A 70937-nucleotide genomic window follows, 5' to 3' on the forward strand; every position below is an offset into this window, starting at 1 on the left:
TCTAAGGAACTTGGGAGGATTAAAGAACCTCAATGAAAAAATGCCTGAAAATCTTGCAAAAATATTTCTTTCTGAACGTGCCCATCAGGTTGCCTCCTCCATGAGGCTCAATGCCCAGGAGTTGGGAGCCCCATGGACCAGAGGGTCCCTGCCCCTTGGGTGCTTACAGAGACTGGTGGCAATGGGGGCCTGCCTCAGAGTGGGACCCCAGGAGAGGAAAACATCCTCATTCCAAAGCTTCTGCTATTGCCTTTGTTGGTAGAGCCCAGAGCAGATGGCCTGGGGGCTTCGATGGGCCCACCTGGAGTATAGACTGGGGGCGGGAATGAGGTCAGGGCTGAAGGCCCAGAGATAGACATCCCATTGGTGGGTTGGTAGAGAGGGAGAGGCAAGAGGGTCACATTAAGGGTGGGAGTGAGAATACTGGGACAGATAAGGGAGGAGGAGAACAGAAGCGCCCTCAGAGTCCCCGAGGGAAAGGTGGGGAGAGCTGATTGCCCCCGGGCAGGGATAGCCTCTACCAATAAGGCTGGAGAGAGAGGCCAGGCCCCCAGGGCATCCCAGAGCCATCATGAGGGTCATCTAAGGGCCTGGAGGGCCAGCAGGTGTAGCCACGCACCTGCCCCCTGCCCCATCTCTCACCCCCCGCCAAAAGAACCGGCCGCGAGGGGGATGGTATCCAGAGCAGCCTGGGAGATTGCTCCGGGCCAGGCCTCATCTGCCTTCTTCAAGGGTGGTCTACACTGGGAGTGTAGCAGCTCAGGGACCAGGGCACAGGCCCAGTGAACAGACGGAAGTGGTGGGACCCGGCAGATGTGTCTCTGAGAGTGTGGGGGCCCCGGGGAGGCGCCGCTCGGGTCCCCGTGGTCTGGCTGGCTCCGAACACGTGTTCTCTCTCGTCTGCCTGTGTGTCACGCGTTCCCGCTGTCTGTGTCTCTCCCAGATCCGGACGAAGGACAAGGTCTTTGACAGCATCAGCCACCTCATCAACCACCACCTGGAGAACAGCCTGCCCATCGTCTCGGCCGGAAGCGAGCTTTGCCTCCAGCAGCCGGTGGAGAAGACCCTGTGACCCGCCAGCCACCCTGTCCTGAGCCCACGCCAGTGCTCAGGAGCCCTGGGTCTTCCCGGGAGACGGCCATGGGGACTCCGGAAGCTCGGGCCACTGCCCGCAGGCTCAGAGCCTCGTCCAAATCCCCAGGAGGAAGGTGTCCGTCAAGTGCAAGTTTCATAAACTTGTTCTGATTTTCTCATGTGCATATTAAAGGTGTACATACCTATACATCCTGTACAAATTATCCCTCTATATTTATATTTTTTAAGACTAAGAAAGATGTAAGACTAACGTTCTGTGCTGTATGTTTTTAATGGAAAAAAAAAAGCTTGACTGTAGTTGTCCGGGCAAAAATTTCATTCAGCTGACCCATTCTACTGAGAAATTCCACTAGGAAGGTGTTACCTGCGGGTTTTACCTGGTAAGCCCCACTCGGGGAAGAGAAGCAAGCAGGAGGGCTGGAAATCACCGTGGAGCTGTAGCAGAAGAAGGCAGGATGCTCCCCAGAGCGGTTTAGCTCTGCACGTATCGCTCCATGAACGGTTGGTCGCCGGCGCCCCTTCTGCGGTGATGCCGCCTCCCCCGCTGTCGGCCTCGCACCTGTGTGCTCAAGGTGCCCGACAGCGGGTGCGGCCGCGCTAGGGAGCAGGCGGTGCCCCAGCTGCTTCGGGTGGCGCCGAGCACAGGAATGCTGTCCGCCTGGGCCGCTGTTGTCCAGGGGTCTGTTTGACGGCCAGATGTGGCACAAAGTGAGCCTCAGGGACCAAGAGCATGCTTCCCTCGCTCTCATCTGTGTAACGACAAACCGGTACGTGCGGACGGCTGGTGGGGGCAAAGCCTTGGTTTCTGTGTCCTGCTAGCCAGTAGGCTGACCGCAGGCTGCTGGGGTAGCTGCCAGGAAATTGCCCCCCCGTTACGTCCAGCAGAGAAAAATGCACGTGTGCGCGCTCGAGACATTCGCACGCCGGCCGCTGTTCCTGCTCCACGTTTGCCTCAGGCAGGGGACTCGGGCGTCTGGGGGATCGGTTTGAGGTTTTGCTTCTCGAGTGGTTGGTGGGTAAAGTGGCTGTCTCTGCAACAGATTTCCCAGTTGCTCCCTGGAAAGGGCCCAGGATTTCTCACCGGGTCATTTGGTGTCAGGAGGTCGACAGTGTTTCCCAACTTTTAAAAAACACCTGGGTTGAGGTTACCTCGTGATTTAACAGATGCCGCCTTTTAAAAGCGAGAAGGACTCACCTGTTGGTTGGCATCCTGTCAGCAGGGCCACAGCCCAGGCTCCCGTCCCGTGCCGTCCCACAGCCCGCGGCGGCCCTGGATCAGGGCAGCGGGACTTTCTGCACGCTGGCATGGGGCAGGAGTAAATTCGATGCTTCAGGAATGAGGAGTTAAGGGTGGATTTTGAAAACTCTGATGAGTAATGATTCTGCAAAGTTCTAATGTTAAATGAGCCCCATTTCTGTTTTCAGGGGTGGGTGTGTGTCCAGGACGGTAGATGGGGTGGAGCTCGTGGGTGAGGATGGGTTGGGCAGGTCCGAAGATCTGTGTGGGGACTTCTTAGGAGTTTTCATCCTTTGAGGATCCCGTGAGTCCAAGAAGACAGTGGCATTCAATCAGAATGTTCTGCCATGGATTGGAACTAATGTAGGACCACCGTCTCTTCCTGGTGCGGTTCTGGTTTCAGTCACAGTATGGATACCCCACTCCATGTTACCCAGAAGCAGTGAGAGCTGAACGGGGCTGGGGCAGCAGCTGGTTCAGTGGGGGGCCGGCTGTGGGAACCCCCCTGCGCCCCATCCTCTGAAGGCCTGCATCCCTGCAGACATACATAGAGGTCCCACCCCTGTGTGCCAGTGTCCACACATATAAAAAAATAGGTAAAATTACTTTTCTCTGGACCGCCTGCAGGGCCCAGCTGGGTAATCTTAAGGGCACGCCCCAAATGCTAATGTTTAAAGGCAAGTAGGCTGGTTAGGGACCCTGAGCCCCTGGACAGCTCACCTGCTTTCTTTGCCCTCCTGGGGATATGAGAAACAGTCATCTGCAGGGTTTAGAGCTCTCTGCTGTGAAGTCAGTGATTATCTCAGTGGTGATAAGCAATATATATCCTGTTTTTTTGCATGAGAATCAATTTAGAAAATTAGAAATATTGAGGGGAGATCACATTTGTTTCAATATTAATTCAAAATATGTATTTTTAAGTTCAGATTCCAGGATTGCTTACAACACAACAGGGCCAGTGGGAACCCCTGCAGCCGCTGGAGCACCCAACAGACCCAGCAGATGGCTGCCATTCTCTCATCTTCCTCCCTCCGCTGTGTGAAGCGTGTTGGGCCTCCACAGGTCACTGCAGCTCCCCTTCAAGGCCGTGGGATGGGCATCATGGGGAGCCCCACTCACAGGGGGAGAAACTGAGGCACGGTGCCCCCCCCTCCGTTCTAAGCCACGCAGTAGGTAGGCTCTGCTGCACCTGGAGCTCAGGATTCCCAGGCAAAGACTGGCTACTCCCTGCCCAGCCTGGGTCCCCCCTTTGCCTGGACCTGGACTGCACCTCTGCCAGGCAGGGCTGTGTTCCCAGACCCCCGAATCCCCGGGTACATTCGCTGCTCACTGTGCCCGGCCCCCCGGAGCCCTCGGTGCACGAGGCCTGCTGCCTCTCCTGCCCAGGCCTCTGGGCGTGCTGGGCATGCGTGGCAGGTCCCACAGGCCCACGATGGCCCCGCTGTGGTGTGGCCCCAGAGACCCCCACCCACTGCCCCTCCCACCCACACCACGGCGTGTGAATGAGCGGGACTTCCAAATGACCTTCTCGTCCCACTGGAGCCTGCGGGTCCCTGCGGGGCTGCCCACCCGTGGTTTCAGCGAGCGCTGATGCTCGAGGCCCTGAACTGCCCTGTCCCTCTCTGGTAACACATTCAACCATCTCCCGCCCCAACTCTGCGCGGACGCGGCCTCTCCCAGGCTTTTATACCCGAGAGGCCACGGGGCCCAGCGGCCGCGTGGCTGTGACCCGTGTTCACATCTCGGGTGTTGGGGTGGGTGGGTGGACCACGGCCCAGGTGCAAGGATGGAGCGCTGCTTTCAGGCTTGCCAGATGCCGCGTGGCTTCTTCTCTTAAGTGACACATTGAGACGAATGTCCTGGTCCTTCTTTCCCTGAATCAGTCCCCAGGTGAAGGCGATTCCCACGAGATCACAGGCTGCCCCTGGCAGCGCCGGCGTCCTCCCCCAGAGCCGCGTGGCCTCACGCTTGTTGCTGGGTGTCTCTGAGCGGTGGCCCACCCCCTGCACCCCGCCCCCCTGCCACGAGATGGAGCGGAGGTGCTGGTGAATATACGGAAACAGGAAGGACAGTTGCTTTCTGGGACACTTCATGAGCACGTGTGATGGGCTCCCTCTCCGTGTTCACACACCTGCGGTCCATCTGCACCTTTCTGCAGGTGGTGACAGCCCGATAGCAAAGGGGACGGGGATTGTGGAAATACTGCACTTAGGTCACTGTGCGTCGCAGACAAATCTCGGTCCTGAGTTTTAGAATAATATCTGGGTCTGTAGTGAAAGTTTAAAAATTGGTCCTGAGAGAGATGAATTGGGAAAACCACTTTACAGGAAGGTGTTGCAAGCCTGGGCGTGCCAGGGCCCCCCAGAGGATAACAAGCAAGGAAGCATTCTAGGATCGTGCTGCTGCAGAACCCCCTTTTTAGTGCGGGAGCTGGGGCCAGGTGACTTGCTAGAGCGTGGTGACAGTGGCTGAATCTCGGACAGAGCGCAGGACTCATTAGGGTCCTTTACAGTTTGGGTATAAAGCTCAGCCCCTGATGGAAAATGGCACATAGCTCTTCCCTCCTCCTTGGGTTTGCATTTATGCTCATTCTTTTTGCAAAAGGCATAAAGACGGGAGTCTTACACCGACAAGGAAGTGTTTCTGTTTGAGGCCCTTCAGAAGCAGACCTCAAGAGGGTCTGACTGTATGTCGATTCTGTGGGTGATACCCCAGGGGTGGGGAAGGAAAGGAAGCTGAGGAGGAGGGCATGATCGGGCAGGTCACCGTGATGTGGGAGACTAATGGCGCCGAGGGACAGCAGGAAACGGGGCCAGACACACATCAGTGCTTACCCAGCGGCATTTAGCCACCGGCCCATCCCAGGTAGAAAACAGGCCCTGTGCACACCTGTGCACACTCCCGGGGCGGGGGATCCGGCAGGGCGACAGGCCTCCGGGCTACGCAGATCCAGAGTAGATGGGCAGCGAGGTGCCCCCGGGGCCCCACCCCTGGAGGTCTGCACAGGAACCAAGAATTTGCATTTCTAATAAATTGAGCGATGCTGGTGGGGAGCGTGGACTTGGAGAACCACCATCAGGTGTGAGCTGCCGGCCTTTAACCCTCCCTTACTGAGGGCTTTCCCCGTCCAATTTATGACTCTGTTTTCCCACCATCTCATGTCACAGATCCCAGAGCCCATGCTCGGAGTTTTAAAAGTGGAGGATTAATAAGCATTTAGAACTCCATGCAATCACTGCTGGAGGATAAAATGCCATCTGCCAGCCACAATTTATTTATAATGGGGTTTATACATATTTATAAGTTTGCAAGCAACAAATGCACAGTTTTAAAACTGGCACACTTTATAGCAGCCAGAAAAACTGCAATTTTATACCAGGACTTTGAATGTCAACCCACACTGATTAGGATGGATGCACACCTGTGTGTGTGTATGGGCAGGCTGGCCGTGCACCTCGAGACTCCTCCCTGCGTCTTGGTGTTTTAACCAACAAAGACAAGCAGAAAGTTAAGCAAATGTGAAGAGTTTGGCATCTGCAGACACATGGGGGGAGGGTCCTGGATGCTGCAGGACGTGGGACCCGTGTGCAAAGGGAGCAGGGCCCCGGGGTGGGGGGGGGCACTGTGGAAGTGACAGGCCAGGAGGGAGACAGTGGAGGAGGATGGAGGTAAGAAGGGTTTCCTTCGTCAGCGTGCGGCGTCTGTCAGAGGCCAGGGCGGAAGGACAAGAAGGGTTAGGTGTGGCAAGGCTGCCCCCCCAGGTGTGCTGGGGGTGAGCTGGCTGCCCAGCGCAGCTGTATGCGCTGCCCGGCTTGTAGGATTCCCAGCCAGACTTCTCTTGGCCTCATCTGTGCGTTGGTTCCTATTAGCAGGCACAGTGCTGGCTCCTCGTGGGAAACAAGCACGCATGGGGCATGAGAGTGTGACAAGCCTGATGGCTGACATGGTCACGTTCCACAGGACAGTGGAGGCGGGGGCTCCCGGGTGGATGTGGAGAGTGTGAAGGCTTTACGAGCTCGAAGACAGGTGGGAGGCAGGTGGGGCGGGCATGCCAGAGCAGGCGGACAGGCTGGGGGCCCCGGGGGGGCAGGACACCCTCACATGCAGTGGCTGGTGTCAGCAGGGACACTGGGGGCTGGCGGTGCCCCCTCAGGCCTCCTCCTGCCTCCCCCATGCCCTGAATGAAGGAGACCCTTGAGCTCCTCCTGGAGGGCTGGGAGGACCATTCTCATGGACCAAAGTGCCAGATTACGTTGCAGCTCACCTTGCAATGCTGTAGGTAGAGATCAGTGTGTAAGGGGAGCACGTGTGGTCCTGCGTGTCACAGCCAAGGAGCTCACACTCACCTGGGATCTTTCTCCCACCACCAAATTTTCTGTCCAACCGAATCAAGCAGCAATCAACACAGCGGAAATAAATGGGCATATCCATCTTTGAACACTGAATTACCTTTTTCTGTAATGACTGTCGGTGGCAAGTGGAATGTTCTCTATTCATTTGCCTTTTGAATAAAATTTGTTCCAGAATAAATATTGTAAAAAATTAAGTATGTGAATGTTTCTTTGCATTCAGAATTAAACAAGAATTAAACATCTGAGGTGAAAATCCAAGGATTCGGAGAGAACGCCATGTAAATTTCATGTGTAATAATGAGATATTTATTACTTTTTAAAAAGCATTTGGATAGCAAATTATATATATTGATAAATATTATCCGAGAGCTCTGTGTTTTGTTTTCCACTAAGTTTTGTGGAACGAACGAGGGTTGCCGTGAGGGTCTCTGTCTGGGTGTGTCGCCAGTTCGCCATTCTCTGCTTTGATGCCTCAACGGCGTTTGGATTCTGGGCAGTGGAGTTACCAAACCAATCTGGAGCTTTCTGAGCTCTGTTCCGGGAAAGCTGGGAGCGCCTGAGCGGCGTGGGGGACACGGGAGGCCCCAGCACGGCAGGGAGGGGAGCGGCCCCCGTGCCTCCCTTGCCCTCAGTGCACCCCCTCCCTCCTAGGAAGTGACGTGGCTTCGGGTCCGAGCCCTGCGCGCCGGCAGCCGCAGAGCACAGACCCCTGCGCGGCGTCCCCCGGGGTCACCCCGTTGGGGCCATGCCACACGTCTCCTTCTCACTGGTTATCAGAAAACGTGCCTTCATTTTCGGGATAGTGGTGTGTGCATTTCTGACTATGTAGCAAACCCTTTGATATTTTGACTTAGACACTAACAACATTCGGGTGTTGAGGTTTTGTCCTCGTGGATACAATTTCAAAGCATGGACTTGGTAATTCAATTAGACGTTTTCTATAAAATGCACCGAGTTACATGTGTGCGAAAGGCTCTTCACCAGCGCGGAATAACCTCCGGTCAGCCGTTCAGACGACTGTCAGTGTAACTCTGGGAGCAATAAAGGATTGTGTGAAAAGCCTCTCACTTGGGTGCTGGATCTTGTGTTGCCTCACGAGGGAGGGGGGCGTTTGGACCCTTCCCATGGAGAGCAGGTACTCTGATACCCCCAGACCTGTTGCACCGCCGTCGCCTGCCGAGCCTCGCCCTTCTGCCGAGGGTGGGGGGTCAGAGTGACGGCCTGGCCGCAGCCTTCCTGGCGGGCTTCGCGGTCGCGTCTGCCTGGTCGCGTCGGGCAGAGTGCGGGGCGGTGGCTGCAGGCTGCGGTCCTCGGCTGTGCCGCGAGATCTCTCCGTGAGCATCAGCCCTGGGCTAGTTATGCCCAATGCAGGCCTCATGCAGCGCGGACACGCACACGCACACACGTGCACACACACATGGACACACCTGCACACACACACAGACTAGAAGTTGCCCTCTGTCGACGAGGATGCTGGGCAGCAGGCCGGTTCTGACCTCTTCCCTCCTGTTGCAAATGGAGCAGAACCAAACGGCCCGTCTCTTTCAGCCAGGACGCATCATTTTCTCCCTGTTGAAGGGTTCAACCGCCTCAAAATGGCCCGGCCTACCGAAACCTGGCCACCGAAGCTTCCCTGGACACCAGCTATGCCTGGGGGACGTGCAGCGGGGACGGTCGTGGGCTTCCGAGAGTGGCTTCCGTCCTGGGCCGCCACCCTGCACACCACCAGGGGCTCTGGTGCAAACAATCCCCCACACCGACCCCCAGCGACAGGTTTATAAGCAGGCTTTTGGTTTTATTTTGTTAACAAACACACACGGGGCAGGGAAAGGTTACTGACCGAGTGGTATCTAATGCACGAGTCCTCTGTGGCCTGGAAACTCCTACACGCCCCCAACCACCTGCTGAGGATACCGCACACAGCGGAATTAGGGCTGATCATCTTCTGCATCTCTCAAACGAACACAATTACTCTTTTGGCATATTTCTCACTCAGACTGCTTGAAAGTTCTGCGTTCTTGCAACGGGAAGCTGGGTTATGGGGCAAGTGTCACTAACACTAACACCAGAGACCCAGGGCCCCCGGCGCCCCTCAGGGCCAGTGCGGAGGGATCCTGCGGCCACTTTGCTCACTACGTGAGCACGCGCTGCCCAAGGTCGTGGCTCCGAAACACTGCCTCCCTTTCTCCAGGCTTTACTCTCCAGACACGCTACTGGAGTAGAAAATAAGCTCTTTTCAGTGATGGGAGGAAGCCGACGCCAAGCGTCTGCTGACAAACAGGACTTCTCTCACCAATAACAAAAGTGAGGGAAGTCTTTGGTGGGTATGTGGAGACCCCCCAGGACCCACAGGAATGTTCCTCCGTCAGGGGGACGTGCATGCAGGAGCCAACTTCTCGAGAGAGAGCTAACATATCGAGCCGTCTCTTGAGTCTTGACTCAGCTGAAACATCCAGCAAATCAGAAAACCTCAGGGGCTCTGATGTGGGCTTGCCCAAGTAGGAGTCCTTCTGAAGGTTGCTCTGTTTTGCTTCTACCAAGTACCGAGCACGTCAACTCTGTGGTTATGAGATCTCTACAGACGTGTGCACGTTCTCCTCGTCGGTCTGTCCTGCAGGTGGAATCCTTGGGGAAGGCGTGCACCGAAACGCCTTCTAAGTAACTCCCTACCAACGGGGACGCATGGCCAACCTATACTGAAAAGGGGGGTTACGGCATCATTATATTTCCTTGAAGAATGCGCAAACCGCCGGATCCCAGACGCGCTCCTGACACAGCACGGTCAGGGTCAGCTTTGCGGGGGCGGGGGCTGCCGACCGCCCCAGCTTCTCCACGGGGACAGCATGGGGTCACTGACTCGGTGCTTCTCTGATCAAAGTGAATCAGACTCCACACAGGATCAAGTAAACCTCTCCTAATTCAGGACAAACTTTCCATCACGTTAAAGAGACTGCAGCCTCCAGCTTCCGGCTAGGGTGTCTGTCCTCTGCTCATATGGGTTATTTTCCTGGTTGGCCTAGGGACAGCCTCCTGAAGGACCCTGGCTGGCTTTTCTGGGATCTGTAGGAACGGGGCTTTGGATGTGTGTAAGACTCCACAGGGACACAGGACAGAGGAGAAGCAGGGACGCCGCTCCCAAAGCTCTCCGGTTCTCCGCCCTCTCTGGGTCAGCCCCACACACCTGAGCCCCACCTGGGAGCAGCGCTTTCTGGGAATTCAGGCAAAGCCTGCTGAACACGAGACTTCATGTCAGTTGAGGAGACTGGGACTGGAGTGTGTACCTGGTTTCTAGCCACGTCCTTACACCTGGTGGTTCAAGCAGGACACTGCACCACGTACCCCCACTGGAGCCATGTATGGATGGCAGACATTGGAAACCAAGTGCTCCGTAGCCCAGACGTGACGAATACACCAGCATCCACGCTGTGCACAATGTAGTGTGAAGTTCCCAAACATCACTGTGGCGTCTGGGGAAGCACGCCGTACGTTGCGTGGCCCACCACCACCTCCCCTCTGCAGGCACCACGGAGAGTGGCCGCTGGGACTTGGGGGAAGGCAGATCACGTCAGCAGCCGGGGACGTTCGGAAGACTCAGGAGCCGAAGCGGACAAGGCACGCTGTCTACCGCGGAATAAGCTGGCGAGTCCTCGGGTCCCCCCCTTAGTGACCGTCCATGCTACGCAGGCTATTGGCAAATAGGTTTCCCGAGCCCCAGCTCTGGAACTCCCGGGTTGAGGCATGCAATAAATAAGACCGTGGCTGTGAGCAGAGCACCCCTTGTCCCGCGGATGTGTAAGGATCCCCGTTCCTGGAGGCCGCTGCTCTCACTTACGGAGGGTCCCATTCTGCACCGTTTTGTTCCAGTCGGTCACGCAGGATGAGGCGGCTCTCTGCAGAGAGTCCTCCTTGCTCTTTGGCGAGGGGCTACTGTTGTTGCTACCGCTGGACTTGCTTCTGCTGGGATCGAGAGCAGGCTGGGCAGGCGAGGAGCGGGCGCCCCAGCCCCGGACCAGGCAGGTGCAGACCAGCCGGAAGAAGGCCCGCCGCATCTCCTTGCTGGCCAGCGTGTAGATGACGGGGTTCATGGCCGAGTTCAGCACGGCCAGCACGATGAACCACTGGGCCTTGAACAGGATGGCACACTGCTTCACCCTGCAGGCCACGTCGACGAGGAAGAGAATGAAGAGCGGGGACCAGCAGGCGATGAACACGCTCACCACGATGACCACGGTCCGCAGCAGGGCCATGGAGCGCTCCGAGTTGTGCGGGCTGGCCACCCTGCGGCTGCTGGACTTCACCAGGAAGTAGATGCGTGCGTACAAGACCACGATGGTGGCCAGGATGGCCGTGAAGATGCTGATGCAGAAGGCGATGTACTTCTTGGAGTAGAGGGGCAGGATGGTGGAGCAGTCGGGGAGGTCGTGCAGGCAGTTCCAGCCCAGGATGGGCAAGGCGCCCAGCGAGAAGGCGATGAGCCAGCACATCCCGATCAGAAGGAAGACACGGTGCTTCTTGTTGGCGTCGTACGGCCTCATTTTGATCATAGTCAAGTGCCGCTCGATCGCGATGGCCAGCAAGCTGCAGGTGGACGCCCCGAGGGCCACGAACATGCTGCCTTCCCGCAGGAACCAGACCGTTGGAGACAGGCTCAGCGTCCTCTTGCCTGACATCAGAATGTTGACCTTGTAGGCGATGCCGGCCAGCAGGTCACAGAGAGCCAGGTTGCCGATGAAGAAGTACATGCGATTGTGGAATTTATTGTTCTTCCAGATGGCGATGAGAACCATGAGGTTCTCCAGCACGATGAGGCTGCAGATGATCAGGAACAGCACGGTGGTGAGCATGCTGCCCTCGGGGGCCTCCTTCAGCCTGCCCTCCAGCTTGCCCACATAGCTGTAGTGCTCGTACAGGGTCTGGTTCCCGGGCTTGGGGCGCGGCATCAGGACCGTGGCCATGGCTCAGGCGCACAGAGGCTCAGCTCCGGATCCCACCAGAGGGCGCCCTGGGCATGTCCATCTCGGGAGAACAGGCTCCGGCTCAGGCTTCAGGGGTGGCCCGGGCCGGATCCCAGCCAGGGCGTGCACAGCAGGAGCCTGCAAAGAGAAAAGAGGGGTGCCCAGCGATGAAGGTGATCAGGGACCACCCAGGGGCAGCGGCCACAGCAGAGTTGGAGGAAGGCACCCGAACTCCGCAAGTGTGCAAACGGCTGGTCACGCAGGGGCCCAGAGCTCCCCGGGGGCTGAGGCGGCCACGGGAAGCCACTTGGTGTCTGCAGCCCCCGGGAGGGAGATCAGTGCGTGAGTGCCACGGTCGTTCACTCATGTAACAACGACACACAGACCGAATAAACATCCATCGGGGAATCCCAAGGCACTCGTGAGTGCTAACTGTGCATCCTTGATCCACCACACTGGAGTTGCCAAACCATGATTCCCCGTGACCAGGAGACAGACAGGATCATCCCAGGACAATGCAATAGGATGGAACCGGAATGACGCCTCCAGGAAGCCCCCCTGGTGAGCCTGAAGCCACGTGGTGAAGCACCTGCAGCCCTGACAGCATCCCTGGGACCAGGGCTGGGGACAGAGTCGGGTCCCGACGGCCCCCAGGAGAGGCCAGAGACAGGGCCACGCGGCCACAGAAGGAAGGGCAGTGTGAGGCAGAGCAGAACCCAAACCCGTACCTCCACAGGGGTGATGGGAGGAAGGGCAGGGATGAGCACTCGGGCTCTGGACATGGCTGAAAACTCAGAGTTCAGATCAAACTGTCTGAACCCCCAAAACTGAAGCCGTGCAAACGAACAGAAAGAAACGACCCACCTGGGGGTCTAGGGACACAGTGAAGGTGGGAAGCCAAGGGCCAGGCCCTCGAAGGCCTTGGATTTAATCTCCCCTCCCCTCCAGATACTTCCCACCCCCACCTGGGGCCGTGCTCATCACCTCGTGTGAGGTCACAGCTGGACGTGGCGTTCAGTGGACCCACTGATTTTAAATTAGAAATATATGCTTCAATATCTGCTACAATCAAATGAGATTAGCTTAAAACAGCCCTCTGAGTGTCCAGTGATGAGTATTTTTTTACTTTTACAACGTTTAAGCCATAGCCCTAAGTTGGGTTCAGAGACAGACAGCTCCCCAAATGATATGGGCTCTGCATTTTGGGGTGTGGTGGGATCTTGCTAGGTACCAAGAAGGCCCAAGAGGGTCTCAGTCCTGGAAGGACTCAGGGGCACAGCGTGGGTGGCTGCTCTCGGACGAGAAGGAGAGAAACTCCGTGGGTCCCCCACTCCCTCTAGGTCACTGTTTCCCGGCCCTGCGGGCACTGGTGGGGCCTGGGAGGCTGTCAGATCCCCCCCTCCATCAGGGGGCTCGGTTCTCTGAGGTCAGAAAGAGCCGCTCTGTTCCTTTGCTGCAGAGACTTCTCCCAATGTGCCGGAGCTTGCATGCGCGGCTGTTCCAGAAACCCCGTGGGCCCTGGCCTCCGGGGGCCGCCTGCGCGCTGCACGCAGGTCAGTAGATGCCCCTGGAGACGCACGGGTCGGCTCGGTGGGCCGCTGTCCCGCCGGCCCCTGCTGCCGTTCCTGCGCCTTTCTCTAACTCCGGCCTGTCCTTCACGCCCTGATTCAAATTCCTCCTGCTCTGCAACATTCTAGAGTCAGCCCAGCCCCTCCAGGCCTCCCTGAGCCCACTCGCCACTTTTTACAACAAATCGCAGGCTGTCGTTTCAGGAGTGTAAATAATGCCGCGGCTGACCACCTCTGAGCCTGCGGCCTGCGGGGGCCCGCTTCACACTCACACCGCATCGGGGGCACCGCGCCCGTCCGCTCACGGGTGCCCCACGAACGCCCTGCTCTTCCCTGCTGCTTGTCAGCTGAGTCTTTATCTGTGAGCCCCGAATGGAGCCGCCACGGCCTCACTCTGCCGTCCGGGCCCCGGGCACAGCCCAGAGCACAGCCAGCCCCACCGAGAGCGGAGGGAGCAGCGGCCGGGGAACGGCTACTTCCCTGCCGGCGCTGGGTCCACGCCGCAGACCCGAGGCCTCCACACGCCCCACGCCAGGCAGCCCGGTGCCACGCGCCGGCGGCCACTCTGTCAACTAGTCCTGTTCCCCCCCACCAGGGGCTCCCGTCCCAGCAACGACGACACGCATGTGGTGAGCATGACTTGCGATCATGAGTGAGTGAGCACCCACACGGTCTGAATTGCAGAAACACGCGTGTTACCTGAAAGGGCGAGGAATGTGAATTGTTCGTGAATTCGCTCCAAGCAGCCACATCCGAAAGGTTTGGAAACCACAGTACAACTTCGGCTTGTCGGCTGTGCCTGTTTCCCCAGGATAACTCCCCGCCACGTACATCCCTCCCTCTGCACGCACCCCACCCCCGCGCTGGGGCCATGAGCAAGGACAGGGACGCGTGTGCCCATAAACCCGCTGGACCTGGACCGCCTGGACGTAAAGAGCAAGGACAGACAAGTGAAGGACTTTTCTTCGCGGCACAGGCAGGGCTTTGAAAGAACTGAGCAGGGCAGGAAAACAAGCAAACAATGAAGGCGATACCCAGCAGCAGAACCAGCACAATGAAAATAGTGTAAGATGCGCCGGAGAGCCACCCAAACCATGCATTTTGAGGGTGAATGTATTTTTCCTACTAACGCTTGATTTATCATTTCCCTTGATTAAATATTCATCACTCAAAGAGCACATTTTTTCCAGAACATCTCTTGCTAAATGCTACTCTCCGCATTTTTCGTAACTGGAAGACATCTGGCTCTTTTAGAATCTAAGAGCTTATTTTCTTTGGATTACCAACATTAGAACGTAGACTCCACCCCAAGAGTTACGTGCTGGGCCAAAGGCCAGGTTGATTTTGGATGTGTCTGAGTGCTGTTACTTGTGGTCAAAAGCATCAAGGAGTTCTGCCCCCACCTCTCAGGGGCGCAGCAGGACCTGAATATGCGGAAAGAACACTCTGCCCCTCCGCCCCCCAGCTCGGAGCGGCCAGCCCGGCTTGGGACCAGGTGGGGCATCAGCTCTCGGCCACATCCATCCTGAGGAGTGCTGGGCACTGTGAGCACAGCTCCTGGGAGGCCAGCCTGTTCCACCCGTCCCAGCCACCACCGACCGCCAAAGGGACCGCTGGCTGGCTTCTCACCCCCTCGAGGGCAGGAGCCTGTTTCCGACCTTCACGTAAGTGGGGCCCCATAGCCTACAAACGTGCCTGGCGTCTTTCTGCCGACGTGATGCTCACCCGAGTCCTAGGTGGAGGTGCATTCGGATGCTGGTAATTCCTGCTCCCGTCTGTGGACACGGGGTTTCGACAGGTCGCTGTCCTAACAAGCGCTGCGGGGCCTGGGTGGGGGCATCCTCGTGAGCTTGTGTCTGTGGATCCATGGGCTGCCTTGGGTTTCTGAGCGTCGTGCTACTGTCTAGGAGGGGCTTTGGTGCAGAGGGTCCCCGCAGAGACTAACGGCACTCGGCTAGCTGGAGAAGTCCCCATGGGGGCAAGACGTACACATTACAAATGCTCACGTTTTTCTTTATTTTAAAAGTTAAGCATCGGGGGCCTGTCAGGGACCACCATCTGACTTTTTGTTCTAAGAGTCTGATCACTGCTTGATTTCCCCCGAACAAGTCAGAAATAGAGGCCAGTGCTGAGGACGGTAGTCTTGTACGTCTCAGAGCGCCGGGCCTGAGCCAGAAGCTGCTGCGTGGGACGGGCACTGGGAGAAGCACCTTCTAGAAGGCGTCCCCGCCGTGGTCACCCAGGTTAGACCGCGTCGCACCGGTGAGGCTGCCGTCCCTCCGTTCCAGGGAGGCGCGTCCGCGGGGAGGGGCGGCCCGGGCGGCCGATGGGTTCCAGATGTGCTCTCTGCACTAGTAACTTACTTTCTCTACACATGCCAACTTGAAAAATAAACAAACTATGAAAAGAAGGAAAAGAAAAAAGTAAAGGGAAATATTTCCACAAAGTCTGGGGTCTCTCTCCCTCTCGGTCACAGCGAACGAGAAAAGCACGAGAGGACAGTGAGGAATTTCTCCCGATCAGACACAGGGTGCTGTTTGTGAAAGGCACGTTTTCCCAGGGAAACCAACGAGTCCATCCTCCAAACTGAACCGAAACACCAAGCATTTGCCAACCAGCAAAATTTCCTGGAAAGCAGTCTTTTGTTGTTGTTTACAAGAATTTAGGAAAGAAAGGCCGCGCTGGCCATGTCGCCCCAGGAAATTCCTTTGCTAATGAATATTTCCCCTTGCCCCATATTTCTGAGCAACCCAGCGGGGCTTTCAGAGGTTGCTTCCAGCAAGAGGCCTCGCACACTCGGCCCCGCATGCCTGCACTCTGCTGGGAGCCTAGGCCCGGAGCCCCCGGTGAGGTCACTGGGATGAGCGGGCTCCCCGCTCCCCGGCGGCTTTCCCGCACGGGACTCTCTCGGGCAGGGAAGGTGCGGGTGTTAACACAGATCGGGTGCAGTCCCGCGAGTGCATGGACGTGGGGTGGCCAGCAGGAGCCCAGGCACAAGCCCCAGGGGCTGCCTCCGTGCTCGCTCGCCTGGGTGCCCGGGCTTGTCCATTGTAAGGCAACCAATCTTGACACAAGAGGCCTTACCCTCTGCTCTTCAACCAGACTTTTCAGACTCTCCCTTCTCTGCCTGTTCTTAGTAACGGGATTGGACTCCTGCCCAGATTGCCGTGGGATGAACGAAGGTGTGTGGGAACGAGCTCCTCCGCAGCTAAGGGCCTATGCAAATAAGAGACATCTGGCCCAAGAAGTCCTAACTGTGGGGTCCCTCCCGCCGGTTCCTGGAGCCACGGTGACACGGCCCACAATGTCCCTTGCAGGCACCCCGTCTGTCCCCATGGCGGCATCTGCCTTTTGAGTGTACACAGAGGGAAGCTGAGGCAGCGCTGGGCTGGATGGCTGGGTCATCTGATTCCCACGCGCCACAGCAGGGGCTCACTCTTCTAGAGCGTCCGCCCCCCGCCCCGCCATGGTCTTCACCTGGACGGCGGTGACAGGAGTGTCACCAGCAGGCTCGCCAAGTGCTGGATGCTGACACGTGCAGAAACCTGACGCTGGGGACGTGAAGCAGCATCTGCAAGGCCCAGGAGCCCCAGCGACCGGCTCAGGCCTCGCTCCAGCGCACGGGGCTCACCGGGCTGGCCTGCCGCCGGGCCTCCTACAGACGCAGCCACAGCGATAGGAGGAAAACGACACAGAACAGAGGCTGACCATGCCCGGCACGGTCACACCGTCACCGGAGCGCCGGAGTCTCGGCACTGGATGGAGTTTGCCGAGCACGTCCTGTTACCTCGGAAAGCTCCTGGAACGTCTCCTCAGGCAGTTCATTAATTCAGCAGAAAATGGGTGCAAAGGAATCATAAGAAGTGGCTGCAGACTGATAAGGCAGGAATGAGGACGCCACGTGGGGGGAACAGAAAGGCCCCGGGAAGCACAGCGCAGTGGTTCCAACTACCAGCGCAGGCGGCCCTCGGCCCGGCCGGCGGTGTCAGCGCCCGGCTCCAGCGCCGAGTCCTGCAGAAGGAGAGGGGGCTTCACAGTAGGGCAAGCCCCAGATCTGCAAGATGACGGCATGCCCCGATTCTCATTTTTCCATCACAGAAACACATGCACACACTGTAGGTATCGAAGTGTGTGTAGGAGGAGGGAAAAGACACCGCAGGAAATTACATCAGTAATTTCCAGAGAAAGGAGGAAATCAGCCCCTGCATTTTGAGAACATTGTTAGGCCAACGTGTGAGGCTCCTTCTTCAGGAGATGCCAGTTTCTACCATCCACACGCGGTAGAAAATTAGGAGAGCCACGCACTTTACGAAATTCAGAAACCTAAAGAGGAAAGCAGCATCTACGAAGGTGAGGCTGGGGGAGAATCCATCCCAGCCGCATCTTCACAGGAGGCTCCTGAGGGCTGATGTGCAGTCTCTCGTGTCAGTTGACGGAACAAGCAGACCGGCAGGATATGAAGGTTGCTGACTGAGAAAACCCACTGGGTGGTCCTCCTATGGCCACAGAATTAGTCATTCTGGATGGAACTCTGCATCAGTTCCCTGAGAACTCCTCCAGAGCCAGACACTTGCACGACTCCTTGAGGACAACATGCCCGCCACCACCCCAGCCACAGGCAGGGCCGTCCGCCGTGTCCATCACGCACCCGCAGGACCTAATCCTGCCCGGTACTTCTAGGAACTGTTTTTCTTAACCACGCCTGCAAGAATGCCACTACATTGAGTGTTTGCAACTTCTGACCAAGAATGTTGCAAAGATGAATGAGGAAGGTGTGTGTCTACAGCGAGTGTCTGCAGCCTCTGGCCTCCAGACTTTAGAAAGATGCCTCATTCTGGAAGTCGTCAGGGCTCCAGGGGGGGTGGGTACCGTGGGCAGGGTGGACCCTCCACTTTTGAAATTATCCTCCAGGAGAGCCCCGTGTTCGTGCCACTCGCCTTGCTTTATCTTCCTAACAAAATGTGTTCCCTTTAAACCCCCAACAAGTTCCTCTCTTACATCTAAATATAAAAACCCACAAAGAAATATGTCACCGGGAGTGGCCAGCACCAGAAGAGAGAGAAAGAGAGAGACACAGACTGTGTGGAGCCGGGGTGGTTAGAAACAGCAAAGCTAGTAGCATCGGGCCAAAGAAGGACATGTCCCGTCCCTTCTCCAGGCTTTATCCAGCTGTGAATGCAGCACGTGGGAACCTCACGATTGCAAAAGTAGGGGCTTTATCTTCCAGCCCTGATTCTGACAGTCCTGACTGCCTACTTCAAGAAACAGAAGAAAACAGTGGAATTTTGTGGCGAATATCATTTAAAAGAACGGTTTTCTCAGGAGAACGACGACAACCACACACTCCCAGAGCCCCCAGGTCCTCATCCTGGGAGGGTGAGGCTGCCTAACTTTTCAGTTATTCCAGGAAAAGGACAGAGGGGACTTCTCTGGGAAGAGCCACTTATGTCTCCTTCAGGTCATGAAGGTGCAGCTCAGTCTGGACCTTCCCACTGTAGTTAAAAAGGAACCATTCCCTCTGCCCTGGCTCTGGCTGGTCAATGGCTCTCATCACTAGAGTGGAAAAAAGAACCATTCCCTCTCCCCCGCTGGGGCCATCACCGGAATGGATGGCCTGGATGAGGGGCTGATGGGGACGTGGTGTCTCCTTGGGCCAGGTACAGTCACGCCAGGGATAGGCTGGAATTTGGTGAGAAAAGTGGGCCCAGCGGCCCCCACCCCACCTACCCAGGCTGGGCGCCCGGGACTCGCAACCCCTGCCCCACCGACTCACCTCTGTCTGGAAAGGGCACTTGGGCCACCCGCATCCTGGGGACCCTTCCTCCGCTCAGGGGGCGGGGACCGGGGCACAGGGAGAGTCTTGGGGCTGGAGAGGGGGGCAGTCGGTCCCGGCCGGGGCTGTCGCTCGGGCTCCTCCTGGCGCCGCGCTCCCGTCGCGTGTCCCCAGGACCGGCTGGCTCAGCCTCTGCGCGCGCAAGCCGGAGCGCAAACTTTTCCAGAGGCCCTTAGGGGCGGGGCGGCGCTCCGCCCCACCGCCCCCAGCTCCCCGCCCTCCCGGCGCCCCCTCCCTACTTCCTCCGCGCTCCCGAACGCCCACCTCCCTAATCGCTCAAGTCCCCTACCCCATCTCCACCTCCCCGACCCTCCTCCCCGCGGCCCCTCTCACCTCCCGCGTCTCCTCCTCATCTCCCCGTCTCTCCGCGCCCCCCCATCTCCCCGCCCCAGGTCCCACCTCCTCGTTCCTCGGCCCTCCCTCTCCCTTCCCCTGCGCTCGCCCCCCTCACCATTCCTACTCCGCTTCCCGCCCCATCCAGTCCCCCGCCTCAGTGCCCTACTCCTCTTCCCGGCCCATCAGTCCCCCGGCCTCAGCTGCTCCCAAGCCCCTGCCCCAGGCCGGCATTCTGACCCTGCGCCCTTGGGCGAGCTCCTAGCAAGGGTTTGGGCTGATGATGATGATGATATCATCATCATCATCATCATCCTTACTGTGGAAGTGATCTTGATAATTTCCTTTTCAAATTGCCTTTCCACTGGTTCTGGGTTAGCATGCTTGGGCGCTGGCTGTGGCCCCAGGCCCACCCCACACAGGGCTGCCCAGCTCCTGGACCTGTGGGCCCATCTCTGGGGCTGCTGTCCCCACAGAGATGGACCCTCTTGCATGGATGCATAAAATAGCCCTGACAAAGTGCTTCCAAAGAAGAATACCCACGGAGGTGACTAGACTACAGAATTTTCCACTGGAGAAAGAAAGTAAAGGCCAGGTGAATGCACACAGCAACCAACCCTAGAAACTTTGGGGGCATGGTGGGGAGAGGGAGGAAGAAGAAAAAGAGAGGCAGGAGGGAACCCCTGGCCTGTTACCCACAGCAAGGGTGCACCTCCCTGGGCAGACAGAATAGGGGTGCAGGGGTACCAGGAGCCAGGTGGGAGGATGTGGGGGAAGGGTCTCCCTCAGGTACCTGCCCCAGATCTGGAGTCCTCCTGCTTCCAAAGAAGGAAGCCTGTCCCACCTTCCCCTAGAGCTGGGAGCAAATGCTTATTTAGGGGGAGTTTGAGCCCTGATGGGCGCCTGGCATATTTTGCACTTTGTTGCTCTTGTGTTTTCCCCGTAGAGAAACTGGAGCCCTGGAGAACATGGGGCGGGGGCGCCACAGGGCTCTGGCCTGCCCTTGGGGCTCAGAGCAGGCTGCCCCTGCCCTGTCCTTGCTGCCACTTAATCCAGTGGGCCATATCTGCTGTAAGTTCCATCGACACGGTGGCCTTCCAAATGGACTCAGCATGTCTTGTGCAAGCTCTGGGGAGCCACTTCTGTCCCAAATTGTAAGTGGGATCGACCGCGCCTCCTCCAGCTTCAAGCCAAACAAAGGAGAAGAGAAACCTGCTGCTTTGGCCACCTGCCAGAGCCAGGGGACAGTACAGCGTCCTGACCTCCATGTCTCCACCCGACCAGTCAGTTGGTTCATCAGCAATTCTTTAAACTAGTTGCTTTGCACTGTATGAAATCACTGGTTATTGGCTGAAGTTCGCCATGATTGCACCCCGTCTCCATTCACTGGGCAGGTTCTGAAATCCAGACTGAACAGGACAACCTGAGGTCTGGGGATGCCTCCAAAACCAGCCTCAGAACGGGACTCCCGAAGCCTGAAAAACAATGGGGCTTTTTATTGCAGGCGCCCCAAGGGAGACACGAGGATCTGACATAGAGGCATTCCGAAAAATCCTTTTTCAAAAATACTCCTTTCCCCCAAAGATTCCCCTCCTGATTGCTCTCCCCACACACACCTCTCTCACTGAAGCGGTGCCCCACCTGCTCCTCCCTCCCTGGGCTATCAGGATCAGACACTGGACCCTGACTGGGGGGCCCTCTGGGCCCCCACACAGCCCTGAGAGACCATATTCTCTCTCTACTTCTCTCCAGAAAACCAGGCCTCCCTAAGGGTCTGCTGGATAAGTCTCCCACTCTGCCTCCCTAATTAACGAGGGAAAGCTCTTTACAGGGAATGCCAGCTCATAAATGTAGAAGGAATGGGGGAATTTGGAGCTCTGCATTCTGGATTCCTCAGTGAAATTACCGAGTGGAACAACGAGGCAGTGTGAAAGCATGTCAATCACACAGTGCTACCTGGGAAAGAAAAAACACGCTCCACTTACATCGGAGACATCTGTCAGCGCCTTCACGGGGATTCAAACTCAGCATCACCCGTGTGGGGCCAGCCTGACATCAGGGGATGCAAAATCCAGCACACGAAACCACCGTTGCTGTGTTCTTGCAGTAAATACTTCCCTTGAGTCAAAGGCCAAGCCTGTAGCCTTCACTTCCAGGTTACAAGAAAAAGAAGGGATAGAGCATCTGGTAAAGGACACCGGGAGAAAGGACCAGACAGGTGCAGAGAGCCAAGCATTCGACATCCCTCAAACACGTCAATGTCAGGAGAAGGGTGGGATTGGTCCTAGGATAAAAACAGCCAAGAGAAGCACCGTTTCTAACAACCAGCATGGGCCTGATCGACACCTGGCAGCAAGAGAGATTGGGAGGACATCTCGGGATGGACGGAGTGTTGAATGATGTCACTGACTCATTGGTAGCATGAATTGAGTGTGATAATAGCTCGATGCTCATCTGGAAGAATGGCCTTATTTCTAGGAGACCAATATCTTGGTGTCTAAAACTTGTTTTCAGATGACTCAGCAAAAACAATATGGCACGTGAAGTCGGTAGGACAAAATCAGTGGTTGGAGTGGGCTGGGGGACAGCAGGGAGCTGTACAATGTGTCCCCTTCTCTGGATGTTTGAAATTTTTCCATAATAAAAAGTTGGAGAAAAATAAAATGTCAGGTACCAGATAATTTAAAGATTTCTCCACCTCTGTTCTCAGGCTTTCAAATCAAATCTAGGCTTATGGGAATAAAATTAAAAGATAGCATGATTTAGGGGCACATGGGTGGCTCAGTTAGTTAAGCATCTGCCTTCGGCTCAGGTCATGATCCCAGGGTCCTGGGATCGAGCCCCGCTTCGGGCTCCCTGCTCCGCGGGAAGCCTGCTTCTCCTTCTCCCTCTCCCCCTGCTGTGTTCCCTCTCTCGCTGTGTGTCTCTATGTCAAATAAGTAAATAAAATCTTAAAAAAAAAAAGATAGAATGATTTATATGTGAATGCGTTTGAAAAACCATCTGGCCCCAAACTTGACTATCATTTGAACAAAGGTATTACATATTATGACATATGTGTAATACGTACTTGTTCATAATTTTACAAAAGGAAACACATTCACTTTCCCAGCGCCGTGGTGCCTCCAGCCCAGGAAGCAGGTGCAGGGAGGTTGGAAGACTCTGACCCACAGGGAAGCCGTCCCCAGCAGAGCCGAGGTGCTGTGGGAGTGGATTGCAGTTGAGTGGCTGTCAACACTGGACACCTGGGCCTGTAAATGCACCTCTTCTCTGCCTTGCTTCCCTCCCCCAGCCTCTGCCTCCTGGATCCCGGATGCTTCTCTCCATCCCCGGGGTCAGAATTAGCGGGCACCACTTCTGTTCCTAGCTCTGCTTTGGCTCTTAGCTTGGGTAAATGCTGCATATGTCACCATTCTTGGTTTCCAGAAGCCACTCCTCAGGCACGCACTCAGGACGGCGTGGTGTGAGCTCATTGTGGACGGAGCCCTGCGGAGGACAGGGGGTGGCTGGGTGAGCCACAGGGAGGGGTGCCCGGTAGGAGAAAAGGAGCCCTGGGGAGCTTCGGCCCCGTGGCTGTCCCACAGCTCGCCATGACGGAGGCATTCACGCGTCGCTGGGAGAAATGGCTTTCATACATCAGTCTGGATATGGATTTGCAAATCCAAAGTTGTACAATAACCCTGACTGGACCCAAGTGAAGCCTCTGAGTCACTGGACTCTTGCACAGTAAGTATTCGCTCGCTGACAGACACTACCGAAGCTGAACCTCACAACTGCAATTGTGACTTCCAGGTACCACCTTGTCTGTCTGTGTCTGCCCCGTCTCCGCCCATGCTGCGCCGTCTACCGGGAGCCAGCGGAGATCCCAGGAACCGTTCTGTTCACATTTCTTATTTTGTAAGGGCACCTAAGTGGTGTGTATATGTTCATATAAGTGTGTAACATGTGTGTGCATGTGTGGTGTATGCACACATGTGTGGGATGTATGTGTGCATGTGTGTGGAGCATATGCGTGCACACGAGTGGGGTGCGTGCACATGTGGGGGGGGGTGTGTGTGAACACACGTGTAGGGTGTATGCGTGTGCCACAGAGGGGCTGTACTGTAAAGGAGGTAATATGTTCTACCCTCCATGGACAATGGACACATGGACCCTCCGGTAAAATACAAAATACATATTTGGTCTTTGTTCCTTTCTTGGCACAGAGGTCCTACAATTCTTGAATTTATTTGTTTTTGTACGTTCACGAGGTGACTGGTGGCTGGGGGCCCGGACAGCTTCATGATGGGGGCACCAACCATGAGACCACAGGGTTGGCACTTCCAGCCCGTCCCCCAGACTCTGGGGAGGTTTGGAGAAACCCTGGGTGGCTGGACACATCTATGTGCAGAGAGAGGGGCTCTGGGCCCCTTCCCCTCACCTTGCTCTGTGCCTCTCTTGCAGGTGGCTGTTACTGACCTGGACCCCTTATAATAAACCAGCGAACATAAGGAAAGCGTTACCCTGAGTTCTGGGAGTTGTTCAGTTGTTCTGAAGTGGGTGTGGGAACCTCCGAATTTGTGGTCGGCTGGGCAGAGGATTCAGTGGGAGCGGATGGGGAAATGTGAACTCAGCCTGGGGAGGTGACGAAGGTCTGGTGTGTTTGTGTTTTCCGCAGAAGCCCGTGTGTTCTGGGAGTCAGAGGATTAAGGACAGGCTGGGGGACGCACCGTGGATTCTGAGCCTGGTCCTGAGAGTGGTCTGACGGCTGGCAGTGATGTCTGCCTCCGAATCCCACGAACTCAGGAACTCTGTCAAAAAAAGTGCCCTGTCTTCTCAGATGCCCCACCTGGGAAACTGCGGCGGGGCTGCCTTGCTGGAGCAGTGCCCTCTGCTTGGGAAAACTGTTTGTACACTCCGTCTGGGGCATAACTCAACAAAAATGCCGGGTTGTGTTTATCCAATCATTCACGGAGCTTGCAGTGGACGGGGAGGTTGTGCATCAACCTGTCTGCATTCTGCCTGGACCGGTTCTGTGTTTTCCTTCCGCGCTCCTGGCTTTTTGAACAAGTGTCTACAACATCGCTGAACAACTTTCCTTTTTCTTGGCTGAGAGAGGGTTTGCTTGGGGTGGGGGTGGGGAAACAGGGTGACCATGAAAAGCAGCAGTAATTGCTGATTTCCTCACTCCTCCGACATCAAAGTCCTGTGGGTTTGGGGCAGAAGGACTGGAGGAGTTTGGATGGGACCATGAGAGCAGAGATCAGCACTGACTGACCTGATGCTTACTCCGTCCAGGCACTGTCCAAGAGCTTCACATAGAATCACTCCTCAACTATGCTATGTGACCAACACTGATATCATCCTATTTTTCAGATGAAGCAACCAAGGCACAGAGATGATCATACATTTGCCCAAAGTCACCCAGCTGGTAAGTGGCAGACTTGGAATGCCCCATCCCTTTGGAGTTTCTTAATCTAATTTGGCTCTTTGGAGGTTGCAACCCTCCTGAAGGCATTGGCCTGAACTTTGTGCATGAATGACCAATACCTGGGGTGCCTGTGGAGTGGCCCAGGGACTGCTCCTGCCACCACTCTTGGCTTGAGTTGGAGGACAGGAAGGGGAAGAGGATGGACTCTGGCCAGCCCCCACATCTTCTCTCAGCTCTGGACTATGAGCGGCTGGTCTGGGGAGACTGGACGGAACCTACACAGATCCCTTACTGACAGCCCCTGCTCTAGCCCATGAGGACAGCTTGGGCAGGCTGGAACACTGTGGTGGGCAGAGGAATGGGGAATCTTGCTTCTATCATCATTCTTAATTCTTAATAAAGAAACTTGAATTTCTGAGTGTCAGAGTCCCCATCTGGAAAATGGTATATTGTGCCATATTCAATGGGTACAATGTTAACTATCTGGGTATTTAAATGGATCATAGAAGTTCTACAACTTTCTACAATATGCACATGTGTGAAAAGCTTTCTTTCCATATTAATTTAGTTGAAACCATGCACAAACCTTTCTCCTTCATTAAAAAATGTTTTACTTATTTATTTTAAGTAGGTCCATGTCCAGCATGGAGCCCAACACGGGGCTTGAATTCATGACCCTGAGATCAAGAGTCAGACCCGTAACCACCCAGGCCCCCCTAAAAAATGTCTTAAAAAGCTGAGTTTAGAAAGAGAAAAAATCTCAAATGAATAGTCTAGCCTCTCATCTTATGAAACAAGAAAGAGGAGCAAAATAAACCCAAAACAGGATAGGATAAAGGAAGGATAAAAGAAAGATAAGAGCAGAAATTAATTAAATTAAAACAGAAAAATAATCAATGAAACAAAGGCAGTTCCTTGAAAGATCAGTAAATTGACAAACTTTTGCAAGATGGACAAAGCAAAGAAGGGACCAGACAGAAGGGCATCTTGGGGATGAAGCAGAGACTGTCGCTACATATCCTGAGGGCATCACAAGGATAATAAAGGAAAAATATGAACAATTCTACACACATATGTTTGACAACTTAGATATAACAGGCCAATTCCTTGAAAAGTACACATTTCCACAATTCTTCCAATATGAAATAAACAATTTGAGAAGTGGAATTCATGATTTCTGAGCTCGCAAAAAAGAAAACTTCCAGCTCAGATGGTTTCACTGAAAACTTCTACCAAACCATATAAAAAAGGATTAACACTAATACTAACAATCTCTTTCAGAAAATAAAAGCACTTTCCAAATCATTTTATAAAGCAAGAATTTTCCTGTACCAAAACCAGGCAAAGATAGTATAAAAAAAGAAAACCACAGACCAATATTCCTCGTGAATACAGACACATACATTCCTAATAGAATATTAGCAAGTAGCATTCAGAAATATACAGAAGTAAAGATTATTGTAACCAAGTTGAATGTAAAGGAATGGAATGCAGGTTTAGCGTTAAAAATCAAGCAATACGATCCATAATATGAATAGCCTAAAGAAGGAAAAACATATGATCGTATCAATTGATGGAGAAAACATATTTGACAAAATTAACATCAATTTATGATAAATTTCTCAAAAAGCTAAGAATAGAGTCAATCCTCCTCAACTTGATAAAGAGCATCTATAGAAAACCTATGGCTGACATCATACTTGATGAAAGACTGAGTGCTTTCCCCTAAGATCAGGAACAAGACAAGGTGCCACCCTCACCACTCTATTCAATATTGTCCTAGAAGTCCTAGCTAGCACAATAAGGAAAAGAAAGGAAATAAAAGGCATATAGATCGGAAAGGAAGGAATAAAAGTGCTCCTATTTGTAGATGGCATGATGGTCATCCTAAAAATCTTAAGGAATCTATGAAAATACACAAATAAAAATTCCTAGAGCTAATAAATAAGATGGCAGGATACAAGATTAACTTATAAAAATCAATTGTTTTTCTATATACTAGCAATAAACATACAGAAACTGAAATTAAAAATAGAGTACAACTTACAATCACTAAAAAAATGAACTTCTTAAGTGTAAATCTAACAAAACATGCACAGAACTTGCATGCTGAAGACTACAAAGTGCTGAAGAGAGAAATCAAAGATCTCAATAAACAGAGAGACATACCATGTTCATGGATTAGAAGACTCAACATAATAAAGGACTCAATTCTCCAAAAGACTTAACACAATTCCTAACAAAATCCCAGTAAATTTTTTGCAGAAATAAAGAAAATTATTCTAAGTTATCCTAAATACTCAAAATTGTTCTATTTATATGGAAAAGCAAAGGAACTAGAATTGCTAAAACAGTTATGAAAACATAGAATAAAATGGGAGGCATCACTTTTCCAGATTTTAAGACTTACTATATAATTACATTAATCAAGACTGTGGTGGGCGCCTGGGTGGCTCAGTCGTTAAGCGTCTGCCTTTGGCTCAGGTCATGATCCCAGGGTCCTGGGATCGAGTCCCATATCGGGCTCCTTGCTCCGCGGGAAGCCTGCTTCTCCCTCTCCCACTCTCCCCCTGCTTGTGTTCCCTCTCAGGCTGTGTCTCTCTCTGTCAAATAAATAAAAAAATTTTTAAAAAAAAAAAAAAAAAAAGACTGTGGTGTTGGCAGAAGGAAAGACAGGTAGATCAATAGAACAGAACAGAGAGCCCAGAAATAGCCCCATATAGGTATGGTCAATTGATATTTGACAGATATTTGCAAAAGCATTTCAACGAAGGAACAGTTATCTTTTCAACAAATGACGCTGCAGCAATTGGACATCCATAAGCAAAAAATGTGCCTGGACCTAAAATGTTTATAAGATAACATAGGAGAGCATCTTTGGGCCTGGGGCCTGGTGGAGAGTTCTTAGACATGACAGCAAGGCATGATCCATAAAAGAAAAACACCAATACATTGGACTTCACCAAAATGAAAACTTTTGCTCTGCAAAAGACCAAGAGGGAGAAAAGGCAAACTGGAAGAAAATATTTGCAAACTATACCTCTGACAAAGGACCCATATCTAGAGTTTTTAAAGAACTCTAGAAATTTGACATTAAAAAAAAAACAATTCAAAAAGAAATGGGCAAAAGGCATGAAGAGGAATATGGGTGGAAAGCGCATGGCTAGCCATTAGAAAAATGCAAAATTCAGGCCTTAATGAAATTTCGTTACATTCCTATGAGAACAACTAACATGAAAAACAGTACCAAAGCCAAGTGCTGGTGAAGGTGCAGAGATACTGAGGCACTCTAGTGGGGATGTAATATGGTGCAGCCACTCTGGAAAGCAGCTCCTGGGTGGAGCCTGGAATTCTACACCCAGCCAAACTGACCACCAAGTCTGAGGGAATCCTAAAGATGTTTTCAGACAAAGCAAGAGTTCAGACCATCTTGGGAAGCTACTTGAGGAAGACCTTCGGCGAAAGGAGAGAGTAAATGAAGAAAGAGAACAACGTGGGCTCTGAGTGTGAAAAATGCAACCCAGGGAAGCAAATCCCAGCTGCCTGACAAGGGAAGTCTCAGGATGGCGGCAGTGCAGGAGGCTCACCGGGGATGGCCCTGGCCTTCACACCGTGGGATGCTTTACAAGGGTCCGACCAGCAGTGGAATCTCACGTGGGGTTCCTGCCAGGCTATGCCCACATGGTCTACAATGCTGTCATTTGCAAGCCTCTGGGGACAGGCAAGGAGGTGGTTAATTAGATCCTCCTGCTTCAGCGCAGCTCCCCATTCAAAGGCTTCTGGTTCCTGTCGGCAGCCCCTCTCTGCGGCTTCCCCCACCTTGCTAAGGCAGCTTCCATGCTCCATCCAGGCATCCTTTCCTGAAAGTTTGCTCAAGTGTCTCTTTCCCTGAGCTCTCTGCTCCGTTGCTCTCTGTCCCTGGCCCCCAAAGCTTATAAGTGTACCCCCACTCTGGTGGGGGCTGTGGAGGAGGAGCGAGTGTGCTCAGTGTGATATATCCAGCTGGAAAGCCCGACAGCATTCACACCGAGGGAAATGGCTCTCGCTCTGAACAACAACACAACAACCCCTCCCTTGACAACCCCCTCCTCCTCCCCCCAGCTACCATCTTATCTCTCAGAGGAGAGGAGGTGTGAGCCATCACTCCAACCACAGCACCTGCAGCAGGGGTCACTGAGGACCCCCACGCTGCTAAGTCCAGTACCCATTTTCGGTCACAGTGGCCCCTCGGCCGACTGTCAACGTAGGTCTCACCCTTTTGGCGGCCCTTCTTTCCGTGGCCATGTATTTATCCTCCCCTCTGATGTCCCCTCTCTCTTCCTTGCAGGGAAATCTGGCTTTACGAGAACCTCACCCTGGGCTCTCCTCGGGGCTGGACCTAGTGCCATCCCGTTTTTAATTTCTGTAACAGTCATGCACAACTCCCCTAATCCATCCTTCACACTGCAGCCTGGAGGATCTTCTGAAAAGGAAAATGAGATCACACCTCTCCTTGGCCCTCGCCCCTGCCAGCTCCCCAGCGTCCAGGGCTGAGCCCTCCCACCGCCTGGCCCGGTGCCACGTGTCTTGGCTCCTGCCACCTCCCCACCTGGCTGTGCCTGTGTTCCCTCAGCTGTTCCTCTCTGCCTGTGGAAGCCTCTTTTTTGCAGGGTGGCTGCCTGCCTACCACAGGGCCTTTGTACATGCTGCTCCTGCCCCCTCCCTTGAGTGCTTGCCTCCCTCTGCATCTCACTAAATCCTGCGCACACTTTGGCTTCCAGGTGAGGGCCCCGTCCTGCAGGAGGTTTTTCTTGATGTGCCAAATTTGCTCTGTGTCCCCTCCTGGCCACTGAAGAAATAAATGGTCCTAATTGCCCACCTCCCCACGTGGATTCCACAGCTGCCTCCAGAGCCCGAGCTTCATTACTGAGAGACCTCGAGTCTCGATGGCATTTGAACAACACGTTTCTGTGGCTTTCGTGTCCTTCAAACGGGTCCTGCTGTGAGTGGAGGACTCTCCTCTCCATTTACACGCACTGTGCCTGCTTTGAAAGTGCGCAGTTCCCAAGCCCGCTTTTTTGAGAAGAGGCTGAGATTTCTCTCTTTTCCAATCTCTCCCATGAACTGATACTTTTTTTTTTTACATTCACAGGATGAAAATGCACATGTAAAGGCTGTCAACTTTCAGAACATGGGGAGTGTTTGTGACCCACACACCGGGACCCAGCACCCCGAATCCCTGGGAAGCCGCCCCACAGCCGGGCTGACCACTCACTCTCCCAGCGGGCAGAGCCCCGGAGGTGGGCCAGATGTGCAGAGACAAAATAAGGCCTCATTGACTTTACAGCCTGCCGGGTCACGAGGCTTTTGTTCACCAAGCTAGAAAGTTTGACCATCAGTTGCGCAACGTAAGTGGGCAGGAGGCAGATCTGCACTTGGAACCCGGACTCTGGGAAAAGAGACGGCCTCTTTGGATGGATTCCAAACCCTGGAGATGGGAGAACGTGGGCGCAGTAAGTCTGCGGTCCCGAAGCTCCATGTGACCCTGAGAGCGGCGTGGAGTGTACGTGTGAGGACGTGTGTCTACGTGACTCTGCGTGTGTGCGTGTGTCTGTCTCTGTGTGTGCATGTCTGTCTGTCTATGTCTGCACACGTGTACGTGTGTCTGCGTGTCTGCATGTGTGTCTGTCTATGTCTGCATGTGTGTACGTGTTTGTCTATGTCTGCATATGTGTGCATGTCTGTCTATGTCTGCATGCGTGTGCACGTGTCTGCGTGTCTGCATGTGCATGCGTGTCTATGTCTGCATGCGTGTACGTGTGTCTGTGTATGCATGTGTGTGCGTGTCTATGTCTGCATGCGTGTGCGTGTGTCTGCATGTGACTATGCATGCGTGTCTGTGCATGTCTGTGCGTGTGCACACGCGTGTGGAGCAGAGCTCCCTGGTCCAGACGACCCCTTCTCTGGAGGCCAAGTTTTCAGGCCACCCTGTCGTCCCTCCGAACTCCTTGCTTAGCAGTGATCTCTGGTGCCTGGTGGGCCTGACGATGATTTTTAAATTTTTTATGCCAGTGACCACTTTGTCTCTCATATCTTTACCCCGTGCCCTGTTACCAGTGTTGAAAGACAATTTAAGAAGGAAACTGCCTTATTTGCTTACCCCTCTGAATCTGACTTGATTTGGATTACAGTGAGGCAGAGTGTTTTCTGTGTTAACCTAGAATTTTCCAACATTCCTGTGGCATCTATACCACACTAGCCTAAGTCTCCGGGATAGCAACCACCTACGAGCGTCCTGCAAGTGGAAGATTAGGTCCTTGCATTAACCAACCAACACAGGCTCATACTTGGCCCCTCTGGACTCACTTTGGTAAAGGCATCACTAGGCCTGTGTTTCCCTGCACTGTGTCATGTAGAGAGTAAATTCCAGGGCCTTGAGAAGCTCTAGAATGCAGGACTCAGACACCTAAATGCTCCCCTCCCTCTCACCTGTCACTCATTGATGTTTTAGTCAATCGATCAGCTACCACCGTGGCGCCAGGCCAGAACAGGACCACATGTCTGTCCTCAAAGAGCCAGCGATCGAGTAGAGTGGGGGCGACACTCTCCTGGGAGGCTCTCACACAGGGCACAGTGGGCCGAGGTTTGGTGGGGGCTCCCAACCCAGCCTGGGGGTGGGCAGAGGCGTCTAGAAGGAAGGGCCTGCCATCTGTCTCACAGAACAGACACAACACACAGGCCCCAGCAGCGGAGGGCTGGGTGGCAGGCTCTAAGCCCGGAGAGTGTGTGCCTTCTGGGCATCACACGCAGTTAGAAATGACTTGAGGTCTGTGGGTGTGTGGGTGTGGGGGCGGGAAGTTCGGGCCCACAGAGTGGCAGGAAGGGTCACACCTGTTGGTGGCCATGCTGAGCATTTCCAGCTGTCCCGACAAGGCTTTGGAGCAGGTGGCTGTCCTGAGCCAGTGGGCATGTGAGCACACACGTTGGCCATGCTTTCTGCTCTTGGAGGTGCTCTGCCTCGAAGGAGCAGGAGGGCAGAGGCCTGAAGGGGGGCTGGCTTGGGCTGGCCACTGGGCGTTGCCAGAGCTTTCACTTCTGAGCCAGGGATCGGCCGACAGACTGGCTGGCAGGGACAGCCCTGTGACCAGTCACTGGGAACATCACAGAGATTGTGATTTGCACTTCTGGTCCACAGAAATGCAGACGTGGAACCTCAGGGATCTGCTCTTTAACCGACCGACGGGCGGTCCGACACACTCGGGGGTGAGGGGTCCTGAGCGGCAGATCCCACCTCACCCCATGCATCACCAGCACCTGGAGGAAATTGCACACTCCTGGCCCAGCCACAGGCTGGCAGCAGAACCAGCTGTGGGTCTGGCTTACCTGAGCCTGCATCCCCATCTCCCCATGTAGCCACCGGACATCAGCGTTGCCTGGCCTTGGTCTCACGCCCTTTTGATAGGGAGACTTCGGCTCAGAGTTCCATCTCCCTGTGCTTGGAGGGTTCCCCTCGCTCTCTTGCTCATCCTGCTGGCTCCCACCAGTGCTGTGTCAGGATGCCCTGTGGGGTGGCTGGGGTCCATCTCCTGCATGTCCTGGCCTCTCCCTGGGGAGGAAGGAGTCCATTCCCACTGTCAGCAGCCCCCCACCCCTTGCTTGAGCCCTGTAAGGCTCCTGCCCTCTCTGCCGGCCGCCGATGCCGTCTTGGGCAAATCCCCGAGGGTTTCACCAAACTTTGTCCAGACTGCACTCCTGGCCCAAGCAGCCGAAGGCAGCCAGGAGAATTCCAGAGTTCTCGCTGATCAGTCCACTTCACGTCCACCATGTGGCCCTGAGCGGTCCCTGCATCCCTGGTCCTCTCTCCACCTTGCTCAGAGACAACCCTGTCACAGTGTGTCTCCATACGCGATGCCCTGGCCTTCCTCATCACTCACTGCTTTGTTCTCACACTTAGGAAACAGAAGGAACAGAAGGGACACGGACGTGCTCCCACGTCGCAGCCACCAGCCCACCAGCCCTGCCCTGGACACCCGACTTCCTTCCTGTTGGGATGGAGGAACGCTCCGGAAGCTGCCTACGCCAGCCTCCCACTGGTGCCTGGGCCCAGTCACCACCCTGCTCCTGAGCAGGAATGTGACAGCCAGGGCCCCGCTGTCCTAATTAGGGCAAAAAAGGTGGCTCTGAGGTGTGTTATGGGCCAGTGCATCCTCAGGTCAAGTGGTGACAGGGGGTACATGGCTGAGGGTTCTGGTGACGGGACCCTGGGTGGCTCCCAGGAAGGTGCAGGGGTCAGCACCCCACCTTGGGGCAGAGGAAGGAGACTCCCCTCCCAGGCTGCCAGGGCCCAACAGACAGCAGAGGCTCCCAGAACGGTCTGGGCCAGGGCTGGATGCGGTCAGCGGGGCGAGCCATGTGGGTGGGAGCCCAGGCCAGGCTGCCCCCTGAGGCCCCGCGTCACCATGTGGTGGCCCGCAGATTCTGCAGGAATTCCCGAGGAGGCCAGCAGGGGGAAGTGGGCAAACCCCTGGGTTTGTGGTCTGGGGAAATCCCCTCTTTCTAATGACGATTTGACAATGGATTCCTTTTCTGGTCTTTCAATGCAGGAAGAATGCTTATCCACAGTGGCTGTGCACGGCGCCTTATTAATGTGCAGAATCATAGCAAAGCAAAGCTCAAGCCCGCTTTCTGATACTGTGAATGCAGCTTTTCGTTTTCAGGCACCTTGGAGAGGTGGACAAGGACAATGCCATCAGGAGAAATGAACAGCAGGAGAGTCAAGTACCCCAGCACAGTTCCCATTCCGGGCACTTTTCAAGGGTGTCCTCAAAGCAAGAGCATCCGTGACGCTTGGCATGGGGTTTGTGAGACAAACACTTGACATTCAGCTTCACCTGTGGGCTTGTAGATGGGGTCCTCTTTCCTTGGGTTAGCAAGCTCCCTCTCTCTCTCTGACACGCAGACATTTTCTGCTTTAGGCTTTCTGAGTAGTGTCCTCTCCCGAATCCCTTTGCAGGAGCTAGACTGCAGAGCACATGGTCAGGGTGGAGACCTGAACCATGAGAAACCTTCCTGAAGTCACTCAGCTCTTGGTCATGACGCGGTAGAGATCTGAGCTCGGCGAGCAGGAACAGAGACCCAGAAACACGAGGAGAGGAAGAAGGGCTGGTGTGTGAGGAGGCCTTCGGGAGATGCTGAAACCCTCAGAGCAAGGAGGACGCCTCACGCAGACAGCCTGCTCGGCACGGTGCAGCAAGCGGGCCCTGGGGCTGATGCCCAGGTGGCAGTCTGCACTCACCGCGGCCCGTCTGACAGACTCAGGCAGAAGAAACGGTGTCCCAAGTCAGGGTGCAGAATGCTGACTTCGTGAGGCCCACCACGTTGCATTCAGCCCACCGAGACCCTTCCCCAGGAGTCCAGAGACAAGGGGGGAAGCTGGAGACCCTGCCAGAGCCGCAGTTCTTCTCTCCTTACTCACGAAAGCCCGGAAAGTCCACTGACATTTATAACCCAACCTGATTTCGTGAAACACCTGCCCCTGCTACTAAATGTCTTAGACTTTTACCTTGGATCTGACCATATTTTTCTCCTTAGATTGATTCTGCCTCTGACTGAAGACGTCGGGATCCAATGTTTTGGAGTGCCGGGAGGGGAAGCTTCTCCTCCTGTTTGTGGGGTGGGAGCTGGACACCCCCACCCAGGCCGGGACCTGCTGACCTGTGGGGCGAGGGGAGACCCATGGGGGCAGACTGGGTGACTTCAACGTATTTGTTGCTTTTTTAAAAAGCGTTTCAGTACAAGGCATTAATTTCAGATACGGCCGTTACAAGAGAACCACCTCTGGGAAGTAAAACCATTGTGCTTCCACACAGATACACTGGGTTTCGGGGCCCCACTGATGTCCTGGGCAGGTGAGGTTGGGGTGCCAGGGGCTCTAGGAAACACCTCCGGGTGTTCCATTCCCGGCCCGATGTGAAGCCGTTCTGGGTACCCGCGAGTTACAGTGAGCAGAGGGTCTGTCCTTACCAGGGTCGGGTTTGGGGAGCCCGTGGAACATGGCAAGGTTTGGATGCCAACCCACTACCTGTCCAGGCAGAGAGTGGCAGGGTGGGCTTTCCACAGAGAACCCCAGATGCCTCAGGGTGTGGCGTGAGTCTGCTTCCCCCCACATTACAGGACAGAAGTCCAGAACCTCGCGGCTCCCAGCTTTGTTTTTGGCGACTGTCTCGCTTGCTTTCCCACTCAGTTTAAGGTCATCCATGTCGTCCCTACGCTATCGAATCATTCACGTCAAGTCCAGTGGATGGTCTTCAGAGAGGGGGTGCAGACGTCTGTCCTGTCCCCGCTGCTTAGAGGCCAGCACAGACTGCGCCAGGTGACGACTATGATCGTAGCAAACTGGTTTTGTAAAGTAGCACAAGTTAATGAGCTCACTGGTAAAACGAGAAAATCGTCTGAGGCATCATCTTCACCAAAGCCTAGAAATTCGCTCCATCAGCTTGCACTCAGGCACACACTCGGTCTTTCTCAGCAGAGGTTGTTACACTGTTCGAGAACCACCCTGAACAGTGCGGGAGGCTGCTTTCAAGGAGGCCAGGTCCAGAGCTGGAGAGGGCCCCCGGTGGGTACCTCATCCCTGTCTGGGGGAGCGGATGACACGTGCGGTGGGCTCTGGCGCACCTGGAGACAATCAGCGACTGTGGTCCCCAAGCCTCATCACAGGTCAGTCCCCTGGGAGGCCAGAACGGGCTCCTGCTGCCTGTGAGTCCAGCTGTGGGGCAGGTGGGGGCTGGGCCTCTCGCAGGTGCCAGGTGGAGGGGTGCTGGGGCCCACCGGACAGAACTTCCGCACTGCGATTCTGGATTCCCACTTCTCCCTGCAAGGACCCTCTCGGTTGAAATCGGCCAGTCTTGCTGATGTTGGGACACTCCTGGCCCGCGGCCTAACAACAACAAAGCCATTTGATTTTGCCCTCCCCAGTGCTTGTGAAAGCATATGTGTTTTCTTTGTCCTGCTCTTTGTATTTTCCACAGTCTGTTGCTTACTTACATGTTTGTTTTGTTTTGCTTTTGACCTACATTTTTCTGGTGTTTAACTCTTCTGTCTCAATTTTTATCAATTTCTTTATTCCTCTATTTTTATCAATTTCAAATTTCATGTTAGTCTGTGGTCTATTTGTCCTTCCCTATTTTTCTTTCTTTTTAATGTTTCTTCTGTGGTGTCTCACACATTTCTTTTCTCTCAAACCTTGGATTAAGGTAAATAACTGCTAAGAATTCGTAAGTTTCTTTAAGTAAATAAATGCTCAGAAATCACCACTGTGACATACTTGCATCCATCTTACTCAGTTCAATAATATGCCCTTAGTACTCATAGAAATGAGAAGTTGATTTCCAAAATATTAAGCAAATAAATTCTCAGCAACTGAAGTGCACACAGGTAAGTTTTTGGCGTGGTTTCCTGGGCACCGTCCCCAAAATGGCAGGCGGCAGGTGGTGCTGGGGGCCCTGCACGGAGGGACACGCTTGTCCCATCAGCGACCACCGGCCCAGCCTCTCTCTTAAGTCCTGAAACGGGTTCTGCTCTAAGCTGCGCATGGTGTGCTCACTAGAAAATGCATAAAGCTCTCGATCCATGGAAATTTTCTCATAAAAGGCTTGTTTTCTTCATGCCGTTGCCCTGTCTTCCCGAACAAATACCGCAGGAAGCTGGAGCTTGTGAGGAGCGGTGGGGTGGAGGGTGGGGTGCCAGCAGCCGCAGCGGGGGATGGGGCAGGGACATGAGAGGAGCAATGCGAGTGTAGACCCGAGGTGCTGCACATATCGGTGTTCACCACAAGGTTCTTCTGGCTTCTCTGTTTATTGGGAACATTTCACAACAGTATGTCAGGGAGGAAAGGGCAGAGGGAGGTGGGATGGGGGCTCACGACCTTGTAATCCCCCACGACTTTGATTTTCTCCCCCAGCTGGTCGTGCACAACTGAGCCTCGGCCATGGAGCAGGCAGGGGCGCCTGGAGCTGCTGCTCTTCCAGTCCAAAGTTGTGAGGTGTGAGTCTCCCATCCAGTTGAGATGTCGGTCCTCCTTGGCCAGGATCCCATTGCAAACACTCTCCTCTTCTCGACTGTCCAGATCAATGCTGAGCACAGAGTGCGTTCCCAGAAACAATTTCAAAATGGATTGGCCAATCGGCTCTCCTGGTGCATTTCTTGTTCAGCTGGCAAAGCAGGCAGGGTCAGCGGAAGCAAAGTGACCCATCGCCCTCAGCCTCTTGCATGTTGTAGGCATTCCGTTCCTTCCTTGTGCAACAAGTATTTCTTGGGGGTTACCGGGAGTCAGGCTCTGGGAACAAAGCTCAACAAAGGCCATCACCGAGTCTCAGGAATTTATAGGGAAACAGCAATGGTTACAGTACCCACGTTTGCTGGGGGAGGTCAGCTGGAGCAGACCCGACGAACGCTCTGCCTTTGCCCCTCATCGACCCTGTCATTTCTGCAAAAGCTCCAGAGCACGCTGGGCAGTTGGTGGTCAGGATCTGGAGAAGGGGCCCGGCCATGGGGGACAATGCTGGGTGGGTGGATCCCAGCAGGATTGAGCTCAGGGACCCAGCCTCCATCGGCACCCCTCCTGTCTCCCCCACCAAGAGCTTCCTGTAATCACCTCCACATGAATGACTGCCACCACACTGCCTCGGCGTCTGCCTTGGGAAGGACCCAAACTAAGACACAAACACTAACAGCCTGGGTCCAGGTGGGGTCCAGGTGGGGTCCAGGGGGTCTAGGTGGGGTCCAGGGAGGCCAGGGTCCAGGTGGGGTCCAGGGGGTCCAGGTGGGATCCAGGGGGGGCCACGTGTGTGGCTCTGTCGAGCAGGCAGGTGGCGTGGGTGGGAAAGCCGCATGGAACAGATCCGAGACAGCACAGCAAGCTTGGGACAGCTTCTCAGCTGAATCTTTTACACACAAGTCAGTGGTTTTTCAAAAGCCCATAGAGCAGGGTGTTTTATCCTTGGCACCACTGATATTTTGGGTCAGATAATTCTTCCTTCCGGGGGCTGTCGTGTGCACTGTTGGGCAGGGCAGTGTCCTGGCCTCTGTCCCCGACGCTCTCCCTGAGATGCGGGCAGCACCCTGTCTTCCCAGCTGTGATGACCAGCATGTCTCCAGACATTCCCAAATGTCCCCTGGGGGACCAAGTCCCATCCGGTTGAGAAGCACTGATGTAGATCTTCTGAAGGAGTTTGGAAATAGCATCAAAATTCCAGAACACACCCAGAAGTATACTGCCACTGGTGTGACCGTGTGTGCGGGGCTGGCCCAGAGGCCCCCTCGCCGACCTGGGTGCCCTGCACAGGAACGGGTCCCAGCTCCTTGGTTGCAAGCTGACCCCACAGATGCAAGGCTGCAAGTTTATGTGGGGGTCCCTTCGAAGGGCCGAGTGTGAGAGAGCAGAGCTGAACCTGCCTGAGTCCCCCCTCCACCGTGGCTGTTTCGGAAGCCGCAGGCTTGCCCCTTCTCAGCTGCAGGCCGTGGGCAGCCTCCAGCCCACACCAGTGGGTTTTCCACGTGGGCTGGGCCAGGCCCCAGGGAGGATGAGCGTGTGTGGCCCCGCTGGGGTCTGGGCTGCCTCCCAGGACAGCTCAGAGAGGGCTCAGAAAGGAAACACGCGGGGGGAGTTTCCTGTTCTCCCCGCAAGCAGGCACAGAGCCCAGACCCAGCTCCCGGGACCCCAGGGGACAGTTACATGTGTCTGCATAGACAAGGACACTCCCTGTTCAGCAGGCTTCTCCCAGATGGTATCCCGGTGTTCACGGGGGGCTCGATACAGACACTGAAATGTGAATGCATGGAGGACACTGTCCCTTCCTGGATCTGTCAGATTCAGTATGGAGGACAGGCGAGCGCATCACAGAGGAGAAACCATCCACGCTCACTGTCCCGTGGACGGATATCACTTCAGACCCCTGGATGCTGCCTCGGGACTTGAGCACCCCCCCCCCCCCCGCCGTCCCTAAGACGGTCTTGTTCCTGGAGTGGCAGTGAATGTGTCGGCCGAATGGGTGGAGGCAGCCCGGTCTGGAGCCGCGGGGGAGGTGGTGAGGATGCCTGGGTCCCAACCCTCCACGTGCCGAACGCCGAGTACAAGTCCCCGTGGTCCTAGGAAGCCACTTCTCATATTTAAGCAAATGTCTGCAGCTTGTCTGTGGACAGTGTTCTGAGAAGCAGGAGCATCTCAGATTTTTCTGTGGGGTCAGAGAATGGCTGTTTAGTTGTGGGGTTTCATCCTCAGGCTGGAGGGCAGGCAAGCAAGGCTGAAGGGGTGCCCAGGATCGCTGTGGCATGTGAGAGCATGCCCTCCCGGAGACGGACTGAGCACAGAGGCCCCTCCGACCTGCCACCCGCCCACCGTGGCAGCCGCGGGGAAAGCCGGACCCAGCCCGGAGGAGGCAGGAAGGTGGTGGTGAGAGAGAGGAGAATCACCATTGCTCCTCAGCATCCTGCTGATCGCACCTTTGGGAACAGTTTTCCGGGGCTGCTGGATTGTCCTAGGGGAAGGACCACCTTCTAACCAGATCTCTTGCCCCGACTGCAGAAGCTGGGTGGGTGTGGCGGGGGACGGTCAGGGCATGGGCATGGCTCGCCCTCACCTGCTCCTTCTGTGAACGCCTGGCACTCCTCCTTTCTTGGGTGGCTCTCTTTTGGATGCTAGGTTAAGTTGACAATTAATTGGTCCCTTCAGTGAGCATACACAGTGGTTCACCCAGCCCTCCGTCCAGGAACACCACGGACCCTCAGAAATCTCTCCCAAAAGACAAGGAGTTCTCAAGGTGTGGCCCCAGGACCGTCAGCATCGGCATCACCAGAGAAATGCAGATTCCTGGGCCCCACCCCAGGCCCTCTGGGTCAGGAGCTCTGAGGATTTTGAGAAGTCCTCAGGGGTTCTGATGCCCGAGAACTGGTGCAGTGGAGACTGGATATCTAAAAATGCCTTCACAGCAGATGTTTGCTCTGGCCACGTGGACACAAAAATCAATCGCCACAGCAGAGCTACTGGGGGGGGCACAGTGCTCCGCTGAGCCACTCGGAGAAGAAGCTGGTGTGGTTGCCCAGCGGGGTTGGATGCATGTGCGTCTGCTCAGGGACACACGCTCGCACACGCACACACACGTGGGTCACGGGATGTAAGAATGTCCACCTAAGCGCTCCCTGAGCTGAAAGGATCATCATGCTGAGGCTTTGATTTGCACCATCTCCTAAACACATGTTGCTACACATTGACCAGAGTGCGTCCCAAGCCACACTGAGTTACTCCAAGCCCAGAGAACACCACTGGGAACCCAGGCCAGGTCTGGGAAGGCAAAGCCCACAGAGTTTTGCCGGTTTCTGCTTGGACCCTCCTAAGTGGCGGAGGGTGAGCTGAGCAAGGATCCCTTAGTTTGTGAGACATTAACCCTCATAGTTCCCGCCGATGCACCGCGTGTGGGCCATCCCCGCCCAGGGCACCCGTCTGTCTTCTCCAGGTCTCACCTCCCAAAAAGTACTTCTGTCTGACATACGCCCATCTCAAGAGTTCAAATTCAGTGTTGGACCTTTAGAGGGCCGTGATTTCTGCCATGGTCCGTTCTTTCCACCAGAGTTGTTCTCTCGTTCTTGGAAACGATGGGGATAAAAGCCACAGTGATCCAAGAGCTCCGCGTTGGAATTCTTCCCGACTCGAACGGGGCCTGTTGAGGGGGCAGGCTTTCTCGCGGGCAAATGATGGGGGAGCATGGGTCTCCTGGAGCTCTACATTCACGAAGCTTTGGACCGACTTAAACTGATAACGGCACTGAGCATGCGTGGGTGGCATTTTAGAAAGTTGTTGCCTCTGAGTTGTGTTTGTTCAAGAATGTTTCGCACACGTGTTATTGTGAAATGCACAAATCATGGAACAGCATAAACCAGCTCCCGAGGGTCCCGTTGGTGGTGGCTGTGCAGAGAGTGGCAAGGGCAAAAGGGAGCCAGCCCGGCCCCAGGCGTTGGGAGCGTGCGGGGCCCTGAGAACTCTGGCGGGGTGGGGGTGGGGCAGGAGCCTCTCAGGGGAAGGTGGCTCTTGAGCAAAGTCAGAGGGAATGGGGCTCTGCTGGGCAGGGGAGGAGAAGCACCAGCTCCTGAAATTGGCTGGGGGGATGTCGCCGGCAATTTCAGGACAGGCACACGGAAGCCACGTCCGGACAAGTGCTTTGTTCTCCTGGCTTTCCCCAGCGTCTCCAGGAACCCCTGGCCTGGCAGGTGGACCTCACAGCCGTAGGGAGGAGTGGAGTTGAAAGTGAGCCCCGGGGCTGCAGTGGATGTGGAAATGGGCCCCGGGTGCCGATGCCGACGATGCTGGGAAGGGTCTCAGCTTCTGGCTGAGCACTCGGCCGGTGGCTGGATGTGCCTCTTCAGAATGGGCAAGCCAGTTAACGGGAACGTTTCCAGCGTTTATCGGCCTCTACTGGACAGGTACTCATGTGGACAAGTCACTTCACACTCGAGTCTGCATGTTGCAAAGACAGATTAGGTGACTCCTAAAAGAAATGTGAGCTTGGTGGGCAGATGGCTTCAGTTTTGAGAGTATTTATAAGGTGTGGTGGCTTTTTGGATGGAGGGTGTAAGATAAGCCTGTTCAGAGCAAGCACCTGAGCCCGAGCACACCGACGTGGACAGTGCTGGAATGTTGGCCAGGGGTGTTTGCAGTAAGAAAGTCGGACCTCAGTTTCTCTTGGGGAATTCATATATAGATGTTTGCTTTCTTTCCGTTGTTGGACTATTAGAAGCCACACAGCAGGGAGTGTCTTCGTAGGCACCTGATTTTTTTTCCCTAGGATACATTTCCAAGTGGAAATGGGATTGCTGAGTCAGATGGTGGGGGCGCGTTCTTCGCGACTACATGGGCTACTGGCCTTTCATTTCGGTGAGTCCCCGAGCTGGTGCCAGAAACGCCACTTCTAACCATATATCCCATTCAAACGGCTCTCTGGTGACTGTTACAACCCTTCTAAGGAAAAAATGCATCCAATGGCCACCAGCCCAGCAGGACGTGGGACACACGGTGTGCTTCCTCAGCAAGAGGGAGACCCCGAGCTGGGAAGGGAACCAGCACTTTGGGTGTCCCGTATGTACCAGGTTATATGGCTATTTCCTCAATAAGGCTCTCACCCTCCAGCCTCTGATGGTCCACCCTCTTGTTTTAGAAATGTTTTAATGTTTCATTTGGATAAAATGTTATATTTACACAGGAGTCATAGAAACAGTGCAGAGAGCTCTCCTCTTCACCCCTTGTCCCTGATGTTGCAATCTTATGTAACCGTAACCACGTAACCACGGGACACATTATTCACTGCAGTCCAGAATATTCAGACGCCACCCATCTTTCCGCTGATGCCCTCCTTCTGCCCCAGAATCCCATCCAGGGTTCCCCATGGCATCTGCTGTGACTTACTCCCCTGGGGTCGTGTTTTCGTGACCACCCTATTCTGCTGAATGTCCCTCCGATGCCTTCTCGTAGTTCGTTACACCAGGCTTATGGACTGGGGGGAGAAAACTCACAGGTGCATCCTCATGGCCTCACACTGGGGGCCGTGTGTGACCCGACAGCCCCTGGTGCTGGTCCCCCGGATCTCCAGGTCTAGGTGGGGTCTCTGTGAAGTGTCTGTTTTCTCTCCCATGAGTTAGAAGCCGGCTCACACTAAAGGGAGAAGTGGGACCCACCTCCTGGAGGCAGATCAAAGAATCTGCACATATGTTAAAACCACTGTGGTCCTTAATAAACATTTTGCGGTGGGGACTTTGAGGCTGAGCCAGGGCCCGCTGATTCAGCATCGGCCGTGGCCCTTGCCAACAGCAGTTCCGACTGTGGTTCTCATGGTGGTTTCCTCTCCCCTCAGTCCTGATACGTGTATCGTTTGTAACTCTTGACAGAAGATTTGTCCCATTTTCCCATTTATTGATCTTCCAATCATTTAGTTGTGCCAGCACGCACTCACGGATATTGAGTTTCTTCTCTGGGTTACAATCTGATCTTCTCCTTATTTATTTTGTTGCTCAACTCACTCCAGTGTTGGCCTCTGGGATTTTCCAGGTCGGCCCCTGGGGCATCAGAACGCCCCACCTCATTGTCTTCTCATTCTTTCCTGACACCTTTCTCAGTTTCTGGCGCAACAAAATGTCCCAGGCTCATCGTGTGTCTTCTGCCCCTGCTGGGATCTGCCATGTCTCCTGGGGCTTCTGGCGCCTTTGCTTGGAAGTCGTATTTAGGAACAAAGGGGCCTGGGTCCGCCTGCTGACTCTGGTGGTGGACGGCGCTGGCTACCCTGTGTGTGCTCATGCGTCTCCGTGGTCCCCCTCGTATGACGGCAGACGTGGCTTCCCACCAGCGTCTTCAGTTTTATTCCATCATCAGCCTGTTGATTCTGTGGTTGGATTTAGGATAGGGAACTAAAAATGTAGTTTGGGGGGTTCATACTAATGATGCTTCTCACAAATCTTCTTTGTTGCATACTTGATTTTCTAGTCAAGAAAAGACTAATCCACACCCAAAAGCTCGTGTGTGTGCTGATAAGCAGAGGGTTTGAGCTCCAGAACTCCAACTCGGGTTTGCTTTGTTTCCCCTGAGGTCTGGCTCTGCAATTCTGTGCTCCCAGGCTTCGGGAGAACCGGGAGGTCTGGAATCTCCTGCCCCCCACCCTCTCCCCCAGCCGACAGCGAATGTCCGTTTGTCCCCTGCATGGCCGATCTTCCAGATGTTTTGATGACCTGTAGCTTGGTCTCGGTAATAGAAACAAATTCCATTTTTGTGATTGTTGTTTTAATATTCATGTTCCTAGCCTCCTACACAGTGAAATTTTTTGAAAATGTCTTTAAGTGGATCTCCCTCTCTTGTCTTCCATGTTACCCTAGCTTATCATTTTCAGAAGGAAACTGTTGGGGCTTCCTAAGTTGAAGGTGCAGCTGATTTGCATGCAAAAGTTTTTTGGGGGAGAAATCCATGGCTAATCTCTGCCAGCAGAATTATTCTAGCTGAGTTAGTGTAGTGGGGGGACAGCTGGAAACATATAAACCACCCCTGTGCAAAGAGCCCCCAAGTCTGCTGGAATACTTGCAGCTGTAGATGACAGAGGCCCCGAATCAGAATCCTGAAACAATAGGAGTGGGGTTCAGGTAAGGGTTGATCCAGAAGCTATGCGATGGCCCCAAGAACCCTGAATATAAGATGTCATGTGGGGTTCCTTTCAAATCTTATTCTTAATAATATTTTTGGAAGGTATAAGTTCCTAGAATTAAAATGATTAGAAAAAGAGATTGATGGTTTTCACCTTGTTTCTTTGTAAATATCTGGACTTTGACAAATGCCACATTAAACACAATCCTCCCACCAGCCAAGGATACCCCTGCCAGCATCTTGGATTGCTCCAGTATCTGTGAGCACCAGTGCTCGAAGCAGATTGACCATCCTGTGACGACCTCACCCACCCCACTTGGCACCCAGGCCACAGGGCCATCTTGTCATGGCTTAAAGCCACTTCTGACTCGGAGCAGATCCCCAGCCCTCTGCTTCCTCCCTCTGTGAGGGGCTCTCTGACTTTGAAGAGTTTCCTCCTCCCTTGATGCCCTGCCCATGGCTTCATGGCCTTCTCTCCACAAACCAGATCTCATACAGCTTGATTTGACCTCTTCTCTACCCCTCCAGATTCTTGTCTTCTTGTCTGGCTGCCACAGCTGCTGCGCCTTGAATCCTTCCAGCCACCCGCCTTCTCTCTAACTAAGCCTTCATCCCACAGATGGACGTGACCAGGGCTTTAGGGCTCCTCACCCCAGCCGGGCTCGCAGAGCCCATGGGCTATATGTTCCGTCCCTGTGTTGGTCCCGGCATCACCCCTCCTGTGTATACAATCCCACCCCAAAGGGTAGGCACTCGGAGGAACAACAGAATTGCTTAGCTAGGTTTATTGCCAAGAAATCCCCTGTTAAATGACCCTGTAAAAATCTTAGTTGTTTTGTATAAACAAAATGTTTTCACATCATTCTTCCACAAAATATCATAACATTTCTGCAGGACAAGAAAAGCTATTCTCCAAGGATTTACTGAGAACACCCCCTCACACCCGCCAGCAAGTAAATAAAAACCGAAATGACACATCTTCTTGGTGGAGAAAAACTCTCGGGGCAAAGCATTGCCTAAGATTGTAATTTGCTAACTGCCGTGATGCCCGACTTCCCTGGGAAAGGACGAAAGAGTGAACTGAGGACCTGATTTAAGGTATCAGCAGTTTTGCCCACTTCTTCAAGAACTGCATTTACTACCTTGAAATTTATGTGGGCCAATCCTTGCTTTGTGATGAATTGCTTGTATGACCCAACTACACACAGTATCATTTTGTTTATTTTTGAACTTCGGAAAAGGATGCCATCTTATATCTATATATATATATATATATAGTGTCCCCTGGGACTTGCTTCCTGCAATGCAACTCTGTACTGATGCCCATGCTCTTGTGCATCACATATGCTCAGTCATTTGGAATAGACCACAGAGAAATTCTTCCACAGATGGACTTTTTCATGGTCTCAGAGTGTTAGCTAGCACTGACATCTTTGTGCAGATGCTCTGGGGCACATGTAGGACTTTCCCACAGATACACACTGAAAAACAGAGTTACTGAGTCATATGTGTGTGGTTATCCAACTTTGAGACATAACGGTCAGTTCACCTCCAAAGCGGTCCTCTGATTTGCAGTCCCCAAGACTGTTTCTGAAGCCCTGTCCATCCGCAGCCTTCCCCACTGCTGGTGTTCCCAGATTCCTTATTTTTTGGCCAATCAAATATGGGTAGTTTAGTATCACATTTTGGTCTTAATTTGCACTTTGTAAGTAACAGCCCCCAAATCTCTGACGCCAACTAGGTGTCCAACAATTCAGTTCAATTCGATCCTGATGTTGTCGACCAAGAGTTAGCACAGATCCCACAGTTAGGGGCTCAGCCCTGAAACGCTGCCCCCACTTCTGACACCAGCTGCAAGTGGGGTGCCCAGGACACCCACACTTTTGCCTGGCCAACTACAAATGTGGGGGCTCCCACAAAACCCTTAGTTCTGATCATCGTCTTAATGTATTATTGTATGGGGATAAATACACTTGTGTTAATTTCCTAGGGCTGCCGTAACAAGTATCACAAACCAGGTACGTGAAGCAACAAAAATTTGGTCTGTTCAGTTTTGGAGGGCAGAGTCCTCGAATCGAGGTGTCGGCAGGGCCATGCTCCCTCTGCAGATGCTAGAGAGGATGCTCCCTTGCCTCCTTGAGCTTCCGGCGGGGTAGCCCACAATCCCGGGTGTTCCTGAGCTCAGAGTGCATCACTGTAGTGTCTGCCTCCGTCTTTGCATGGCCTGTGAACCCCCATATGGCTGTGCCCACATTGCCTTCTCTTATAAGGACACCACTTATGGGATTTAGGACCACCCTAGTCCAGTATGACCTCATTGTAACCTAATGACATCTGCAAAGACCCTGTTTCCAAATAAGATCACATTCGGAGGTGCCAGGTGGACAGGAATTTGGGAGGACACAATTCAACCCAATACATGCCTCCCTCACAGACTTGTTGCAAGCAGTAAGCCAGATGCTGTTTCTACATCACTTAGCACTGTGCATTGTGGGCACACAGTAGGCCCTCAGAAAGTGTGTGTGCAGCACATAGGAAGATCCCATGTCCTGTCTGTGTGTTTGTATGTTCACACTACGGGTAAATGAAATCTATGGGGAGCCACCACGTATTACATGGTGCAATTCGGATTGTGTAGCATAATGCCTGTCTTGCCTGTTAGAATAACGTGTATTTTTTCTTTCTGCCATTAAAAGATAGCATAAAACATCAGAAACACCATTTTCTTTTTTTTTTTTTAAAGATTTTATTTATTTATTTGTGTGAGAGAGAATGAGAGAGAGCACATGAGAGGGGGGAGGGTCAGAGGGAGAAGCAGACTCCCCGCCGAGCAGGGAGCCCGATGCGGGACTCGATCCAGGGACTCCAGGATCATGACCTGAGCCGAAGGCAGTCGCTCAACCAACTGAGCCACCCAGGCGCCCAGAAACACCATTTTCAATGGCTGTCTTCCACCATATCGTGATCGTTGACTTGTCACATGCCCCTCCCACCTGACAGCAAAGGGGTTCCAGCATTCCTGCAATGCTCCTCCTCCGTGAAGTCCACGCAGCACCCCCATGGAGGCCCTTTTCTGCCCTCGGCTCTCCCAAGAAGGGCAGTAGCAACCACGTGCTTCTGAGTCTTGTCTGGGCTTCTGATTCTGTTTGGAATCAGGGCCACATGTTCTGTGATATCTGCTTCCCCTGAAGGTCTAGATTCACACCAGCTCTTCGGAGCACGTTAACAATTCCCCCGTATGGCTGACGCTGCAGTTCCTGACCTTGCTGGTCGGCCTGGGACAGTTCTTTCTCGGTGGTTGGATTACTGGAAGAAGTCGGTCTTACTTCTAGAGATGGGAGCCTTTTCCTAATATGAGACACAGGACTGTAGTGAATCCAGTTGTACTTAAGTACAATTTACCCATTGTCCCTAACAGGATGATTATTTGCTAAGAATTTTTTTTAATTAAATTGAGCTATTACCTAGTCTCTGTGAAAGTCACATCTGCATTTAATGTCTCAGGTTAGCAGTTACATCACCCTGAATATTTTCCAGGATGTTCGGGGATAAGCTGGGGATAAGGTGCTCTGAACTGAGATGCTTCAGGTCAGAAATGGGGCCGTGGACTCTCTTGTGCTGTGGGCAGAAGTAGAGGGAGCCCCGTTGCTCCCCAGGGCCCATGCTGCACCTGCATTCCATCCCAGTGCCCTCGAGCTGGCATGGAGGGCAAGGCGGAGGCCTCTGCGGTGCATGCCCTTGGCCGCCCTGCTCCTGGATGGTGGCCCAGATGGGAGAAGTCTTTTGGAGAGGCATTCTTCCTACACCTTTCTACAGCTGCTTTTCCATTCTCAATAGACTGGCTCTCAGAACCCAAGTCACCCTTGTACGAGTTTCTGATGCCATGTAACAGATGGCCGCCATGTTTGGTAGCTTTTTAAAACAACTTAAGAGGACTTCCAAATGACCAATAAGGAGCTCTGTGGACTCTTTCTCCAACAAAACCACAATTTCAACTTCAATAACAAACCAACGATCTTGTAAAGTCTCTGAAAATCATCCTAAAGCCATCCAGCAAGTCATGGAACATTTATTTAAGAAAATCGACTAAATCTCATAAAGGATTTGTCTCACTCATGCAAAGTTGATTTAATCACCCAAAAATTAGTGTAATGCAATATATAATGGAATAAAGACAAAAAAAGATCTTATCAATAGTTGCAGAAAAATTACTTGAAAAAAATCCAAGACTGTAATGCAATATATAATGGAATAAAGACAAAAAAAGATCTTATCAATAGTTGCAGAAAAATTACTTGAAAAAAATCCAAGACTCTTTCATAATAAAACCACTCAACAAACAAGAAGTAGAAGGGAACTTCCTAAATCTGATAAAAAGACATTTATGAAAAACTCGCAGCTAACATAACCTTAATGCTGAGAAACTAAAGGCTTTCTTTCTAAAATCAGGAACAAGATGAGCATATCTGTTCTTGCTACTTCTGTTTAACCTTGTACTGGAAGTCCTAGCCAAGACAATGAAAACCAAGAAAATAAAAGAAAAAGAAAAGAATACATCCAGATTGGAGAAGAGATAAAACTAATATTCACAGATGGCATGACACCGTATATACCAAATCTTAAGGAATCTACCATAAAAATCTACCATTAGAATTAATAAAGGAGTTCAGTGAGGTATTAGAACAAAAGATCAATATACAAAGGAAATTGTGTATCTATATACTGGCAATGGACATTGTGAAAAAGAAATGAAATTAAACTTCAATTTTCAATAGTATCAAAAAATAAGATGCTTAGGAACAAAGTAAGCACAAAACTTTTACACTAGAAACTATAAAACCTTGTTGAAGGCAATTAAAGTAGATCTAAATGCACGGAAAGACATTCCATATCGCGGTTGACAAGAGTTAATACTGTTGAGATCACCAGACTCCCCCCAAATCATCTACAAATTCAATGTGATCCTTATCAAAATCCCAACTGGCATTTTTTTAAGCAGACATTGACAAGCTGATTTTATAATTTATATAGAAATGCAAGAGATGCAGAATAGCCAGAACAACCTTGAAAATGAAGAACAAAGGTGGAGGGCTCATACAGCCCAATGTCAAAACTTAAAACAAAGCTACAGTAATCAAGGTATAATGATAGACATATAGATCAATGGAACAGAATTCAGAGATGAGAAGTAAGTATTTACACTTATGGGCAATTCCTTTTCGACAAGGGTGCCAAGACAATTCAAGAGGGGAGAGAGTAGACTTTTCAACAAACGGTGGTGGGACAACTGGACATCTATATGCTGCAGACTAGCGTTGGTCCCATACCTCACACCATACAAAAATGAACTCAAGATGAATCATCAACCTAAATGTAAGAGATAAGTCTGTAAAACTCTTAGAAGAAAATACAGGAGTAACTTTTCACGACATTAGCCTAGGCAATGGCTTCTTAGATAACGACACCAAAGGCAGAGGGGACAAAAGAAAAAAAGAGGTAAGTTAGACTTCATTAAAATTAAAAACTTTGTGCCACCAAACGTACATCAAAGAGATGAAAAGACAACCCGTGGAATGGGAGAAATAGTTATCTAAAATCACATATCTGACCGGGGACTTGTATCTAGGATATATAAAGAAGTCTTACAACATTGAAACGATATAGGGCACGTGAACAAAAACAGTCCCTAAAGACCTCGTACTATATGATTCCATGTATATGAAGTGTCCAGGATAGACAAATATAGAGAAATAGAAACTAGATCAATGGTTACTTAGGACTAGGCAGGAGTGGGGGGGATATGGAGTGATAGCTAATGGGTCTGGGGGTTCTTCCAGGAGGGATCAAAATGTTCTAGAATGTTCTAGGATGATTGCATAACCCTGTGAATATGCTAAAATGCAGTGAATTATAATTGACTGATAATTGTAGGTATGTGAAATATACTACAACGCAGTTGTTTTTAAAACAAAAAATGCACCATTCATTATCCCCCAGCATTGATGAGTCAGGAGTCCTGGCTCAGCTGGACTGAGTTCCAAGCTCAGGATCTCACGGGGCTATGAGCAAGGTCCCCATCAGGCTGTGTGTTCCTCTGAAGCTCAGGGCCCCCTGCCACGCTCCCGTGGTTGTGGGCAGAAGTTGGCTCCTCGTGGCTGGGGCCTGCATGTCTCTCAGGCAGGACGACGTAGCCTTGTTGGCTCCCTGTGACCTCCTCAGGTCAGGCACGGTCCATCCCCTGTGCTGGGCTCTCCTGGGGGGAAGCAGGCCCAGGTGCACCCACACCCCGGCAGGGGATGGCACCGTGCCCCCCCGGAGCTGCAGGTCCCCGAATTCCCCCACTCACGCATGTCCAGGGCCCCCCTACTGGGGTCTCCACAGAGACATTGTTTTTCCCAATGGAGCCACCTAGTCTTAAACCAAATTTTCTGCCAGAAACGTCTTAAAGGGGCCAATTTCTCTTTCTCTCTTCCCTGTCCACTGCCTTCCCTTACTAGGCTCTCCCTTTCAGCATTTTCACCCCTTGGGATGAGGCAGACTCCTGACAGGCCTCCCTAAAGTCCAGCTAAGACCAGTGCGTTTACAGTTTCCACGGTTGTGGGGGAATAACATGCCCCCAAAGCATTGCCCATTGTCGCTGCCATAAAACCTCCCTTGCCTCTTAGAGGCTTCTCGTAATTAATTAGGGAAAGTTTTTATGTGAGGGTTTTCATGTTTATGGAGACATGAAATGACTGTGTGAGTTTCGGGAGAACCACAGAAAGCCTTCATTCTGTGCCCTGTCTCACATCAAAAGCCACAGGCAATGTGTACGGCTCGTCCCCCCCGTCCCCCCACCCCACAGCCCATCGCTACGCTCCGCACACCTGTCCTCTGCACACAGCCCTGCACACTGTCCTCTGCATGCCCCCCAGCACACACTTGCACACAGCTGTCCTCTGCACACCTCATAATCACCCTCTACTCTTTTCCTCCCGAAACATACCCCCGATTCAGCCACACTCTCAATCAGCAGTTTTTATTTCTCTCGTTGGCCCAGTGACGTTTCTTTCTGAGAATGAGCTCATGTGATTCACCACCTTAGGGGTCCACAGATGGCACGGCTCCAACCTCTGCACATGAGATCGGTGTCGGGCGGGAACCGAACAGAAGGCACTCTTGTCCCAGTGCCCCCTGCTCGACAGGAGAAAGACCCAGGGCCAGCTGAGGTGGCTCCCCTGGAGGATGGGCGCGGGTGGTTTCTCATCTGCACAGGACTCAGCTCACCATCGGCACCGTCCACAGCCGGGCTCTTTCCTCTCAGAGAGGGAAGCCTCCGGGCAAGCTTGGAACTGCTGTCAGATGTCCCCAGGAAGGAGGCATCTGGGCGCAGACGGGGTGGACACTGCTGGTGAGTGTTTGCTGAGGGAGAGACTCCTCCTCGTCACCAACGCCGTTCACCTGCCTCCAGCCGGGAAGAGAGCTGAGCTGCCGGGGTCCGAGGCGGGCACGCGTGGGGAGTAGACCGTGTTCCCACAGCGGGTTATGGAAGGTGGGATTTGCTAAATAACAGTCTCATCTTCACAGAAAGCATGGAATAGAGCTGGAGCCAATTGGCTGGCCTACCTCTCCCCAACCGGAGAACGAGGCTGCTGGGTGGGGATGGGCTGGGGGATGCTTACAGTCTCAGAATGAATCCCTGACCTGAGTCCCCAAAGCCAGCGTCCTTTGTCCTTCTCCACGTTGTCCAGGGAGAGACTGTCCCCCGCAGAATGCACAGCTCAACTGTCCAGTCAAGTCCTACTGAGAACATCACTAAAGCATGTTTTGCCAAAGGGAACTTGATTTTATTTATCTTAAGTTTAAGACATTTGTTAACCGAGATGCTCTTGACTTTGACATGAATTGGCTTAAACTTGGAATAAAAATTAAAATCTAGGTTGATCGAGCCTGAACGTGGTTTTCTCCACTGTTTGAAGGTGGGGTGTTGATGCCGTGGTCAGGAAGGTGCTTCTCTGAGCACCAGCAGAGAAGCTCCACTCTTGGGGGGTGGGCATGGGACTGCTGGGCTTGGGGTCCATGAGGCACGTATTGGCTCCATGCCTTTGGGGAATGAACCATGGACCTTTGGGGTCTCACTTCCCCCAAGAATGAGATGACTTGTGTGAATGTTCTTTGTAAACTCAAATACTCGGGGGCTCTCACACTCAAAAATATGTGGGGTGCCCCCCAAATAGTCCATCAGCCACAGAAAAGGTCCACAAGGGCAGCTGGCTGGGGTTTGTCAGAGGACAGGAAAAGGCATCACCTGGGGAGGGTTTGTCAGAACTGCAAGCCTGCTGCACCACACGGTTGTGACTCAGCCACGAGGCCCCAGGAGACACCGAGCCATCCGACCCTCTCATCTGACCATCGACACGGGGTCGCCTGGCTTCCCAGGCCTCTGGTGGCGGCTGGTCCGCGGCTGAGCTGGCTGGAGCCTGATGCAGCCCTGTGGCCACCCTTTCTAGTTCTTACTCTCTGAACCAAAGGGAAGCCGGCGCACCCACTAAGTCACCGACATCAGGCTTTTAAGGTCGTTTCCAGGTATCAATGAGAGACACACCTCTAGGATTGGTGCCAAGCCAGCATGGGAGCTCCACAGGAGACGGGGTGAGTGCCAGCCCCGAGCACAGGCTCCTGTCCCCCGTCAGCCCCGCAGCAACTCCTGGCCTGTCCCGGGCAAGCAGCTTGACTGCTCAGAAGGCATATGGCACACCTGCTCCCGGCCTTTCTGATAGTCGTGTTTATGTGGTGAATCAGTCCCGTGGCTTCTGGCCGTGGCTGGCTTTCCGTGCAGCACAGCTGCTGAGCCGACGTGAGTGGCCCCACGGACACCAGCCCACTGAGGTCCCACGGGCACGCCGGTCCCAGAAGCCTCACAGACGTGGGAGCTGGTCTCTCAGACACGGACCACGTCGGGGCCCCGGCGGGGGTGAGCCTACCCTTCACAGGCTGCGGCGACGTATTGGCCTGGGCCACTGCCACGTGGCTCCCCGCCCGATCGTCCCACGTATGATACCACTCCTGTCCGGCACCACGAGCGCCGGGAGGCCACGGCGCTGAGTGAGCAGCCTGGGGCCAGCACCCCCCATCCCCCCAGCGCTAAACCAGCATGCACGTGGTTAAGCCGCGGGCCCAGCAAACGGAGCGGGAAGAAAACCGCACGCGGGGAGCACAGCCTGGCCTTTTGTTCGTGATGAATGGAAAATGTCCCGTTTCGGAGATCCAGGATTATGCTGACATTCCTGAAGATGAAGAAGTCAGTTCTCTGCAACAATCAGGGGGAGAAAAATGTCCGAGGGCAAGGGACAGGGAGCATGCCCGCTCGAGGCTCCGAGTTAGGGATGCAGAGGGAAGCCGGCAGAATCTCGCAGATGGCGTGTCCTCTGCCGTGCCCCCACGCGAGGCACGGGCCCGCGGTGAGCGGGCACACACCGGCAGTCAGGGCGGACGAGCGGACGCAGACCCGCGCCAGCCCCCCGACTGGCAGCGCCGGCCCCCAGGGCGCCGTGCGGTGTGGACAGTGTCTCCCGGGGCTGCACGCCTGCTCACGTCTGGGAGTGGACACCACGCCACCGCGCACCTGTGTCTCCAGCCCAGTGAGGCGGACACGTGGAACGCCAAAAAGAAAAAGAAAAAACGCGTCCTGCTCTGAACTCTCATAACCAGCGTGTGGTCAGAAGAAGCAAACATAAGATGCGCGAGCATGAGGATGAGCAAGGGTCCAAGATTAGAGCACTACCAACATGCAGTAAGTCCACACGGAACAAAGGAGAATCAGAGGAAATAACTACGGCAACGGAATGCACCAAGAGACAAGGAGGTCCTGTCAGCAGAGCTTAAGAATAAAGAAAAAAATTGGCTCTTTTTCTACATCTTCATTCGGCTGGAAAGTTTATGGGCAAGAGCTCTGCTGACAGGACGCAAACAGGCCCTTTGCTTTCTCGGGAGCTAGGAACCCACAGGACCCTTGCCCGTGAACTTCCCAGCCTGTGACACTCTGCAGGTAAACCTCAGAGATCAGAGTTTGCCACAGACAAGGTCCTGTCCAGCCTCCCACTCCAGTGAGCACTGTGGTTCCTTTGTTCTGCCCTAGCCGTGGAGAAAGAAGGGGTCTGGCCGTGCAGGGTCCCAGAGGAGCTGCTGGGGGCGCTCCAGAGGTTTCCAGCACTTGGGCCATGCACTATCTCTGGGCTGCCCCGACCAAACCTCTTTTCTGCATGTTTATGGACTGAATTGTGTCTGTCCCCCCACCCCAAAATTCATATCCTGAAGTCATAACCTCCAGCACTTGAGAACGAGCCATTATTTGGAGACAGGGTCTTTGCAGAAGCCATCAAGTTAAGAAGAGGTCATCAGGGTGGGTCCTAATCCAATATGACTGGCATCCTTACAGAAAAGGGAAGTATGGACAGAGACACGCACACAGGGAGGATGAAGTGTGAGCATGAAGACAGCCAGCTGCAAGCCACGGGAGCGCCTGGACCAGAGCTTCCGTCCCAGCCTCAGAGGGACCCGGGACCGCCCGCCTCGAGAGCGGGGGGGGGGGGGGGGGACGATGGATTTCTGTTGTCTCAGCCTCTCCCCCAGCCTGGGTGCTTTGTTGCAGCACCTTGCAAACTCCTACTCTGGGCCTGGGTGGCGGGGGCAGATATGCTTTCCTGCGTCCCACCTCCCCTTCCTTCTGCCTGTGTGTTCATCACTTTTGGAAATGGCACTAAATCCCCTTGGCCACTAAATCGGACCTGCCTGTGTGGCCCCTCAAATCTCCTGGGGACGCTGTGACCACATCAGTTCTCATGAGGACATCCAGATGGGCGTGGATGATGTGGGGACACCTGCCCAGGGTCACTTAGGGGAATTCAACGCCTTGGCCTTTGTTACTCTAAGCAGGTGCACAGACCTGGGGGCTCTGTCCACGGGCAGGGCCGCTGGCCCCCCAGACGGGCTGCAGAGGGCTCTGCGCGGGGCCTCAGAGGCGCCGTCCGTGGTGCCCACGGGGACTCAGTGTCCATAGCGACCATCAACTATGAAACCAGTGAAACCAGTGAAGGGGACTCTTTCATGAAGCCACTGTATTTTACAGAATCTCTGGGGTCTTCAAGCTGCTCTGTTTTCGGTAAAACAGCGCCCTCAGAGTTTGCTTCTTACGAACCACCGATGTCATCACCATCATGCTGTGACTCAAGCAACGAAACACCGCGGCAGAGTGGGTCTTCAGCTGGTGTGGGGGCTCCAGGCGGAGCTGGTGAGAATTTGTTGGGAGTTTGTACATTTCCGTGAGGATTCCCCTTTTGCTGGTCATGGGAGTTCTAAATCTCCCACGTGTGTTTGTCTGCGTGTGTGCATGTCTGTGTGTGTGTGTGTGAAAGAAAGATGAAGGTAAACGACACTGTTACACACGCAGTTGGTTTGAACCGTTGCAAAGACATGCTTCTCTTGCTGCCGAGGGGGTCGGGTGCTGGGCTGTGCCGTCAGGAGCCTGGCTCCCAGACACCCTCTGGAGTCCTCCACTGGGTCCGTCCCCTACAGACGCCATCAGCCAGTTTCCCACCTGGGCCTTTGGTCTCTTCGAAGGCAGACGTGTGCAGATCTCTGGAGACGGCTTCCACACGAGAGAAGATGTTCAACTTCGAATCCACGTGGGACTCATTACGGGACATGCCACCCAGAGGAGGTGACCGGGGCCCCTGCAGCAGGGCTGGGTGTGCGGGCAGGGCCGCCCCGTGGGACCTCGGGCAGCAGCTGGGGGTGTCAGCCTGGCCTCTTCCTGCGCTGTGCCGGCCCGGGGCTGTGATTCTCCTGGCCAGTGAGGGAGGAGCGGCCCTCCACCCAGGGCGCCTTCTCTCCGAGCCGTCTGTCTAGCACTTTGTACGCTGAGGGGGTCTGCACGTGCGCCGGCCTTCCTCCCCACCCATGTGGGACTCGGGCTGACCCCAGCCCCTCACACCCTGCTTTCCTGGCCAGCGGCACTGGTCACACGCCCACCACGGGGGTCGCAGTTGGCCGAACACCTCCGATGAAGGCGTCAGACTTTTCAGAGCACATCCAACCTGGGACGGAGACCCAAACAGGCTCCAGGAAATCTGTGGGCTTTGGGCGGCGCGGACTCCGCGGGCTTCTGAGTCCCGGAGAACAGAGAGGTCGGAGCCGGTGAGGAGATGGTGCGGGGACAAACGCCCATGTCTGAGGGACTGATGGCCTCCGGAGATGGCTGGCTCCGTTCTGCACACACATTCCTTCAGTTGTGGAACCCGGCTGCAGCGGCCTCTATGAAGTCCCGAACTTCAGTCTCCTTCGGGCACTGGACATGTCGCTGCCGTTGGGTGCGACCACCAGCAGAAGCATTGTCCGTGCCTGGGGGCGTGTGGGCAGGACCACCCCAAGGCCAGCTCGCGGTCCTTCAGCGTCCCTGCCACCAGCAGCCCCGGGCCCTTCACTAGCACGGCAGCGAACATCCGCACGGGGCTGATGGCGGGAGAACCCATGCAGCTCCTCCAGCATCGTTAAAAATGTTCACAAACGTTTGTGGTAAAACACAGACAACATAAACTTTGTGACCTTAATGAGTTTCAAGTGCACGACTCACTGGCATTAAGCACATTCACATGGTAGTGCACGCTCACCACCGTCCAGCCGGAGAACGTTTTTATCTTCCCAAACTGAAACTGTCTGCACTAAACAACCCCGTATTGCCTGTCCCCAGCCCCCCGCACCACCATCCTGCTTTTTCTCCATGAATGGGACTCCTTGGGGGACGTCATATGAGACAGCCACACATTTGTCCTTCTGCGTCTGGCTGATCGTGTCCTCAGGTCCATGCACGCTGTGGCAGGTGTCCGGACGTCCTTCCTTTGTCCGGCTGAGTATAGTCCACTGTGCATATGGACCACATTTTATTTATCTATTTGTCCATCAGTAGACACTGGGGCTGCTCCCACCTCTTGGCTATTGTGAATAATGTTGCTATGAATGTGGGCACACAAATATCTCTTCAAGACTCTGCTTTTACTTTAGGGGGTATATACTCACTGTCCCTTCTTAACACCCCATTTCGTGCAAATGTTCTATCAGACGAGGGCAGGTGGGGGGGACGTCTCTGGCGACCCCGACTCAGGGGCCAATAGCGAACGAGCTGACGCCCCTCAGTGAGTCGGGGTCCCGGGAGTGCCTCTCAGCACTGGCCTATTTCTGGAGGAGCCGTTGTGTTCATGCGCAGCTTCAGGGTTCCCCTGAGCAGTGACATGATGGTTTGGGGATCCACAGGCACCGCCCCACTGAAATCCTGAGAAAGGAAGTGATGCTCTTCACTGCTGAGCCCCCCAGAGGGCAGGCCCGGGGCCGCACGGAGGCTGACGGCGTACAGAAGGAGCTGCCGTTTCCCGACCCCCCTGCATGTTTCGGGAGCAACTTGCACACGATTCATGCTTTGCTAGTGCGATAGCCTAAGGTATTGATCGAGAAAGAATAAAGATTGAAGTTGATGACTCGCGTGCCTCTCGAGAAGGTAGACAAAGAACAGCAAGTTTAAGTCGACCAAACTGGACGGAAGGGAATCCTGATGAGGGGCCAGGAAAATAGAAACACACATGGGACACAGAAAACCCACAGAACCGCCAGCCAGTTATGCAGAAAGATGGATAAAGTTGATACATCTTCAGAGAGCCTGGGGGCGAAAAGACGGGGAACAGCAGGGCAACCTGCAAACTAGAGAACGATGGCAAATACAGGCTTTGCCTATCAAAAGACAACATGAAGATTATAAAACAGCCATTTGCAGTTTATACAAATATTTGGCAAAGGGCTCTTATCCAGAATATGTAAAGAGCTCTTACGAATCAATAAGGAGGAATAGTAATGAGCAATGAACGACGAGTGTATGGAAGCTCACACACTCCTGGTGGGAGGATAGATACACACAGCCACTTGGGAACACTGTTCGTCAACACCTGGTGCAGCTGAATGCACACGTGTTGGACGACCCGGCCCCTCAGCCCCGGGAACGAGCCCCACAGAGGAACCTGCCCCCCCGCCAGCCCAGGGAGGAATGTCCGCACAAGCGGAGGTCTTTGGAGACAGAAGAACACCCCTGATGTGATGCCGAGTAGAAGAATCCAGACACAGGAGAGCACACACAGAGCAGTTGCGTTTCTAGCATTCCCAGCAAAGTGTGGGAAGAAAAGTCAGCACAGCGGGTATTTGGGGAGGGGTTGCTTGGGGGCATTTGGCACGCTGGCCAGGCTGTATTTAACGTCACCATGTTGGTGGCGCCACGGTGCTCACCCCGTGAGCATTTACTGGGCTCTAGGCTTGTTTGGGCTCGTGGTGTGGTAGATGGCGAGCATGCCCCTGGGGGATGTGTTCTCCCCCAGATTCTCACGGAGCACAGGACGGCTTCTTTGTGAACTCTACAGTCTGGCTTCTCTCTTCTTCCATTCAGTGCACGGCACAAGTTAGAAGAGAGAACTAACAGGCTGTTCCTGGCCCGACGGCCCCATCACCGCAGTGAAGGTGGGATCGATCCCACGGTTATCAGCCCAAGTAAATGCTTCCCACCCAGCACAGAAGCTGGCCATGAGTAACGGCCACAGCTCAATAAAAAGGAGCTGTTTTTATTGTGAAAGTGAATTCTAAGTCATACTTTATATTAAATACAAATGAACAGTACTTTCTTTTTGACTATTATTAAGAAACAGCTTGGGTGCCTGGGTGGCTCAGTTGGTTAAGCGACTGCCTTCGGCTCAGGTCATGATCCTGGAGTCCCAGGATCGAGTCCCGCATCGGGCTCCCTGCTCAGCGGGAGGCCTGCTTCTCCCTCTCCCGCTCCCCCCTCTTGTGTGCGCGCTCTCTCTCTCATTCTCTCTCTCAAATAAATAAATAAAATCTTTAAAAAAAAAAAAAAAGAAACAGCTTAGCAACAATTAAGATTGAATTATTTGAAAACCAAGACTTGCATCTGTACAGAACAATTTTTTTCAATGAAAACTGAACAAGTTACAAATATAGGGTGAGTGATAACAAGAAGGTTTCCCATAATTTTCCTTTTGCAGGTGGAAAAGTCATGTCTGATGATTTTCTGTGGGTAGGGGCTCATTCTGGGTTGGTGAGAAAAACAGAAGTAACAGCGAAGAATCACAGAACCAGCTCAGGGGTGGCATCTTGACAAGCCACCAATGTCAAGGGCTCTCAAACACAGATGCTCATCAGAACCTCCGATCTGGGACCTGTGTTTTTAAAAGCCCTTAAATGTTCTGGAAATAGCTTTCCTGGTGATTTTAACCACCAGCCAGGATTGTGGATCAATATGGTCCCCCTCAGCTTTTGAAAAGAAAACTCAGCCATCAGCAGCACAGACAGTGCTCTTGCTATTCAAAGTATTTAAAGGAACCTCGTGCACTGTGGGTGGGAATGCAAGCTGGTGAGCCACTGTGAAGAACAGTATGGGGAGTCCTCGAAAAGTGAAGAGTAGAGCTACTGTATGATCCAATAATTCCACTACTGGGTATTTACTCAAAGAAAATGAAAACACTAATTCAAAAAGATACACACGCTCCTGTGTTTATTGCAATGTTATTTACAATAGCCAAGATATGAGAGCAACCCAAGTGTCCATGGGTAGGTGAATGGATAAAGAAGATGTGGCATACACACACACACACACACACACACACAGGGATATTATGCAGCCATCAAAAAGAATGAGATCTTAACATTTGGGACAACGTGGATGGACCCAGAGGGGATTATGCTGAGTGAAATAAGTCAGAGAAAGACAAACACCATACGATTTCACTCATACGTGGAATCTAAAAAATAAAACAATGAAAAAACGAAAAACAGAATCAGACCCAAAAATACAGAGAACGCACTGATGGGTGCCGGAGGGAGGGGGTTGGGGGATGGGTGAAGGGGGAGGGAGGTCCAGATTTCCAGTTATGGAGTAAGTCGGGGGGATGGCAGGCCCAGCATGGGGACTACAGTGGGTGGGATGATGATAGTGTTATACGGGACATCTGGTCGCTATACTTGGGGTGAGCATCTCATAACATACAGAGATCCCGAAACCTGGATCCTACACCTGAAACCTACGTCAACTATACTTCAATTAAAACAAAAATAAAAATAAATTTTTTAAAAAAGGTATTTAAAGTGATAGCTGTCTTGCTGACTTTGTTCATAATTATCTTCAACGATTAACCTTTTCCCTGAGTGGCCGAGGTTCTGGGTCCCAGGGTAGGCCATCTGTTTCAGGCATGCCTTGTCTGAATCTAGACTATCTGATCCCTGCTCTGTCCTAGGAGGGCGCAGGGTGGGGAGGCAGCTCTCCTCCGAGGACCACAACCATTAAGGGCACAGCTGACCTATGAGGCGGGTCAGGACTGAGGAAGCAAATGCAGAGACCCATAGGTGGGTGGGATACCCAGGTCTGTGGGGCTGCGTTCCAGTAGCCAGAGGCTGGGACAGAACAGGCCAGTGTCTCACCCAGCACGTGGGCAGGTGGGGACTGGGGAAATCTCCCTCCATGCCATCGCAGGCTCCTCCACAGGGTCTCCCCAGGAGACCACCATACTTCCTATGGGGTGGCCCAGCCGCCCAGAAACGCATGGCTCCAGCTGTGAGGCCTTCTTGGGGTCTACTCTGGGATCCGGCATTTCTGCCATATTCCACTGGCTAAAGCAGGTCTGCAGCCCAGCCCATGTGTGAGGGGAAGGGGCCACTCAGGGACATGGACCCTGGGACTGCTGGTCATGGGGACCGCCAGGCCGCCATATTCCTCTCTGTTCCTCTTTGCACCGGGATAGAGTGCACCCAGAGCAGGGGCAGGCCAGGTAGAGGGACGGGGTGAGCAAAGAACCAGTCCAACATGCTTTTGTGTTTCCATCCCAGCCCCCACCTCCAAATGTGCGGGGTTTCAAAGGCTCGTTTCCAAGTGTGTTGTTTGGAACTCGGGCCCATCTTATTAGAGACACAGTTGTACGTGTGGCTGGTTTTCTAGGTGGGCCCCCCTAAATGGTCATGTCGCCCGTCTGCCTGTGACTGTGAGGTCATTTCCGCAGCATGGTGTGATTGAAGGAAAGCCTGTGTGCTGGTCTGGAACGCGTATGAGGGAGAGGGCTCCGTGCTTTCCCGCGTGGGGTGGCAGCCAGCCATCCGCTGTGGTGGGCCCCCCTCCCCGCTCTCAGGCTGCGCATGGGCTTGGGGTGCAGGCAGGCTTGGGCTTGAATCTGCTTTTGCCACTCGGTCCCCGGAGGCCTTTGAACTGCTCTCCCCAAGTCTGCCCAGAGGAGAGAGGACAGGATCACACACGCAGGGCTCGGGCTCGCCAACCTGCCCCGGGAACGGGGGCCAGGAGCATGGGCTATGGGAACAGAGCCCCTAGTCCCCACTGGAAGGGCCAGGAGCAGGGTGAGCCCTCCAGCCAGCTGTCCTCCAAACTCTGAGATTTTAGTGACCCTCCAGAGCCACTGGCGGGGGGAACCTGGGTTTCCACTGTGCGGGGCTTTGCTTTGTTCCAATACCTAGAGATTCCTTCTAAAACGTGTCTTCCTGAATTGCCCAGTGGAGTCGAAGAGTGAATTTCCAAGGCTTGTCTCCAGAATCTCAATTATTTTAAATCTTTCTTTAAGGTGTGAAAATGATCACTGTAGGTTCTTGCTTTAAAATCAGTTACACATTTGCAAGAAAGGAGAATATACCTGGTGACGCATGCAGTCTCTCTTTCCCACACACACACAGAGTTAGCAGACCTTAAGTGAAAATAATACATTTTTTTCTTAGCTACATTTTGTAATTTTTCAATAGGCATATGTATTAATTTTGTCATTTCATTTTAAACAAAACTCTCTAAGGTCTTGAGACTAAATTCTACTTGCAGAAAGAAGCAGAGAATCTCTGCCTCCCCCTCACTAGGGTATCTCCCCCTTGAGACCGGAGGACCTGCAGAGAGGCCCTCGGCAAATGCCAGACTTGCCCCCTACACCGAGGATCACGGCTCCTGCCTTGTCAACCCTGAGAGATGTAGGTCTCAGAGGGATTCTATATGCTAAAGTGTAAGCTATTTTTAGGTAACCAAATTGCAGGAAGTAGATTTTCCTGAAACTGCCAACTTAATCCGTTTTGGGAGGAGCCAAGATGCAAACTCATGCTTGCTTTTCCTGCAGGCCAAGGGGCCCACCTCTGCCCCCAGCGTCAAGGACTTCTGTCACTGAACAGGATAGGCCATGGGTTCCTCATTTCTTCATGCTTGGGAGATGGGAATTCGAATCCCACTCTGCTAAAGGGTGACGTGGTATTTCTTGTCCTGTGTTTTGAGTCGGCCAGTGGGCAACCTGACAAGAGACTTGATAGAAGAGTCAGGACAGGTTTGAAAGGCTGGGTCCCGAGTGGTAAGACGGTTTCTGCTCTGCGCCCGTCCGTCCCCGTTCCGTCTGAGTCTCTGCCTCCCCTGCAGGAGTGGTGTCGGGTCCCAGGGAAGACGTCAGCGGGGGGCTCGTAGCCTGGGAGCCTCCCAGATTCGTGCGTCCCACCCACCTTTGCTGCCATGCGGGCTGAGGCCTGAGTAGTAGACGCTGGCCCCTCGGCAGCTCAGGAGGCCCCAGAGGGAAGAGGAGATGTTTCTCTCGTTTAAACCACTGTTTTGTGTTTTTCTTCCCTGGGGAGGGAGGCTGGGGGAGCAGCAAGTGGTCCAACAGCACCAAATGCTTCCCCGGCCAACAGGTCTGAACAGGAGTCATTCCTAAACGACGTCACCCACTGTGGCGAGTGGCTGGGACCACGCCGCCTGCTATCTTCCCTCCCTTCGCTTCCTTCCCTTCGGGTCTGGGTCACTCTGGCCACAATCTCTGCCCAGGTGTGAGAAGAGAGAGACTGACACACTGGGGTCGTGTGGGTCCCGGGTCTCCTGGAGCTGCTGCTCGATTTCTCACGGAAGCTCTGGGTGGAGGAAGATGTGGGGCAAGAATCTGATCTCTGAATTGCCAGTGTGTTCTCAGCTCTAAAACGCTGAGGAGAATACACTGTTTAAAAGACGTCCAGACACCTTCTGTGTCAAGCAGAGACATGTAGAGACAATAGTATGAGGACGCCTGGTGACCCCAAGCTCGGCTGCCGTGATCATGCGCAGTCTTGCCGTTCCCTCTAGGCAGGGGGTTGTCTGGGTGCGAACCAGCGTGGGCAGCACTGGGGGGACCAGAAGTGCTGGGGTCCAGCCGGGATCGTGAAGCTTGAGGACCACTGCGTCTCTCCCCGCCCCGCCCCGTTTCTGGATGGTTTGTTCTCATTGACGTTCAGAGCACATCACGGACTCCATCTGTTTGTACTGCCACCTCCCTCCCTGTGCCTCTCTGAACCACAGGACATTTTCCTCTGATACCACGGACATGACGTCACTACCTCTAACAGATGCCCGGCGGATATTCAAACTCCCTCGATTATCCCTAAATTGCCTTTTTACGTGTGGCTTTTAAAATCTGGAACCAAACGAGCCCAACACTATGAGGCACAGACTACAAGGGCGCTTAATTCTTTTACTCTCCAAACATCTCTCGTCTTATTTATTTCTCTACTTGTTTGTTGGTTGGTTGGGAGGAAACAGGCTCTTTTTCCTATAGACTGTCCCACGTGGTCAGGCTTTTAAGCCTCTGCACTTCTGTGCCCACAGCCCGGTGACACGTATTTCTGTGGGAGCGGAGCGAGTATTAACGCCCTCTGTGAGCGCGAGCGACGGTCCACGCCACGACCCCCTTAGCTTCCAGTGGCGCCACGGCCCGCATCATCTCTGCGTCTAGGCTGCATCTCTGCAGGGCTGGCAGGGACGCTGATACGCGAGCAGGGGGCCTGGCACATACTAGGGGCACTGTTACAAATGCTTGAACGAGTGAGCGAAGCAATAGGACCGATCACCTGTGTCCACAGCCCCAGAGCAACATTGGGCCCCACTGCGGACCCAGGACACAGACACCGTCTCCTGGACCCGACGAACATGCCCACGTCTGAGACGCAGGTAGTGACTACGCTCCGGGCTTACCCAGGCTCTGCCATGGTCTGGCCACGTCTGCCTGAGATGGAGTGAGTGAAGCCACAGGGACTCCCCTTCACGGCTGGAGGGAACACAACGTGGAACACAGGTGGTTTCTTATCAACCGAACTGCTCTTATAACACACAGACTTGTCAGCTCATTATGTCATACATCCAAAACGAACGTCGTATTGCATTACAATACTACACTTCAATACAAACCTTGTAAAAAAGAACTAGGAACCTAGAGATGGCAATAGCAGTAAAAGCTGACCTGTCCTTCCCGTGGAGTCCAGCGATCACAGTCCTGGGCATCTACCCCACGGAGGTGAGCACCGATGTCTACATAACAATCTGCACATGGTGTTCACAGCAGCTCTGTTCATAATCATCCAAACTCACAAAGATGCACCACGACGTCCTTCGCCAGGGAATGGATAGACAAGCCGTGGTCCATCTAGACAATGGAATATTAGTGTTAAAAAGAAACAAGCTCTCAGGCCATGACGAGACACAGAGGAAGCGTTAGTACATTTACTAAGAGAGAGAAGCCCATCTGGAAAGGCTACACGGTGTGGGAGCTGTTTGGGAAAAGGTAAGACTATGGAGACAGTGAAAAGTCAGGGGTTCCCTGGAGGGGAGGTGTGGGGGCTGATCAGGGCAGTGGATCGACTCTGTGGGACTCTACATAGTAGATACGTGTCCTTATACATCCGTCCGAATCCACAGAAGGCCCGGCCCCGAGTGAACCCTCACATGAGCTGTGGGCTCTGGGTGATGACTATGGGCCCTCATAGGTTCGTCACTTATCACTAATGCCCACTCCGGTGGGGGTGCTGATGGGGGGAGGCTGTGCGTGGTGGGCAGGGGGCATGTGATCTCTGTTCTTTCCCGAGTTTTGCATGAACCTAAAACTGCCCTAGACTAAAATCTGTTTTTTGGAAAAAGGTTGGACGAAGGTACCTGGAACGGGAAACCCGGGAGGAGGCAGCGAGCAGGTCTGGGGAGCACCCACCACCGTGCGTGTCCCTGCCCCCAGCCCGGCAGCTGCTCCGTCCTCTGCGGGCCCCTGTGTCTTCCCCTCAGGCAGCATCTCCGCATTCTATGTTCATTTCACAACAGGGTCATGTTTCTCAGGTTGCTGTGAACAGAAACAAAATAGTAGGTGTGGAAATGGCTTTAGATCTTCAGAAGAAAGCCACCCCATAAATCCAACTCATTATCCCTAATAAAATGATTCAGGACCTACATCTCCTATTTGTCCACTTCATCAAATAGAAAACACTCTCCATCCTTCCCCTCTCCGGCTCGTCCCAGCCCTTTCTCCCCCACCTCCTCTGGAGAACCTGGTTTCGGTTACTCATGGGGCAGAGTTTATATTTGCTCCTATAACCTCTCCAAGATCTTCTCATTTTAACAACTCTGTAGACATAAAGGAGGATGGGGACCCACCACCTCAGTTCCCTTCCCCTCAAGATTTAAGCTGAGTCTGGGGTCTGGCGCAGGTGCTCAGGGCCCCCGAGGGGCGACCGGGACAGGTGCCAAGTCCTCGTGACAGAGCTCACGCCAACCTCCCTCACCCCATGCCTCTGGCAGGGGAGCAGCTGAACTAGCTTTCGTCAGAGGGGGATCTTCTGAGGGGGTTACACTGCCAAATGTTTCCTTCCATGCCCAGAGGCAGACTAGCCTGAGAGGGGTGAGATGTGCTTCCTGGGGAGACCAGGTTCCTCTGCAAAATGGGGATGCTAGCATCTCCCTTTGAACTCCACTAGTGAACCTGGTGAGCGTGAGGGGTGGGAGGAGTCTGAGGCCGTCCCTGCCATAGGATTTCTCTGCCAGGAACAGGCTGGCTGGAAGCGAGAGACCATCCCTCCAGCTTGGAGTACTCAGGCTCTGCAGCTGGGCCCTCTGGACGTGTCCAGGGAGAGTGAGCTTCCGGGCTGGGGGTCTTGCCCTCAGTGCCTCGCCTCCCCACGGGACCGCCTCCCATTCCGGAAGCTTCTCTGAGTCTTGAGAAGCCACCAGCCCCCGTTTTCCTCAAATATGTATCTCACCTGATGTGAGCTTCTGAGAAAAGTTATTTTGAAACTGTAGACTTGTTTGCAGTGTTTTACGATCATTGTTCTCCGTTTCTCCTTTATTCACGTCGACCTAACAGCGCTGGCGAGTTTCTACCAAGGATTCGAGGTCCTGGGTTGGTGTGGTGGCCAGCTGGTCCCTTACAGCCCCACATCCCCACCACGTCTTCACTTTGTAAAATACAACAATGCCATCTTTTCAAGAATGAATGTCCAACTGTGGCAGTGCCCGTTACAGAAAAGGCTACTATTTCTCTAGTAAACTGCCTTTGAAATTTGGTCAGAATCAGCTGTCCCAATTGTGTGGTTCTAGCACCAGACCCCTTTCCATTCCCCGGATCTTTTTTGTCCATACTTTCAAAGAATGCGCACTGCCTCGACTCCTGGAAACTCACCATAATCTGTAAATCAGATGACGTTAGCTCGCCAAATGAGTTCTTATGTTTAAATGTTATCAGGGTTATGTATTGTGCACTTCGGTGGGACTCTTAGATTCAGTTCTCAAATACGCAAAAGCCTGCAGGAAGTTCTGTTGGGATTGCACTGATTCTATAGATCAGTTTCTGCAGAACTGACATCTTCACAAGACTACATCTGTCCACCCAGGACGAATGTGCATTTTCTTCCCTCGGGAAGACAGTTCACGATGCATCTGATTTTCAAAGCGGCGATAGAATGAAAAAGTGTAAGAATGGCTGCCGTGTGAGGAATAACTCAACAGAACAGGAGAAAGTGCCCTGGATGGGAAGGGCACACTCCTCTTGTCATGGCCGGGGTCTTGCTGCACCTGCACCAGCCCAGACTGAGAGCTGAAGCCTGCAGGAGTGGCAGGGTGCGGGGCGCGGGCGTGGCAGGGCCTCGCAGGGACGGGGACGACAAACAGACAAGGGAGGCTCCAGAAAGCTGCAGGGCAACCTCTGCTGGCTGAGGACCTCGGGCTGCTGATGCTTCCAGCATGACCAAATGTGACCGAACGGAGCTAAGTGCTTCAGCTGCCCCTGTCGAGAGCGCAGGCACTTCAAGAGGAGGGGAGGAATCCTTAGCTCCCGGCTGACCGTAGATGCCAGGCTGCTCATTCTCTCCAGACGCGCTCAGTTGGGTTGATGACTGTTGACCATTCCAGGCCCTGGCAGCTTGCCCCCTGCCATGCTGACGTCTTCAGTTTCACACCTTGGAGTTAGTGAGAGAAAAAATTGGGTAAAACCTACAGTTGTTCCTTAAAAACAATAAAAATGAAAGATATCTCCTGCAGACAGGCTACCATCCTGTGGTCCCTGAACGAACCACTCACCTGCCACCCAGCCCCCTTACCTGCCCCCTCCCAGCCACCTGCTCCCTCAGGTGCTGCGTGGTCACCCTGCTGCTCATCAACCTCCTCTTTTTATTAAGAACATGAATTTTTCTGATTATAAAAGCAATGCATGCTTGTCATAGAGAATTTAGAACAGAAAAAACAGTATAAAAACAAAGCCATGACCTCAAAATAAGAGAATGGATGCAAAATTTTATGTAAAGTATTACAACTTTGTAACAGAACTATAATAGTTTTGTATCTATGAATAGATCAAAGGATGGAATGGTCCACGGAAGATATCCACGTCTGCGCCTCACCAGCCCTGGGGCCAAACGGGGCTGCGCAGGGCTGTCCTTTCACTTGGGGCTCAGGGCCTTCACCTGTGTAGGGCACATCTTGACCCCGATTGCCTCATTTCCCAACTTGTTTTGGGTTTGTCCTCAGAAACGAGTTTCCACAGCACCTGGACCAGACAAGACCCCTGACATTGTCCCCCTGCACCACCTCAGAGAAGGGTCTGCAGCCTCTGGTCCTGGTGAGCCAAGCTTCAGAGCAGGGCCGGGGGCTTGCTGGGAGGGGGGGTTCATCCTCCCATCCTTTCCCACCCCCAACAGAGGTGCAGAGTTCTCCTCCCCCAGCCAAAGTGAAGCCTTCCTGCCCATAGGTGCCTGGCGGGGCCACCGTCCAGTGGCTGAGCAGAGGCAAACCTCGGGTCCCCACTGTCACATGCCTGACCCACACGTGCAGGAGCCAAGGCGCAGTTCCCTACAGCATCCTTCCTTATACCTCGTGGCACCTTCCAAACATTCTACAATTAACATTTTACATCACAAAAAGTCCTGCACAAAAAAAGTCAAGAACCAGAAAGAGTTAGTATGCTGCATTTATTTGGTGGGATGGTTGGTGAAAAGTTTGCGTTTCAGAAATTTCCTATCATTTTCGCAGCTCTCTCTGAGAGCCGCTTCCCAACATCGTGATCTCCTACACGACCTCTGCACCGACGGGTTTGTCAAACTTCCATTCTGCTGGCAAGGCCCCAGAGCAGTGTGAGCACCAGCCTGCTTCCCGCCCTGCAGGAGTCCCTCTGTGATCCCCGGGGATCACAGAGGGACTCCTCCATGCCTGCATCCTTTCCCAGGTGAAATTATCCAAAAGGAACCAAAAACGCCCTGTGATGACAAAGCGAGCTCCCATCTGGAGGCAGGGGAGGCGGCGTGTCTGCGCTCAGGCCCTGGAGCTGTCTCTGGGGTGATGGGAGTCCAGTCCTCTCCACGGCAGTCTCAGGGGCGGGCGGCGTGGGACACCCCTGCGCGTACCACCCACCACGCCCATCCCTCTGGTGCAGGAGGCTTCCGGATCCTTCCACACCACCCTCTCGCGATAGGGCAGGCTCTGCACTTGCTATCTCATTTAATCCTGTCCGGGTTTTCCAATTTCCAGTTTACAGATAAGGAACCTGGACGCTTGGCCAGGTTGGAGGATGCAGACAGAATCACATTGTGGAGCTGGCGTTCCTCTTCCTGGAGACTGTGTAAGCTGGGTTCCACGGCCACCCTGGTGGAAGTGACCCACAGGGGTTACTGCTTCCAGCTGAAGCATCTCGGGACACACTGCGGGCGGTGGGAGGGATGATACTGTGGGCTCAGCATGCTCCAGCTGTCGGGTTCAGCCCCACATGGCTGAGGTTCTGCTCTGCGGCTCCATCCTGGCTCACCCTGTCTGTGGGGGCAGTGGGGTGCCCAGGGTGGTCACACAGCGAGGACGCTGCGGCGGTCGGCCCCAGGATCCACAGAGAGGTTGTGCCAGCAACAGGGCAGCCCGCAGACCTCCCGTCCAGCTCTCGACATTTCCTCGAGACTCTCTGAGGGAGACATTCACACTCTCCCCACACCGGCCGCCACCCTGCGGAGCTGCTACTTCCTGACGCCTGTCCTGGGGGCTGAGGGCAGCATGCATGCCTCGCCGTCTGCAGACCTACCAGCCCTGTCATTGATGCCCAGTCTCGAGAGAAGGATGAGCCACGCAGAGCACATTTTACTCCATCAAATATTGAACATCTACTTTATGACATGGAGGACATTCATCACCCGCCATTTCAGCAGCGATATATTTTTGATGATTGCTCTGCCAAACTTTTTGCCTGTAGCAAGGCAAACACGACAGCTTGCTCCCCAGGATGAGCTGGGTTGTACCTGTAGTGAGAATGTGGAAAAGCAAGTGTTTCCTGTTGGGTAGTGCACGGAAGGTACATAGAAGAAAAGACGTCTGTTCCCTGAGAGCATTTGCAAACCCCAGACCGCTCCTCTGCACGGCTTTGCATACTGAGCTCCCGGGGACTCTGCAGATCCTGAGAACATGGGAGCGCATCTTTTGCAATGAGAGCAGACTCGGAGGTATTCACATCTCCAGTGGATTTAGTCATATTTCTTGGGAAGTATTTGTAAATATTTCTAAGCTGAATGCTCAAGCTATGGCTTCTGAGAGCTCCTCAAGTGTCTTCAGTAAGACAGTTTGAAGAGGTTCTCTCCTCCATGGGGGTGGGCCCTGCAAGGACGGGAATGTCAAGTCTCGGGCAGGGGCGCTTTCCCAGCTGGGATCCGCCCCCTCCCTGGGGGAGGGAGGGAACTGGCGGGAGAGCGGGTGAGAAGGCTTGTGGCCCAGCTGCGCCCCGAGAACAGCATCAGGAAAGGAGGGTTTGCAGACGGGACCCGTGGCGGGAGGGTCCGTCCACCCTCGTCAGCAGCCTCTTAGCCACATGGCTCTGAGCAGATTGCTTAACCTGGAAAACCAGAGCAATAAAAGTGGTAACAGCAATTTTATATTCACGAGGTCACTGGGGGGATTAAATCGCTTGGCACAGTGCCCATCGGACCATGAGTGGCCATGGAAGGGGACGTGTAGGCACCAGTGACAGGCTGGTCATTTAAACGTCCCGAACCCTGTTTCCTCAACTGCAACACGGGAATAACTCCCGAACTGTTGGGGCGGCATGCTGGACGCGGGGTCAGCCCTCTATCACCACCACACTCTTCCCCGACACACACGCGCTGTGGCCCCACAGTGGCCCGTCACCGGGGCGCTGCGGGTCTAGGAGGCCCTGGAGAGAGGGCAGGCGTCCTGTTTCTGAAACTCAGCCCACCCTTCAAGGTAGGCTGCCCGGCACCAAGGTCTTCAGACAAGAGTAACTCAGGCTCTGCTAGGACGTTTCAGAGCTGTTTGGAGCTGTGGTGGTGTTCTCGAAATAAGGTGAGGTGCTCACTTCCAGATGGCAGTGCTCGATGACTGGTGAAGGGGCCCCAGGAGGGGGCGGCAGGGTTGAGACACTCGGAGGGAAGACGAGGAGGTGGCCCAGCGGGCCCCTCATGGATGGATGCGGGTCGGCGGCGGGCGCTGGAGGGGACCAGCAGGGCAACACAGGCTTGGGGACGTGGTCTCAGTCAGCTCAGCTGCTGTAACAAAGCACCAGGGGTGGGCAGTTTAGACGGGAAGACCCCCACAGTCCTGGGGGCTGGACTTCCAGCTCAGGGTGTCGGCAAGCCTGGTTCACCTGAGGCCTCTCCCCTGGGGGCGCACAGGGTCATCCCTCTGTGC

General features: G+C 53.6%; 2 protein-coding genes across 2 annotated transcripts in view; one reads left to right on the plus strand and one right to left on the minus strand.

Annotated features, from left to right (window-relative positions):
• The window catches only part of SHC3 (SHC adaptor protein 3), a 92801-nt gene extending 91669 nt beyond the window's left edge, over positions 1 to 1132 (plus strand). Inside the window, exon 12 of the mRNA XM_035028994.1 lies at positions 944 to 1132. Coding sequence (XP_034884885.1) covers positions 944 to 1072 — 129 coding nt within the window. The 3' untranslated portion in view covers positions 1073 to 1132. The remainder of the gene's footprint in view (positions 1 to 943) is intronic.
• A 5919-nt stretch (positions 1133 to 7051) lies between these two features.
• On the minus strand, positions 7052 to 19154 carry S1PR3 (sphingosine-1-phosphate receptor 3). Its single transcript, XM_035029203.1, has 2 exons — positions 18981 to 19154; positions 7052 to 11777 (listed from the first exon to the last, which is right to left on the minus strand). The coding sequence occupies exon 2, from the start codon at positions 11637 to 11639 to the stop codon at positions 10509 to 10511; it is 1131 nt and encodes a 376-aa protein (XP_034885094.1). The 5' UTR covers positions 11640 to 11777; positions 18981 to 19154; the 3' UTR covers positions 7052 to 10508.
• Between the last annotated feature and the right edge of the window lie 51783 nt (positions 19155 to 70937).

This window comes from Mirounga leonina, unplaced genomic scaffold, assembly GCF_011800145.1.
Source record: "Mirounga leonina isolate KUSES-001 unplaced genomic scaffold, KU_Mleo_1.0 Mir_224, whole genome shotgun sequence".
NCBI lineage: Eukaryota > Metazoa > Chordata > Mammalia > Carnivora > Phocidae > Mirounga > Mirounga leonina.

Excerpts from the sequence above, each read along its gene's own strand:
- S1PR3 (XM_035029203.1), bottom strand. The coding sequence starts at position 11,639 with ATGGCCACGGTCCTGATGCCGCGCCCCAAGCCCGGGAACCAGACCCTG.